The sequence below is a fragment of the Anser anser genome (genome assembly GCF_964211835.1).
Source record: "Anser anser genome assembly, chromosome: 2".
NCBI classification, from domain to species: Eukaryota; Metazoa; Chordata; class Aves; order Anseriformes; family Anatidae; genus Anser; species Anser anser.
This window is the reverse complement of record NC_139721.1, coordinates 154,390,604-154,461,630: the sequence shown is the minus strand read 5'-3', so window position 1 is coordinate 154,461,630 and position 71,027 is coordinate 154,390,604. Positions and strand designations below refer to the sequence as shown.

Genomic DNA, 71,027 nt, shown 5'->3' with positions numbered 1-71,027 from the left:
ATTAATTCTCTTCAGTTGTTGGGAACCCACCTTTTCCAGGATCCAGTCCCTTGCCTTGTCACAAGGGTGTACACTCTTTAATACTAAAATTATGAATGTACTTTTGCTGCCTTTTAATTATGTTCAAGCTACTGGGTAATTAAGGTCATGCTATATAAATGATATGTCTGGGCTATCACCATGCCAACAATCGCTGTGTCATCTGGATATTTTTCACCCATCATTTATATTTTCTCCTCAATTTATGATTGCTGTATGATTCTATGATAAATATATTGGTAAGTCTTGGGAAAAGGTATAAAGCCTGAAAGGAAAAATTATCTGATAATTCCTAATTAAAAAGATTAACTTAGTTTTTGAGATTAGCCAGATAGTTTTTAATCTATTTAATGTGATGTATCATTGGTAATGTGATGTACCATTTTTCATGCTCTGTACCATTTTTTTAATGCAAAGTTTTTGTAAAATTTGAGCATACCATGTGATGATGACAAACACCTAAAAAAGCATAAGTACAGTGCGTGCAGTTGACCTCCATCAGCTAAACCTGTTAGCTCACCAAAGAACGCTATCAACATAATTTAAGAAAGAACTACTCTCTATAAAAGCATCTTGATTGTTGCCAGTGTATTTCAGCTTGTACATTCAGATGAGCATCTCATTTTCACGAGAAACATGACGGGTGGCTGCTGCAGGAGAAATCAGAGAGGAACGCAACAGCAGCAGCACTTGCTATAGCATACAGAGGCGTCAGGATTTCTTGGCAAGCTGTATCTACTCATATAAAACTTAGTTATATAAATAAAATATATATAAAAGTAAATATATGTGTTGGAACACAGCTATCAGGGCAGATCTAAAGAATAAGTAGCTGTGTCATGTAAATCTGCAACTCAGAAAAGAATTTATAACTTATATTGAATAAATAGCTCGACGTTATATTTCTTTAAACAGAAAATGTGGGGAAAAAAGGCTCATGAGAAGAATGATAGAAAAAGAATCATTCAAGTAAAAATATGATAGCAGAGAGGTACTTTTAACCTTATATGTATACCATTGATGAGACTGGGTAGGAAAACTGAACTACTGAATGCCTTTTTCACTGGCAACAATTTTGAAATGATGTTTAACGACAGGAGAGGATTTAGTGGGGAAAAAAATTCACACGCACACAGAAAGATCTGAAAAGTGAATAAGATACCTAAGTAGCACAAGAACTGAGAGGCTCCATCTGCTTGGCTTCATCAAAAATAAGATCAAAAATTGGTCTGATCCCCGAGCATAAATATCTTTAAAGGAAGGACACCCTGAGAACAAAGGGGATGTGAAATCAGAACCAACCTCTGGAGGTTAAAGCCAGACCATTACCAGTGAGGTACACGACACAACTTTTTCATGGGGAAGGTGATTAGCTACCAGTGCAAACTAAGGATGGGATCATCTTTAGGTGGTTTTCTGAGGAGTGAGAAGCAATACCACCCCCTGCTGCAGCTGGTGTGATAACCAGCAAGTGGATTCCAGCCCAGAGACTGCTTTCTTCTGCCCTTTATCTGCTATGAAGCTCGAACCCATCTGTGCTTCTTCTCTAGAAAGTGATGGAGGAATGACGTATTGCCCTTCTGGCTAGAAGCTGACCCTGCTAAAACAAACCTGTCTCTTCTGGTGCCCTCATATGAAGGTGCTGGATTTTGCAGCAATTGCATGTATAGCGATACCAATGCTGGGTTGCTACAGACAGAGCTGCAGAAGCCCTGCAAGTGGGCTCAGCACCGCATGAAGTTCTGGGAGATGTTTCCCAAGAATCCAGGCAGGATCCTGTCTGCAGCCTGCACTGGGACTATGCAAACACTCCTCCACAAAGAAAAGCAAAACACTTGAGATTCAGTAAAACAGCACTGCATTTCACACGATTTCGGACATTGCCAAGCAGCCCTAGTGAGCAGCACAGGTGACGACGGGTCACTGAACCCATGCAGAACATGAGTGAAATGCAGAAAATGAGTGATGTACCTTGAAGGGAAAGGCATGGATGATAGTTTTTGTTAGTTCCACTGAGCTGTAATCCCCCACCACGGTCTTCTGCTTGTACCTAGGAATTCCCATCTCATCATGCCTTTTTTCCATAACAAATCCTATTATTATTTGGTGTACACAGCAAAAACTGTATCATGCTTTTGGAGATGCCTACACTATATCCTCGCAGCTGTCAAATCCACTGTCTGCAAAGCAGGTTTTATTTTTACCACATGCACTCAAGGAAACAGCTTACCCTAGTTATGGTTTTCAAGAACACAGCCATAATATTTCAGATATGTGTACCATCATCGTGACAAGTCTGTCAGTCAGTCTGTCTTGGGAGCAGCTTTATTTTTCCTGCATTAGCTGTGCTGTGATCAGACCTAAGAGCCCCAACGTGGCAGACACCACATGAGAAAGCAGTGAAAACCCAGTCCCTGCCAAGGCTCGCTCCTTTCACTGCAGCACAAGAGCCTTCGAAAAGGCTGCTGGAGAAGAGGAGCTTCATCTGGTGAAGCCATCTATGCCGTGCAAAGAAAATACAAGAGGGTCCTGAGTGAACGTGCTAGGGCTTTACACCTGTTTATTCATGGGGCAATTCAAAGCCTGACACGGGGGAGATCAGGACCCATTTCCCAGAGGACTGGGAGCTGGGAGCCTGCAGCAGGCAGGGCACTTGGCCCCCTCGGAGGTGATGGCTGGGGGAGCCCCTCCAGGGTGAAAACCGATGGAAAAGGAGTGAGGAAGCCTTTGGCTCCCTTCTAGCCTGCCCTCAGCAATCAGGGTCCCAAAATGTACAGCAGGAAGGAAAAACTAGCAGGGATTAATGGATTTCTTTTCTACACGGGTACTTTTAATGAGAGAGGATTCTCTCATCAACCCTAAAATAGGTCAACCTAACCTAAACCTAACCTAAAAAATAGGTTATCATTTGCTTCAGATTCTGGGAGGTCGGTACAGCCGTGAGTGATGGCGTTAGAGCAGTGATGGTGTCAGTCGGTGAGGACCCACACGGTAGATCAAAGCAGCATCCCGAAGCCCGATGCAGCACAAAGACAGCCCCCCAACTCTCCTTTTTGTCCCTGGGACACACAACCAAGCCAGAGGCATGGGGGCCAAACGCCACCCAGTTTGGGTGCCACCCGGCCTAACTCCTCCGTTTCATTTCTCTCGACTCCAAGGAGAAGGGAACAAAATCCGGGTGCGAATGCCGCCATCACCCCCCACTAACTTTTTTATCTACGCAGGGACAAAACGGGGTTGGTGCAGGGCTGGCACCCGACCCCCCTGTTTCCTCAAGGACACACGTGCCCTCATGCCACACACACATGAACCAGGGCCCAGCGAGGCCCTGTCCCCAGGCAGCAGCTCTGTCCCCGTCCCCTTGAGCACCCTGAGCTCTGTGCTTTGTGCTTGGGCCTTCACTCGCCCGCGCTGCCTGGTGACATTGCCAGGTGTCCCCCTCGGGGCTGGGGTGCCTCTGTCCGTGCCTCAGCCCTGGCTGGGGGTGAGGGGTGAGGGCCATTCTTGTCACGCTGTAGACGCAGCCTCAAGAGAAGACGGCAAACTGTTTCTAGGGGACACATGTGGCACAGCATACACGAGCAAAGATTCAGAGATCTAAGTATAAAACATGAATTTATGATCTTTTTCTTTCCTTAGCCCTAATGCTCTCTTGTCTTTATTCAGTATCGTCTAATTCACAACAGCCTTTTTAGAAGGAGATGCTTAAATTCCTAGAATCATACAATCACAGAACAGTTTGGGTTGGCAGGGACCTTAAAGCCCATATAATCCCACCCCCTGCCATGGGCAGGGACCCCTCCCAGCAGCCCAGGCTGCCCCCAGCCCCATCCAGCCTGGCCTTGGGCACTGCCAGGGATGGGGCAGCCACAGCTCCTCTGGGCAGCCTGGGACAGGGCCTCGCCGCCCTCATCACAAAAATTGTCTTTAAATGTTCCTTGATCCAATTTCTTTTTTCCTTCTTTCATACTATTTCTTTCATCGGTGCAAGGTTTTAAGCAAGATCTGGCCTAATCTGTGGGAGGAATGATGCCACAAGAAGTCCCTTTCAGTGAGTCCCATGTTCACATGGAAGCCATGTGGAAGGGAAGGGCTCTGCTCGCCGGCCTGCAAGCAGTCAGCAGGCTGGGCTGGGATCTCTCACTTCCCCGGCACTTCTTGTCTGTCACCTCCAGTTCCTCTCCTCCCTGGTTTTTCATGTTGTTGCACCTCCTTCCAGGTTAAAAAACCTCAGTCCTGAGGTAGGTGGCTGCCACAATCTCATTAGTCCTCTGAAGTCACCCCTCTCCTTCCCCACTTGTTGCCCCGGTCTCGCTGGCTGGTGGCTGCATTACACAACTGGGTGTTTTGACACTAAGCACACGTGGAGAACAGAGCTGGAATCCAAAATGCGACCCTAGACTGAAAACATGCATACAATTCGGGACAAAGACTATCGAGCAGAATATGACAGTGCAACCTCTGAAAAAACGAAGTGCTGTGGCACCCGTGCAAATGAGACATTGCAAGGAAGGAGGGAGCAGGTTGCTAAAAGTAATAATATGTTCTTTTTCTTTCCACAGAGACCCCGTTTGTCATGCAATGACACAGTCAATAGCTTTATCTACCTTTTGCAGCTGGCAGGCAGAGTATGTGTAGCAACATTACCCCCTACAGTTCAGCAGTATGTTCCCACTTTCTTTAAGCTTTGGGTACGGCTCTGGGTTTTGCTTATCTTAAGCCAACAAATGAACTTCTTATTTTATCTTGAATCTATTAAACCCGTGCATGCATGGAAAACACTTAAAGGAGGCATGAGGAATGGGTAAGTCAGCAGCCTGTAAAGACTAATTACTGCAAATAAAATCTTGCAAAAATGCAATACGTTAAATTAGCCTAAGCAACTTTATGTTTGCACTGTCTCCTAATTTACAGCTTTTCGTTAACAAGTTTTTTTTGACCAAGAAAAATGAAGATTTTTTTCCCCTTCCACAAAGTTTTAATCTACTACTTGAGAAGGATGTAAAAATGTCATACAAGACGGAAAGTTTACTTGAAATTGCAGATTTGGCAATTTTATTGGAAACAGCACACTTTCAGAAAAAAAGTTGTCCTATGCATTTTTTTTATTTTCTTTTTATTTTTGGAGGCAAACATGTAAAATATACATCACGTTTACCACAGTGTGGCTGCCTGCCCAGGGGTGCCCCGTGGGCTACCTGGCAGGAGGGCTCCTGGGGGGGTGTGTTTGGAGAATTCAAGTCTGACCCCGCAGCTGCTCCCCTTGTCATGTTTTCTTTCCTCTTCATTTTCTTAAACACAAAATGAAAAAAAAAAAAATATATATATATATACAAAAAAGCTTACTTTAAAATGCCATAAAAAAATACCATGAAAACCAAGGGGCCAATGCAAGATAAGCTTAATGCAAGAAGCAGTACCAACTGGACTTGAATTCAAGAGGGGAAGCCACCACTGTATGGATTCCCATAGACTGGGTGGGCTGTGTGATCATCGAGCAGGAGCCAGGGTTGCATTTTTCGGCATACCATGCAAACTACAGCTCACACAATTAGTAGGCAAGAGACTTCCTCAGCCAGGTGTGACAACTTCATACAAGCCTGGTGTAAAACAGCAGCATGGAAAATCCTTAAAACAGAAGCAATCCCAAATCTGAATGGACTCAGGGGGAAGGGCAATCATTTTACCCCGATCAGCCTGGGGCTGTGCCTTTACCACCACTAAAAGTGCTTTTAAGAATCCCGGAGAATTAAGTTTCCAGCACTGTTGCGTGTCCTGCCCCATTTACACACCCTGATGTTATCAGTGCAGACTGGGTGACACACGCAAGCGTTTCCTTGCTGGCAGAGGAGAGCTACAGGTGAAGCTTTGCAGACGCAGCTTTAATGGATCTCGTTAGATCACTGGGGCTGCCTGGCTTTGGGGTTGAATGCACCTTACCTTGACTTTGCAGAGAGGAATCGATCCTGACCGCGGCGTGCTTTTGCAGGTAGCAGCAGCCCCCCCACAAATTCAGGGAATAGATCATAAGAATTTGTTCCAGCTCGCATTGTTTTCTCTTCCTTTCAAGAGTCTGTGATAGCAGTGCACAGTGGCAATCAATTAATAAGAACAAACATATGGTTGCAAGGAATCCCTCAGTTCTCCATCATGCTTTAACTTCCTTGGAGAGCAGAGCCTGAAGGAGAAGTGCAGAGCGAAGACCTCCACAGGCACATCTGTGCACTCAGAGATTAATCCTTTAAGAAAAGCTCAGGGCCAAGGGAGCCAGGCGCTGTGTCAGAAACCAGGATTTCCAGCCCAGCACCTGCTCTGCAGCTCTCCCCGTGTGACTTGTGACAAGTGTCAAGAAACTCATATCCTAGGAATATCAAAAAGGAACCTATGAACACTTTCCGGTTGTGTTTTCCCTGAATCTGTTGTTATTACGGTCATTATTTGCTTTTTTTTTTTTTTCCTATTATTGTTACTGGGATTTTTGCCATGATGAAATGAAGGCTGAAATGCCAGCACCCCCAGGGCAGACACAGCTTCCCAAACAGCCCTTGCAAGGCCGGATACCTGCACCGGGTGCTCCTGGCACAGCACTGGGGCACACTTGGGTTTCACCCATGGCTCCCTGCAGGTTCATTCCCACCCAGCAGCTCAGTGGGGAGCAAGGTCCCAGGGCAGCAAGGACGATGAGAAGTTCATCTTGCTACAAACCCTCACCAAAGGAATTTGAAGCTCCATGCTCTAAAGAAAGCGAAACCTCAAATCTCTTAACTCCCGTGCAGCTTCCCAACCAGACCTGCGCAAAAAGAACAATCAGAGCTCTCATCAAAACCAATTTGATATGCTAAGGCGATGCCAAGTAATTATTGTAGGACACCACGGTACAGCTGTCTCGAGCTCCTGTGCGCTCAGCACATTTTGAGATCACTTTGGCAGCGCCTTTGCTGGGTTTTGCAGTTGCACGGGAGCCCTGCAGGCTGCTGATGTGCTCCTGGGGCGCCATGGCACAGCCACCTCCTTCTCGAGGTGGGACCTTCGGGTCCAACCCTTCTCCTGGATGCACTGGGGTGGGCACTGGAGCCAAGGGGCTGCCCACCTGCAGGGCTGCAGTCATGTGGATCGGCCCCATCCCATCACCAGCGCCGGTGGAGCTGCTCAGATGTGCAGAGCGTGAGGCTGTCCCCTTTGTCAGGCCCCAGGATATCCAGGATATTTTCCTAGGGATTTTTCATGAGACCCTGTAGGAGACCTTCAGCTTCGTGAAAGCCAGGCAAGATACCCTAGGGCCTCTCCAATGGCACTGAATATCCACGTTTGGGCTATCCCATCTGGACTCCAGCTGCAACTCCAGAAGGTCATGCCTGTCACATAGGTTATCCGTGGATATATCAGATATCGTAAGATTTATCGTATGGCAACAGATGTCTACATGTGGACAACCGAATTGGGCCCTGGATCCCCATTATCTGTAATTACAACTCAACATTTTCCTCATAGCCATAACCAAAAGACCTCCAGAGGTCCCTTCCCACCTAAACCACTCTGTGACACCCACCCACACGTAGACACCAAAGCATGTGTGTCGTAACCTGTGGGCCTATCTGTGTCCCACCTGTAGCTTCCTTCTTGTCCTGTACATCACAAGAAATATAATTTCTCTGCCCATCTGTTAGTGCTGGTGACATTATTTCCCTGCACGGCACTTACAGGCTGGATCCCAGCCTGGTGGAGCTTTCACATGGATGTTAAGAGGATCAGGAGCATGGCCCACGCAAAGATCAAATGTAAGCCTCTTACATCAGCACCCAGAGGCACAATGGCATTAGGCTCTTCATACGTTCAGATCAATTCTGTAAAAAACAATAGAAAGAGAGAGAGCTTTGTTGCCTGTTGTTCTGAATTAAAGGAGGCATCGCACAGATCACCAGAAAATATTAACAATTAATCGTGTCTACAACATGTGCTTTGAGTTTTTTCAGAATCTACCTAAACACAAAAACAAAAGGCTTTTCTCCCTCGAAACAAACATGAAATGCTATCTAGTGTTGGCTCTTTGCTACTGCAGTCTCACACAGGTGTTTCTGAATGAAGCAAAATGGGCAGCGAAGCATTAATGCGCCCCGGACAGTCTGCAGCAGCTCTGTGCACTCGGGATAGGGGAGCTTTGCCCAGTTCTGAAGTTTGGTCTGAATCCCAAAGGCCGCACTTGCTGGATTCACATCCCACAGAGGAGAAACAGAGCAGGGAAAAAAAGACCAAGAAGAGAGGATGGGGAATGAGAAGTTGCAACCAGCTGCAGAGCCACGCACCAGCAGCGGGATGGCTGTGCCTTCCCATCTAGTTTAACACAGCACACGAGTCTCTCTAGCTAGAAAATATATATTATTTTTATTTTATTTTAACTATGTCCACTGTAACATTGAATTATTTAAAATGCTAGTATTAACTATATATATATATTTTTAATAAGTATCTGGATTTAAAGCTCACAGGACAGAATGACCATGGGCAAATGACAATGACAAAGGCCCTCTGGGTTTCAAATCAATCCTTACTATTTGTCCTACGTGTAAAAATACTGAACTTTTACAAGTAAGCATTCGTGGTTTCCATTCTGACGGCTGAGTTAATTAAAGATCAGATTCTGCCTCCGAAGCCACGCTTGCAGGAGAATTCCCGCACGAGGCTGTGTTTTCACTGGCAGTTTTCCTGTCCATCCGCCAGCTGCTGTGACATCTCAGCACATCCAAAAACATCTCCTTTAAATTGCCATCAGCCTTGCCTACGACGGATCAAAACATCTCGGCTTCCCCTGCACGATGTGCCTCAGAAATGTCACTTTTACCCGCGGCGGGCGATGCACCAGCTAACAGTTTTCTTCTCCTTGCGGGAGGAGGGAGCAGAGGGAGGGGATGGGCAGGAGGCAGCGGCAGCTGATTTGGATTCCCAAGGCTGAATTTTCTCCTGTTGCCTCTGTGAGCTTCATCGCTCACCCCTGCTTGGGGCACATGCAGCCGGCACCACTGCATGCAGGGCTTCTGAGGAGCTCACAGAGAGCTCCCAGGGCCCGCGGAACAGAGACCACCAGCTCAAATGTGGCCGTAAACATTTCCTATATGCTTTTAATGTGCCCCGTGGAAGCATATTTACCTTATTCAGACCACGGCAAGTAAAGGTTCAGAAACACTGTCCTCCTGAAACCCACACACAGCGTTCTTCCTAAAATAAAGGCTGGACGCTTCACGCACACCAGGCATCAGTCATGTTGCTGCTGTCAGACTGGGAAACGATGAGGTCCAGTTGTGTTTCCTGTGTCTGATCCCAAACCCAAAAATCAATTCACAAACTAGCAGGAAATGATGGGAAAGGATCCGCAAGGAGTAGGAAAGAATCAGACCTCCAGGACCAGGACCCCTCTCCTGTCCCCCAGTGGGTGAGAGACAACCGGCTGATGGCAGCAAGGGAAATGTCCCTTTATGCAGCTGCGGGGCAGAAATCCTTGATGTTTCCTGAGAATTTCCTCTGGAGGATTTCCTCTCGTTCACCTCAGCCGGCAAAGGTGAGTCCCGTGATGTTTTAACCACAGGGGCCGGCGCCACGAGGCAAAAACCCCAGGAGAGCTGGAGCACGGGCCCAGAAGGACGTGACAAGCCCTCGTGCTGGGAGCCTGCTATGCTGCTCCAGCACCAGATAAGACGACAAGTGGCACCGATTTGCTGTTATCTAATAAAAATACACAAGAGCCGTGCCCCTAGTGGAAGAAACAGCCAGGTGTATCAGCACTTCAAAGGGCCCCTCACTGCCACGGCACACTCGGGGCTCTTGGCAGTCAAAGCAGAGAAGCTTATTTATTTATTTATTTATTTATTTATTTATTTATTTATTTATTTATTTATTTATTTTATGGCAGGAAACGACATGGCTGGAAAAGTCTTTCTGAGGTGCAGGTTTACACATCTAAGGGCCACAAGGCAGCGAAAATGACCATCGGTGCTGATCAGCAGGGTCTTTTAGATTCTTCCACAAAAAGCACCGGGAGCCACCTACAGCTCCTTCTCCCAGTCTCCCCCCACCAGCACGGTCCCAATTTCTGGTGGCTCGGTTCTGCTCCCTCAGGACAGAGGGAAAACCCACTAGGGTCATGCTCAGCATGGGCACAAATAGGGTATTTTTCTTCCACCAAGGCCTGATCTTAAGAGCAATAGCTCAATTTTGAGAAAGGTTTTGCAACAACCTTAAATCTTCCCTCGATAACAAGGTGAAAACCCCAACCCCCCAAACACCTGAGGCTGGTTCATGTTACTTGGGACTGTCCCAACCCCTTTGCTTTCTTGGATTAAGGTCATGGGCACCTCACCCACAAGGGAAAAAGAGGAGAGAGAAGGTACCAGGTCTGAAAAAGTAATTTCTCGACCCTGCCTGCTGCCACAGTGTCCTGACACCTCAGTTTCACAAGTCACTTGTTTTCTGCTCATTTCAGAACATTTTAGCACCCTTAACCAGTAGGAAATCATTTCTTCTGGCTGTTTTTTGGCTACACAATTCTTTTTTTAAGCTTGTTACTGATACCCGGAGTGTGTTGGGAAGGATGTGCTACACAGGTGCGGCCACGGGTATTTTAACTCCTTACAGATACCTCGCCTGGAACGGTCCGGAGGCAGGGGCTGGCCCGGCTGCTCGCAGCCCTCACCCCGCTGTTCTTTGGGTGCCGTTTTTTCAGACAAAAATATCACAAATAACAAAGCCTTGGGAAGGCAGCTATTTACCAGAACAGAGTGAGTCACCGTGTTTACTCCGCACGCCGGGATCTGAAAGACAAGAAGCCACAAAAGGTCACGGAGGAGCTGTCTCCTTGCCACTTATTTTGTCTGCTCCTCCGACAAAGGCGAAGCCATCTGCAGTACAAGCGACGAAGCAGTGATGACCAAAAGATTTCAAAGGGGCATGCGAGGAGTGCCAAATGCTCTCGGTAAAGCCAGAGCGAACAAGAGGAGCCGTACAGCTCTTTGTGTAACCTTTACTCTCCCGTTACGTGCACCAGTTTGGAGTAATTATGGCAAAGCCGCTGATTGTATTATAAACGTAATGACATTAGCAGGACTGTCGCCGCGTTTGTAGCAACAGTTGTGAAATTAATTTTTTTCTTCATTAAGGAGATCCTTATTTGCATGATTAAAATGTCAGCCCAGATAAACGCGCGTGCCAGAGAATGAATCACTGAGCAAAAATGCCACCTGCCAAGCCCGGAGAATAGGACAAACAGGCAGGCGGCGCGGGGCAGCTCGGAGCTGGCTCCAGCTCCCGGCGGGAGCTGCTCCTCGGGAGCTGCGATGGCCACGACGTGCTGGGGCAGGATGCGGAGTGCCAAAAGGATGCTGAGTACAAAAAGGTAGCCCTGTAAAAGAGGGGAAAATATGTGCAGTCCAAACTTCCCCCTTTGTTTCTATTTGGTGATGAAAAAGCCCATCCATGAGCACGCATCTCCCATGTCTCGTTCTTGCCTTCCACGCACGCTGCTAATGCTCAGTGCTATTCTTCCACAACGGCACCACCTCCCTTCCAACTGGACTGAAACTCCTCAGCTTCGCCTGCTACCGAGAATCAACCACATTTCCTATTTGCTTTCAAGCCCCGGGGCCCTGAGGCAGACTTACAGCTGTCCCCAAAAGGGCTGCGTCCCAAACAGCAGCGCTGAGGAATGAAGGAGTGGGGAGCACTAAGTCGTCTTCCTGTCTGGGGTCAAGAAGGGAAGCTGAAAAGATAACGTGGTGTCAAGGATTGTGGACGTTGTCTGATTCAGTTAGGTCCTGATCCTTCAAGAGCATTTTCATTGATAATGAATAGAAGAAAAAAAAAAAAAAAAAAAAAGAAGGATAGAAAAACTATAGTATTTTAAACCGAGATACTCCTTTTCGAATACAGGGGGATTCTCTTCATCTGTATTTTCATGGCAAATTTTATGATTTGGATTTCTTTCCATTTTAGGAAATGTAATGGAGCAATTTTGATGTTTTTGAGGAAAATGTTTGTTGTTCAAAATGTTGGATTTTGACGGTGTGAAACATCCCGATTTGATCTGACGGCTTGCTTTATGTCACTGTAAAGTGCTAAGAGCAGGAACAGGAAGTCAGCCGGGAAGACCAAACACTTCACTCTGCAAAAGTTAGAAAAAAACCACTTGAGCCTCGCTGCAAGGCTGTGACCTGGAGGAGTCCAATATAAAACTTCCCCAAATCATTGCATTTTAGTGAAATTGTGCTGGATAACCAGCACTTTCTAGAGCTCTGCACCATGACACCTCATGCGCCCAGGCTGCAGGAGAGCTCGTGCAGGGCTGCTCGTGCCGCAGAACGACTCGGTGCCCGGACAGGCAGGGCAGGCAGCTCCAAGCCCAAGCCGAGCTGCCAGTTTATCACAGCTGAAGCAAAGAAGCAAAAATATGCTGGAAAACTGCAGCGTTCCCCCCCAGCCTTATCATCTTCCCAAGCAGATCACCACTGCTGGCATAAAATCTTTCTCTTGACCTTCGTCTGAGCAGAGCAGCCTCATCAATACCAGTCTGTGTTGTGTTTGCTTCGAAAGAGAATATGCTGCTGAGGTATTTCGGTGCAGACTTTTTTTTTTTTTTCCATGCCCCCTGTTAATCAAGTCCCTGTAGGCAAGAAAATTGCTGCAGATATTTCTAATAGAGCTGCACTCAGCCCGGTACGAACAGAGCCAGACAAGTCAGCTGAGACAGATGTTTCTTAAGATTTCAAAATTGCATTGGCTATTTTTGTAAAAGTTAGGAAAGAATCGGTAATAGTTCCTGAGTGCTAATTTGCATGGATGAATTTGTTTATGAAATGGTGTGCTCCAGACCACAAGCATGAAGCACCACTGGTGGGAAGGGGCAAAACTAAGGCAGAAGGCTCCAACCAGGGGACGCAGACCACAGGAGATGACTCAGGTCTTCATGCAAGAGTTAGGGTTAGGACTGGGGTTAGGGTTGTTAGGGTTAGGGTTAGGGTTAGGGTTAGGGTTAGCCCACAGAGAGGAAGAGGAGGTGAGTTGGAATCCTCTTCCACGAAGCCTCCAGGGACCGGGGGAGCTGTTGCCTCCCCAGGAACATGAACAAAAACTCACTGAGTTCTTTCTGGGGTTTCAGTGCGGACCTGCAGAGGTGTAGTGGGAAATACAGACTCCAGCCCACCTTGCCATGTGTCCTGTGGCACTGAACAAGAGGGGTTCACCCTGCTTTTAGCATCCACAACCCCACAGCTTTGTGTTCTGAGCTCCTGCTGCTGCTGGCCGAGCTGCCATTGCACCTGGTGCCGTGGTGTGATAAGGAGAGGCTTCTTCTTCTGCAGGGACTAAAGCCAGACCCAGGTCTGGGCTTGGGCAGTATTGGGCTTGGGGTGATTTGACATCCCGGGGCCTCTGGAAGAGCTGCCCCATGACCTCCCAAGGTCTCTGCTCGGAGCGGAGAGGTTCAGTGCGGGGTTCTCGATGCTATCTTCTGCCGCTGTCATACAGAAAGCCAGGCAAGCCCACAAATCCTTATTACTTATCGGTTTTCGGCTCGGTTCGGATCAATTTGTATTACAGTGTGGTGGACGTCTGTTTAATTCTTGCATCCTTCCTGACAGCAGGGAAATGTTTTTATTTTTATTATTATTATTATTGTGGCTTTTTGCATTTATGCTGGGAAGTCCCGCAGCAATTTTGTGAAAGAAAGAAGAATGGTAGGGTGAGATGCGTGAAGTTAGATGACATAACAGAAAGCAGCAATGAAAAATAAAAACTCCTAACCACTGGATGAACTGAAGAAAGGCATTAACTAAAACACTCCTAATCTGTAAGCTTTTGTCACTGCCAGCCCTCGGTCTTTGGGAGAATGGGAAGCCCTGCTTTTATCAACGTCCCGATTTCTCTGGGCTCCCAGTGAATGTTTTTCCTGTATTTTAGGCTGTGAACTTTGCACTCACAGACTTCTTCCTCCACTGTTGCCACAGTAAAAGGCACGTGAGCATGTTCTCTAAAATTAGCTATGTTAGGGAAAAAAAAAAAAAAAAACAATATCATAAAAGCCCTCCTTGACCTTGTTGCAGAATTGGATCAACACCTAATTGTTAAATGTCGCATGTTTCCCTAAAGACAAAACAAACACAAAGAAAAGCTCCTGGATTCTGGAGACTGGCAAAGCTATCTACCATCTGCAGAAATTCAGCTGGGCCTTCAGCTGATAATAATGGCAGACAATACCTTTATTTTCCTCATTTTCTCTCCTTTTACACAATTGAATATCTTCCCCTTTTGGAACGGGTGTCCCCATTAGCCTGGCAGAGGAAATGTTTTCCTGGGACCCTGCTATTGTGAAACACTCCAACTAATCTCTTCAGTGTGTCGGTGGTAAAAGTCAACAGCATCTTGAAATTGCAGCCCGGAATAATCGCCGGCAGTCCCACAATTGATCCTCCTGCTACTTCCACTAGAAAAAGCACTCACAACGCTTGAGCTGCAAGCACACTCCATTGTAGTGGTCAGGCATAGGCTGGCTGTCTTATTTTATTTTATTTTATTTTATTTTATTTTATTTTATTTTATTTTATTTTATTTTATTTTATTTTATTTTTATTGTTTTGCAAAATTCCCTGATTCTGGACTCTTTAAATGCATTGACCTCAGACTGCAGTGCGAGGCCAACTGTCTCCTGGCCAGTGTGCAATGGTTTCACATTAGGAAGGGCATTTTTAAAGGCAAGACTCTTTGGGTTTGCATTTTAAGAGCAAGTTGGGAGCGCTTTCTGTGCCCTGTGCTGGGACTGATTCAGGCAGTTCTGCTCTGGGAGAAAATGTAACGGCCAGCAGCATGGTCTTGGCCCCGTCTCCGGTGGGGATTCAGCAGCACATCACCCTGCTGTCCCCCTCCGTTCCCCTCTCTCCCATTTTTTTTGTTTTTATTTTTGACTGTGAATTTCAGAGATTTTAGGCTTCTTGGATCATTATGCTTAGGTACAAAGGAAAAACCCCACCAAAATCTTACGCTGGCCGCAGTGCTATATTCTGATGCAGCACGCAGCATCCCCAGCCATGGAGCAGAGCTCACTGATTTTCGCTGGATTACACCAGGGGTAACTACTTTCTAAGTGACTTGCTTTTCTTTTTTAATTTATGCCTCTAATTTGCTATCTAAATGAAAGTTTCTCCCCAGAGTGTTTCTTTTCTGCAGTCAAAGGCCAATATTTGGGGGCAATTGTTTCCAAGCCAAGTGGCTAAAGTCAGGTTGATAGCGTTATAATTACATGAGTTTGCATTATGCATACTTGATTCCCTCTGTGTCTTTCTCTAGTCTGTGGCAGCTGATGGTAATGGAGAATGTGCTGCTGTATTATATCCTAAAATTTCAGTTTCCTGTTTTGGAAACTTGCAAGTCTCGTGTAATCCCTTCTGGTGCAGGCACGTGCTCTGGGGAACTGCTCCCTTGCCCATGTGCTAATGAGTACTTCCTATCATTAGACCCAGGAATCATTACTGTGTAATCATAACTGGTTATAAAGCAATTAACAGGGAAAAAAAAAGCTCTTAAGAAGAATGCTGATGGTGTTTGGGAGGGGGTCCTGCCTTCCAGCTGCCTCCTGGCAGGGGACGTGTAGGACAAGGCGCCAGGAGCCTGGCCTGGGCCTGCTCCTGCTGTGCCCCCAGCCTGGGCAGGGCACGGACACGGGGCTGTCTTTGGGCTGTCTTCTTCTGTAGGGATGACTGCTGGAGAGCTGTGACAAGGCAGCTGCACATCCTTTGTGGTGTATGAAAATCTGTGTGGGACTTGCCTGGCAAAGGGCAGCCAAAGGCAGGCACCTGGAGCCCCTAAAACACTGGCCCATTTATCACCACTGGCTGAACAGGGAGCCCAAGGTGGATCCTCAGCTCTAGATCCCAACTGACAGCTATCGCTAGCTGGGATTTTATCCTGACATTTGGGTGACTCGCTCTAGGTCAGAACAAAGAAATTGCAACAAATCTGGGGCTGAAACCTGCGCAGCTCTGTTCTGCAGGAACACCTGCACCCTGCAACCTTCTGTCTTCTCCCTTGAGAAGAGAGAATGCATAAAACCAAGTATTGGACCCAAGCTCCCCTGAACTTCAAGCAAGAAATTCTTCACTCAGAGGGTGGTGAGGCCCCGGCCCAGGCTGCCCAGAGGAGCTGTGGCTGCCCCATCCCTGGCAGTGCCCAAGGCCAGGCTGGATGGGGCTGGGGGCAGCCTGGGCTGCTGGGAGGGGTCCCTGCCCATGGCAGGGGGTGGGATTATATGATCTTTAAGGTCCCTTCCAACCCAAACCACTCTGTGATTCTCTTCACTCTGTAAGTGCCATGCACTTAGCTGGAAACCATCTCCATGAGCCCCAGCTCCCGGCACTCTCCCTAGGAAACTGCAAGAGCCTCCATACAAAGAGAGATGCTTTGCATACGTACAGGCCACGTGGCATGATTCACCCTTGCTCACTGACCTACATAGTTATTTATACCACAGCAGGATGGAAACAAAGCACTGCGGGTCCTACTTAGGCAGCGCCACGCCAAAGGTAAGGCGAGATGCAGGCGGGCATCCCCATGTCTGTTGTTCCAGCCCATGGTAGAATTTACCACGTAATTAATAATTACGTTAATAATAATTACGACGTAGAATAAAATTCCCAAGCTGGAAGACAAAATGTTAGTATCTTATAAAGAAAAGCAAAGGAGCAGCGTAAGTCATAAATATGTCTACGCAGAGGATTTGCTGAAATCTCACCACCCTCACTGAAAGCTCCACCAGCACCGGCAGGGCTGGTCCCTTGCTACTAAGCCTGCTTGTGTATGGTTATACAGAACCATGGCAAAAACCCCACTCATAGCAACATTCGTGCTGCCATGAAGCTATGGTGAACAGAGGATCCAAGGTTGGTAGAAAGACACGGTGTCTTTTGAGGAGATCCTTTATTTTTAATAGATATTCCTGGAAAAAACAGGGAGGGGTAAAAGCCATAGGACACAAAAATGCTGGCAAACTCTTAGACTGATGAGTCCAAGCTGAGCCTCTGCATGAACAGGCTGAAGTGATGAGCACCGCCCTGTCTACTCTAGGAAGCCGAAAAGTAGAAAAATCCTTTGGGAAGAGGTAAGAGAAAGTGAGAACTTCGTTGAAGCAAGCAGCCACCATGCCAAACAGAGGCAGCGTAGGGTGATGTTATGAATGGAGAAGCTGCTCCCACAAGGTACCGAACATCCCTCACGTCCTACCCTAATTAGCTGAGCCTGGCATCTCGCAGTCAGGCCATGAGAAAGCAGCGGAAAGCTTCCTGATTTATCGGTACCCCAGGAGAAAGGGCACGGAGCTGACTGATTGAAAGCAGCCGGCCCTGCAGCCAGTGCCAGGCTGCTAAATCACAGCGGGAATCCAAAGCGGGGGGATCCGCGGGGAGGAGATTTATCACCGCCAACAGCTGGCAGCATCGTTTATTGATCCAGGAGCGTGAGATGCTGCCGTGTTGTATAGGTGAAACACTGATGGAGCAACACGAAGCTCGGCGGCCCCGTGGGGCTGCCTCGGGGCTCAGGGAGCCCTGCTAAGCCCGCTCTCGCTCCTCGTGCAGCATCACGGTGGTTCCCAGCAGCAGCAGGGCAGCGTGACCGCCTCAGGGCTGGCACGTCGCTCTCAACGAAAGCTGAAAGGGTGGGAGATCTGCAGCAAAGAGCCACCGGGCCACCGGGTTGTTTGTAAGGTGGTAGCTTAACTTATTCCGTGCCTTTTTAGCTGTTTTCCTGCTGGCTGTTCTTAAGTTTACGTGCTAAGAAAACGCACCCCATTCTGCCTTCAGCTGTTCCCTGAATTACACAAGTGCTCCCTAAAATCCTTGCTCTGAGAATGCTTTCAGAGTGACAAGGACATGAGAAATGGTGAATTGGCAGCCCCGTGCTCCTACGGGGCGGCAGAGGGCTCGGCTTGGGTGGCGTGCGAACGGCGGCGCTGGGGTACAGCCACCAGGGCACCCCAAGGAGAATCAAAGAGGGGTGCTCCAGCAAACGTTAGGCCAAGGAACCTGCCGTTGGAGCACCGACTCCTCCTGATGTCCCAGTCCCTCCTCTCTACATCTGAGACCCTCTGCCCGACATATTTTGCATCCAGGTTGAAGAGAGCTGGCACCTCCCGCTGGGCGAGCAGCGCCCTGCCTCTCGGCGCAAACCGCTTTCACCCGCACCTGATGCCAGCAGGAGGAGGCTTAGTGCCACTTGGCTGAAATCGTCACATTTCCCTTCAAAAGCTCCACTTCCTCAGTAATTCTCACCTCTCATCAACTTCTGCATAACTCCCTTTTTCTAAAGCCGGCCCAGGAGTTTTCCCTGCGTTTTAACTCTTTTCACCTCCTAACCAGATGTATTGGCCAAAGGTTTGTAATCTAACATCACTCCAGATGCAAGTGCACTCATCTTGTTTTGACAGCTGAGCTATAATGAATTCTAATGGACTGCCTGGGATCCTTCTTCTAATGGCTTTCTATATTCTTAAAAAGAGACTGAAAAAAATATAATAATAATAATAACAATAATAATAATGAAAATCTTAAAAGAATCAAATCAGCAGCTAGTAATTGGAACTATATCAGTTCTTACTCCGCATACGCAAAACAGAGCATGCAGGCAGCAGCACCTTTTGCCCGAAAGAAGCTGGGTCACTGACTTCAGGGTTTTGCACTTTTAAATGTCCATGATATATGGAGTCAGCGTGCCAAGGCAAACAAGAACACCAGCACAAGGAACTGTGATGAGCTTTGTGATGAATCTGGAACAGAGGCATGTCTCCGGTCTTCTGACTGCTTTGCAAAAGCTTTAGCAATGCAGACAGCAGAAATCTCCGATACCCATAACATTTCTGAAAGCTTGTCAAAGCATTTTCTTAGTTTTTAATTAGCTTCTGCAAGAGGTCACAGCTTACAGCTTGGAAGAGAGAGCCGGGAGTAAAGACACCCAGGGCCTATTCCTAGCTCGGGAAGTGACAGGACAGGTGGCTCCCGGCCACCCGCCGCAGCCCCTCTGCCCAACTTCCAGACCTGTAAAATGGGCAAAATAACACTTGCTGCTCAGGGATGATGCGAGACCTAATTAGATGTTTGCAAGGAGCACGCTGACCCTCGGATGAATTGAGCAAGGGAAATGAATAGTATTATCATATGGGTAATGAGCTCTCACAAGACAGGAACTCCTTTGTTCGAAGAGACAGGCTTTTCCAGCAGCAGCCAGGTTACAGCCGAAGTTTATTAGAGAAAAGTGAGTGTTGCTCCTCTCTGTGTAACTGAGAATATATTGCTTTATATTAGGAGGATTTATCTGCAATGTGTTGCATTCCTCAGAGCCTTTACCTTTAGGGAAAGACTTAGGAATAACTCCTTAATGCCTAGTTTTGTTATGAAAATGAACTTTAGCTATCTTATGAATTGTTTATCTTAAGGCTGCACAATCACTTTGATTATAAGAGTCTAGTGTTATTCAAAAGACTGAAGAATCTCAAGTGAGTAGATGAATATTGAAAAGATATGAGGGACATTCTGCTTTTCAGACTCTCTTCCACTCATATGCCCATTCCTTATATGAAGAAGAACAAGAGTGTAATTGTATTGCAAGCTATTATTGTGATCCTGAAGAAGCAATTATTATATGTGTACAAAAGGATCATTAAATATTTCCATCGGTAACCACGAATCGCACCAGGATTGTATTACAGTCATACCATATTTTCATTACATTCCCCACAAGAAACTTAGTGAACAATTAACTCCAGCACGAGCAGGAGGAAATTGAAGCAGAAGATCATTTTTCATCCCCCCTTGAAAGCAGACTGAAATGGAAAACAGAGCGACAAAAAGTGACTGAAACTTTGCCAGTGGGTGGTTGGTGGGATAACACAGGAAGACACGAGCGACCCTAGGGCTTGCTTTGTTTCTCAGTGCCGAGGAGGAATAAACACAGTCGCCCCTTCTCCCACCTGCACCTTGCCACGGCCGAACTCCAGCAGCACGGCTTCACGTGCTGCAGCCTGCAAAAGGCAGCGAAGTCTCCCGGGCACAGGTCCCAGCCCTTTGGCGAGCTCTGCTGAGGCCCAGGGGAGAGGCAGGGAAGGAGAGGCACTGAGGAAGTGTAAAGGAGAAGGTGCTATTCTTATCTGCGGGCATTTATATTTCTGGCGCCCTGTGACAGCGCCTGATTAACAGGCGAGGTGTGAGGCGTACGTCTGTGCCACTGTCATAGCACAGAACGGCAAAAGGCTGAATTCTTCCTCCTCTGAAATGTTAAGTAAGAGGAGCGGAAGAGCTTTGTAACTGCTAACAGCCAGGTTACTGAACGAGGAACTGAAGGCAGTTATGAAATTGGTATAAACAGTGTTCCAGGGCTCCGGAGGTTCCACATCTTTAATCAAAGCCAGAACTATGATAACACCAGAGCTATCGAGTTAGCTTCACGTTAATTGAAGTGTTCAGACATCACAGCTAAATGCTTTTCTTTCCATTGTTTATTGCTGGCTGTTTTGCAATTACAGCCCTAAGTACAAAGCATACGGCCTTTCTCAATTCTTCCAAGCTATGTAATTACTCCAGCAAAAAGATTAACAGGAGCCCGGTTCCAAATCAGCCTTTTCACAGAGTTCAGCAGTCATCCTCCTTACTTTTTTTGTAGGTATGTGACCAAATTCAGCACCCGCAGAGTGACTGCAGTCCTTCAGCCACAAAGCACGCACACCAGAGGGAAAGCTTCATGGATTGCTTCCTTAGTCATTTTCTGGAAGGAATCACCACCTGGAAGGAGAGGTAAGTCAGCTTGATGCCGCTGTGACAGTAAAAGCAGACACTTCGATGTGGATAACACTTACAGTTGACACATCAATGGGACGTCATTCTTGGAGAATTTTATAATTTGGAGGTGAAAAGTTGTGAATCCCACTCTGACTTTCACATCTTCATCTGCTGGAAAGTGCTCTAATTCCTATATAATCTATTTTTAACACCCCTGTAATTAATTGCTGTACTTTTCTCCACCTCGTCTGAACTCTTTTATTAGTAGTTCTGGCCCACTTTATCTGCCGAACTGACATTCCAACAGAATTAACCGAGCAAATCCGTTCAGAATAGCAGAGAACAGAGATCTGCAGTACCTCTAACACTTACATTGCAGGTAAACTTCTTTGAAATAAGAGTCATGTAATGGGATCTACTTCAGATTAGCAGAGGTATAAGAGTGGATCTGGATCTTAAGCTTAAGGCCTCAAGGTCCTTGTTTCTGGATCCCTATAACTATTCCAGCTGTTCTCAAACTGGTAGATACGATGAGAGCAGCCTATGCAGCCAAAAGAGGTGTTCCCCTTTGCCAGCATTTGCTGCCAACACTTAAGCAGGCAAACATTGGGTAATCCCTATGACTGTTGTCCTGGCATATCTCTGCTTGGAAACAAACATGTCAGTGGCTAGGCAGAATGATTTCTGCTGTAACAAAAAACCCAGCTTGTTTGCAAAGCACTTCTGATAACAGATGTTGTAAGGAAAAGGTTAGTAGGTCAGCAGATGAAAATGTGGGAGCAGTTCTTTTCCAGCCTCCTACTCAGTCTACTTTTAAAGCTAAATGGCATTCAACCCCAGGGAATATTCTCACTACATTTTAGATCTTACGAAATATGGATTCTATTACTAATCATTTTTGCCTTTGAATTTCCACCTTCTTTTCTACTTTCTGTAGTTCCTATCCTCAAATAATTTTTACCTGACAATTGTTTTTCACTAAATATCATTGTTCTTTGACTACGGGACAGCCTGGGACACCCATTGTCTATTCTAATGGGATGCAGCTACTTGTGGTGTTCAGGGAAGATGGACAACATGCGGAATGCAGAAGATAGCCATACAGATGAAATCAAAGGTCCAGTTAGCCCAGTATCTGAGAGTGGCCAGCGTGTTAAGAACAGGACAAGCTTGCATGGTTGGCCAGCCTGGACATTTTCCCAGCTTCCAGCAACTTAGAGTTTAGCAACTTCATGAGCAGAAATGTTGTCTTCATATTCAATAGATTTCCTCCCATTATTTTGTTCTATTTTTCTCTGTCCTTGTAAACAACATACTTTTGTAGGTTGCACATTTCAGATTCTGTGGGAGAAAACTAAAATCATTTTTTTGCTGTTATGAAAGTGGAGACTCATCGTCTGTGGCTATTTCATCCCTAACGAGAACAAGACCATGCTTAATAATATTCAGATTTAAAACAAAACAACAACAACAACAACACTTAGGATCTGCAGGTTTGGATATTGGTGATTCAGTACACAGCTTCTTTCCCTGTGAGTTATTAAAATCACTGCCTCAGTGTGTGGATATTGCTGGATGTGTGAGCCTTAATATTGAAGATATGCACAAAGTTCTCAGCACTTTGAGACTTTAAAAAATGACTAAAATAACTAATCCGGCTTGAGTATGGCTAGTTCTGCTTTCCTCAGCCTGCATGGCTGAAACAATTTTATTGATAGTCACTTAAATGCCCACTTATGGGCATGATGATCTTATTGATGGTCACTTAAATGTCCACTTTTTGTCCTCAGCTGCCACAAATGCTCACTGTGCTATCTGGTGACTGTTCCATCCAAGAGGAAGCCGTACAAAGATGCACTAGGAGGCAAACTATGATGTTCATTAAGACCTCACCCCATAGTCAATTTTATGACTTTGGCGCTGGCTTTAATTACTGAGTGGATTGAACAAGCTAAGCAGTCTAGCAACCTGTTATTAACATTACCTGAAAACACAACTGAGTCTAGCTATTAGAGGTGCTTCCAACTTTGTTTTGGAAAAAAAAAAAAAAAATCTAAATGAGAGCAACTCCTCCCCTTCCATCCAGTTTCACCTGACCTCTGCTGATGTGTCACACCCTTACAACTTTTAGCTGAGTAAGATGAAACTACAAGGAAAACTCTCTTATTGTGATTCAGTACATCGTAAACACAAAAGGAGTGCATCCTTGTTCCTGCACCCGTACGCTCTGCACAGTAACTCCTCTCTTCCATTCCTGCACCAGCCATGCTTGCTATTTAACCCTGGGGTCAGTTCTGCTGATAGAAACACAGCTATATGACACCAGCCTCTTGAGTACACACTGCTAGTAAGTTCCTACAGGAGCGTCTGCACAGATGGCAGGAAAGGAGTTTGCTCAGCCAGGGCTTGCACTGTCACTGGCTGCGAGCACTCTCGCTACAGTGGTGTCAGCACACCAAACCAGCAAGAACCAATACAAACCTCCTCCTGTCGTAAGCAAATGATTCCTGAAGAAATAGGTCATCTAGGAATACAGGTTGCCAAAAGAACACATGGACAAATAAACAGCTTTTGGACGTGCAACGGCAGAATGGGGAAATGTCCTAAAAACCAGGAGCAGTAATTCAGTGGGAGAAATAATTTTGTTACCTCAGGATTCAGATTGCCACATCGAAGTCCTTGTGAATATAGCCAGTGAATTAATGTGTACACAGACTCCTGGGACTTAGTTCTGTGAGGCATCAAGCACTCCCATATGGTGCAGAGAGCTTCCTAGAGAAGCTCAGGAGTTTTGAAGACTCTGAAATTTAAAAAACAAACAAACAACAAAAAACCTGCCAGTGCAGATACTTCCTGAAAATGGAATGGATGCCAAAACACGAATGCAACACATGAGTTAATTACTGCTCAGCTGCTTTCAACAGAAAAATAAATTATTGCTTTGATTGATTACAAGACTGCAAAATTACAGTTAAAGGTTAGATAGCAAGTTTATTCACGGTCTCTTTGGAATAATAAAAGATAAAATTATTGAAATAGGGTGAGTATAAATCTATGATTTTTTCAATTAAACAAAACAAACTAGATCCTTCTTTTTTTCACATCATTTTCATATAGAGGTGATTATTTAAATACCTGAACATTTAAAAGTCATTTGGTCCAACCATCCCCCTACCACCAGTGTCACCACTAAACCCTGTCCCTAAGCACCACGTCCAACCTTTCCTTGAACACCCCCAGGGACGGTGACGCCACCACCTCCCTGGGCAACCCGTCCCAACGCCTGACTGCTCTTTCTGAGAAGAAATGTCTCCTCATTTCCAACCTGAACCTCCCCTGGCACAACTGGAGGCCATTCTCTCTAGTCCTATCACTAGTTACCTGCGAGAAGAGGCCGACCCCCAGCTCCCCACACCTTCCTTTCAGGTAGTTGTAGAGAGCAATGAGGTCTCCCCTGAGCCTCCTCTTCCCCAGACGAAACACCCCCAGTTCCCCCAGCCGCTCCTCACAGGACTTGTGCTCCAGGCCCTTCACCAGCTTCGTAGCCCTTCTCTGGACACGCTCCAGGGCCTCGATGTCCTTCTTGTAGTGAGGGGCCCAAAGCTGAGCACAGCACTTGAGGTGTGGCCTCACCAGAGCAGAGTACAGGGGGACGATCACCTCCCTGGTCCTGCTGGCTGCACTATTCCTGATACCGGCCAGGTTGCTGTTGGCCTTCTTGGCCACCTGGGCACACTGCTGGCTCATGTTCAGGCGAGCATTGACCAACACCCCCAGATCCTTTTCCTCTGCACAGCTCTCCAGCCACTCTGCCCCAAGCCTGTGGCGCTGCATGGGGTTGTTGTGTCCAAAGTGTAGGACCCAACACTTGGCCATGTTGAACCTCATCCCATTGGCCTCTGCCCATTGACCCATCCTGTCCAGGTCCCTCTGCAGGGCCTTCCTACCCTCTGACAGATTGACACTTCCCCCCAACTTGTTGTCATCTGCAAGCTTACTGAGGGTGCACTCAACTCAAGTCATCAGTAAAGATATTAAAGAGGATGGGCCCCAACACTGACCCCTGGGGAACACCATTGGTGGCCGGTCAGCATCTGGATTTCACTCTGTTCACCACCACTCTCTGGGCACGGCCATCCAGGCAGTTTTTAACCCAGCACAGAGTGTACCTGTCCATACCATGGGCTGCCAGCTTCTCCGTGAGAATACTGTGGGAGACCATGTCAATGACCTTGACAAAATCAAGGTAGACTATGTCAACAGGCTTTCCCTCAACCACCTGGTCACCAGGCAGGTCACCCAGTCGTAGAAGGAGACGAGGTTGGTGAGGCAGGACCTGCCTTTCGTGAACCCATGCTGGCTGGGCCTGATCCCCTGGTTGTCTTGCATATGTTGTGTGACTGCATTAAAGATGATCTATTGCACAACCTTCCCTGGCACGGAGGTCATGCTGACAGGCCTGTAGTTCCCCAGATCCACCTTTCGGCCCTTCTTATAGATGGACGTCACATTAGCAAGTCTCCAGATATCTGGGACCTCTACAGATGACCGTGACTGTTGATAGATGTTGGAAAGCAGCTCGGCCCCGCTGACTTGTGTCAGTCCAGGTGGAGCAGCAGGCCCCTAACTGTTTCCACATGAACTGTGGGGTTTTATTCTGCTCCCTGTCCCAGACTTCTGGGTCAGGAGACCGAGTACCCCAAGGATACCTGGTCTGATCCTGTTGTGGGATCTATCACCACAGATCCCACAGCATAAATAAGCCCAACTTGACTCATGGCAGCAGTGCAAAGAAGCGTTCGTGTCTCTCCCCTGCTCTCTCCAGAGCCCCTTTGGGAGCACGATCCTGAGGCTGACACTGCACACCGCTGCTGGAGCCTGCAGGGGCTGCTGGCAAGGCCTTCGCACAGCTGTGACGCAGGTAATCTGCTGCTGGGCTGGAGGGAGCCATGGATCTGACAGATGTTCACGTAACTCTCCGTTTCGATCGATACGGCCTGCTGGTCCGAAGTCAACTTTCCACGTAGTAAATAAACTGAGGTCACTGCATCCCCAGCCTGGTTAATCCACAACCCGGACAAGCCGTGCGTAGATAACAGAGAATTGATTTCCACAGCGCTGTTGTAGACAAATGACTACAAACTGCCCATTCAATTTATGAGCTACAAGGAAAAATGAATGTTCTTATGATTATCTGTGATCACCAAAGTTTCTTAAGAAACAGAACAAAAAGATCCAAAACAAAAGATAATGAAGTGGCTTATTTATGGCATGACTTCTTGTTTGCTGATTTAAAAAGCAAAGCAATGCTACCACAGCAGATAGAGAAGTCTGAGCTGTCTCTCGGAACAGCATATCCAGTATCACTTGACACGGATTAAGGGCGAGCAGAGGGAAGTGAATTTCAACCAGCTTTGGATCCTCCCCCTTTCAGTCTTCTCAGGAGACAAAATAATAACTGGTGGTGTTAGCAGATGGACTAAATGGGGAAAGAAAACGGGAAGTCAGTTTGAAAGAGCTATGGCTCAGGCAGTTTGGGGAAAAATATAAAAATTTGCTTAACAGCAGAAGAGGACACTAGCAACAATGCTACAGTAGCTAACCCAAGCATAAGTATTAAGGTTTCCCGCATTTTTCCTTGTTCTGTAGTTATGAGTTGATACCTACTACACAGGACTGTGGGCCTAAAAAGAAGCGTTATGTGTGCTAGATTCGAATAGAAAACTGAATTTTGCTCTTTGTTCTTTTAACTGGTTGAATCAAAGGATCTGTTCCAAATAGCAAATCCTACTCTAGACAGAGTAGGATAAAGCGTTGTTTGCCTTCCTGATGCTGCCTATGCAATAAACTGCAAAGAAAACTGCAGGAGGCAAGTCAGACTGGATTGGGGCTAATGGGAACAAAACTTTGTAAAAGGCTTGAAATAAAAATTTCATACCTCAGTAGAAATTCAAACTCTCCCAAAAGGTAGGATTGATCAACTTCACAGCTGTGGGTTAGTTGATAACAGGCTCCTAGGCTCCTGGCAGTTCGATATCACTTGAGCAGTAAAGAAGCCTTTGCAGCAGTTTTGATAAACATCATTACCTCAAGTCTAGGTCCAAATTATTTTTCTAATGCTTGGTTTAAGCAGTACATCTCACCAATCCATTTCTCCAGGGCAAAACTCCAATTGTACTTCCACCAGTCAGAAATATTCTCTGTTCTCCTTGCATTTCTGTCAGTCTTTTTTTTGTTGTTTTTTTTTTTGTTTGTTTGTTTTTTGTTTTTTGTTTTGTTTTATTTTGTTTTCAAGCTGAACAGCAGCCTTTTGAAAAGACTTAGTTTTTTGATGGGCAGTATTACATAAAATTATGTTTTTAATAGTGTTTTCAGCTGTTTTGTATCAGTACCTGAAGAAAGGTTTATTGCAAAAGCAATGACACGCTCCACTGCTTGGGAAGAGCTAAAGACAAGCTACTCTGCAAGTTGGCTCCTCGCGAGGACTGTATTTGCAGAACAACCTTCTCCCAGCCCTCGTTTTCTCTGTTCCCCCAGGAAATATATTGATGGACATATTTCATCTTGAACATGAAACAGCAGCAGGCATTATTTCTATGGAGAATCCCAAAATGTTACGCAGACAGGAACATTAAAGATGTGCCAGTAATTCCTACAGTGTTTATGACACTGTTATCTCAAAGATCAGAGAAATTAATTGCTATTTGTAAAATATATGGTCAGTCTAATCTGAAACATTCATAGCAGACATATTGTCTTTTAAAATATGGTAAAATTCCTTTTCATTCATCTCAGCTTTTCATGAATGAATCTTTTTTCCCCATTGAAATGGATCGGTAAAGGGTATTTCCCAATACAAAGTTAAACCTTAATGACCTCCCTCAGCAAATCAGGCTGTGTACTTTAAACATGTGCTTAAAATTTTCCAGTGCAAATTTAACTTTTGCTCATGAAGAAAGTCATCGGGCAGTTAGACATTTCTGACGGACTGCCAACTCAAATATCAGACATTCATGACAAAATTTCTCTCGAGAATGGGCAAGACGCAGCTTTAGCAGATCCACGTAGGTGAGTAGGAGCAGAAAGGGACACATTCCTTTCTCAGCCTCATGAAAGCTTCTCTGATACATAAACGAGCCTCGGTAATATCCCAAGACCAAACAAGAGGACAAATTCTGCTTGCACAACTCAGATGAGAAATCAGAGTAGTGTCAACGAAACACACACATAATTCAGGTCGGAAAGATTTGGCCAAATCTTTCAGCAGAACCAGACAGCAGCATTCAAAAAACACAGTCACGATGGATAAAGGTTTGATGGAGGGTGAGAAACGTCATAGGCTATCACGCACACATCACCACCATGATTAAATGCAGCACCCAGAGAAAAGGCGAGACATGAAGGAGGAGTGTATTTCCATGGGTGGCTGCCACGAGATGGGGATTAGATGCCATTGCACTATTACTACAGTCTGTTTACATATAGGAAGCAGGAAAATCACTGCAGAGAAATAGGATTAGTACTAATCTCAAAATCACAAGGACGACTGTTTATATAGATTTAGTAAGTTAACAAGTATCGAGTGGGGGAAGGGAAGTGGTACCATTTTTAGCCTCTTTTTAATGGGAAAAAAAAAAAAAAAGATTTATTTGACCTTGCTGCCTCCTCTGCTATTTGCTTTCCTACTTATCCTGTAACTTTAAAACCACTGACCAATCTTAACCTGGTTTTACAATTGCATAAAGGTCACTGAGTGAGTAAATTATAGGTGTTTTCAGAATGAAGGCAGCAGTGAAAAAGGCAGCATCATATCTGCTTTTTTTATAAATTCCAGTAACGCTTGACTCAGGGAAATAACACCATGTACTTGCACGAACCTACAAAGGAGCTTACAGCCCCAAAAGCCAGAAAAGTTAGTCGGTTTGCCATCAGTTGAAAGGCACAAGCTCACAGGAAACTATCTGGTACAACATTTGTGGAATGGCTTGGTGGTTAACTGCAGAGACATTCTTTACAAACGGAGAAGACAAAACATCTCGTGAGGCTGTGAGGAGAGCTCCTCTGCAGCTGCTTATTCCCAAGCACCACGCAATCAGTATGTATGGATAAGACGTAAATTAGATCAGAGAGGACTGAAAAGAGCAAACCAGTCAGTTTTATCTGGCTGCCGTCCCCATTCTGCTTCACAGAATGATTGCACAGAGAGATCTGTGAGCACAGGGTAGGGGCTGGCAACAGGAACGAGTATGCAGGAGTAGAGATAGGGCTGACTAGCCAGTCAATAAATGCTTGCATAATCTGGGGTTCAATCCATGTGTTGTAAAGTCAGACAAAAATCTAGAACCTGCAGGAAAGGATAAGGGTGAACGGAGGAGTGGATGAATGTAATGTGATAACAAAAAACCTAAAACAGACTGGGAAGTTTTACTTTGCACCAGAATAATTATCACTGAAGCCAGTATGGTACCAGCCAGTGTGAGAGCATCACTGTTTGACTCTGTGGAGTTGAAACTCTAAATTATTCCTATTTATTTCTTCAGGACAAGAATTAATAGCTGAACCTTGAAGAAAACACTGAGTGAGAATTTCAAACAAGAAGAATATTTAATAAAATGAAACCCTCATATATTAAAGTTTTTTCTTAGACCTAAAGAAAGGCACTAAGCACATTCTGTGTTGTCCCCATAAGGCATGTATGAAGCAATGGCTCTTGGAGCCCATGCAATTCTTTCAAGACTAGGCAAGATAAATCAGTTCACAGTAAGCTCCGGGCTTTCACAGCTGCAGCTATGTAGAAGCTGAGCTAGGATCAGGTTTATACGACACCTGAGTTGTGGAGCTCATTTTCACTTTTCCTTATTTCACAACCATTTTCATTATCCTTTGTACGAAGAAAGGCTCAATTATCTGTTAACAGTCCCTTCAGTCATGAGTGTTCATTATGATGTGTTCATGTATGTGTAGGTCTTTACAGTGTACTTTGTAGCTTTGCTAATGATAACACATGCAACAGTCACCTGGCAAGGTTTAAACCTATTTATCATACATAGAAATACACTTTCCGTGAGCATGAGGAACTTGCAGTTTTCAAAACAGCTTCGGGCATTTGGACCCATTTATCTGGCCTTCGTGTTCACGTAGGCAGTTTCTACATCTGTGGAAAACTCCCCCTTGGTGTCTGAAGACAGACTGGTAAATAAGTGACTTGTTTCTCAACACTCGGTGGAAGTTGAGCGCTTCTGAACATTGAAGTCAGCAAATGAAGCAGCTTCCCCCTTCGTGGCTGTAACCACAAGGCCTCCCGGCTGGAAAATAGTAGTCCGTCTGTAATTTGAAAGAAATATGGGCAGGACAGTTATTTATGCTGAATCCACTTTATATGGTGTGACCATATGTTGTGGCCTCGTAGTTATCATTTTTATGTAAGCCTTTGCATTGCCAGGAGGGCGTAAAAGGCCACTGGTGTCAATAGGAATCAGGCCCTCTTTGTCTTCTGTGCATGCAAGCATAACATTGCAAATATTTACCCAATTAGACAGGTAGCTCCACCCAACTATGAGCAAACAAAAACAACTGCTCATAGCATTCCAGAGAAACAACACAGCGCGGGAACAAAGATTTCCACACACAAACACAGGCAGCCATCTAACCACAAAGCAGCAAAACCAGCAGATTTTTTTTGTGTTAAAAAAACAGGGGGAAGTTCTCTTCAATATCCATAAATCTTTGTGCTGATGATTCAGAAGTAGGAGCTGCTGCTCGATTTTTCCAGCTGAGATTCCCCCAGTGAATATGGGGAAAATAAATGCATATCCAGTCCAGCAGATGCCAAAGTTAGCTGATAAGAAGACCGATAGCTTCTAAACATGGGGCACAAAGCCCTTTTAGCTCCAAAAATGTGATACAGAGCTATTATAGCTTCTAAAATTGGATACAGAACCATCTTATCTTGGGCCATTTTGTACTTATGTCTGCTCTTTTCTCTGATGGGGGTATAGTTCGTTATTCCTTGTGCTTGTTTCTCACTTGCCAGATGTGGAACACAAGAAACTAGTAACACCCAAGAGGTTCGTGCCTCTTTGCCATGAGGTCTTTTTGCAACCACAATTTCTGAGCTTCTGCAATAGATGTGAAGGCACCGATCTCATCTTCATTAATGGCACCAACCCCCGACCTTGTGAGGCAATGCACAAACAAACCTTACCACCGAGTTAAAGCTGGATGAGGTCTGGGCATACCAAGTACCCTGCATGATAGCGGGGTATGAACGTATGGCCGCCCTCTGACCTCAGAGCTCGAATCCATCCTTCATTTACTGCTGAATACAGAAAGCAAAAGCTTTCGCTGCAGTTGGAGGAGCCAGGCACCTCCCAAGGCCAGTTCAAAGTCAGATCTCAGCAGCCCTGTGGAGGTACGAATTCACTCACTTGGCTGCCTGCAAAGGAACTGCAAGGAGCTGGGCTCGAACAGAGGCACTGCCATCAGGTGCGTTAATCCCAGCAGGCTGAGTGGGCGCGGTGCATGTTCCTACACCATGCACGCTGCTCTCCTGTGTTTTGAAATCCAGTAAGCCTGAAAAATACAGTGAAGCTGGTGGCGTGCCGCTCAGATCATTAACAAGATGAAATCTGCAGGATCCTAAGCTAGTTTTGGATTTACGATGACTCTGTTAGCAGTGTCTGGGAAAAAAAAAAAAAAAGTAAAATTTACTATGGCATACAGCTGAAGCAGTCCTATAAGGACCAACCATACATTACAACAATAGCAGGAGTTACCTTAGCATATAATTATGTCCTTGAGTTTACATGCAGGTGGCCTGATCTCACTATTACAAGTAAAGCGTGTCCTCTTATGAGTAAAAGCTGAAGGGTTTGGCTCTAAGTAAATGCATTTTTCAGCACATCCTGGCCTCAGCAGTTTCTAAACTATCGCCCCAGGCAAAATGGTAGGCTCCCCGTGTGCTGCACTTTTTAAACTTAAAGTTCAGTTCGGCGGCCTGAAAATATACCTGACAGCAATTCTCACCACCCAGGTAGAGTGCACTGCATTTCAGATTACTCTTGATGTCATCACCGAAACAGGAATCTCGACATTTTGTCTGAAAAGCGGCAAAACAGTAGCACTATTTTGTCTGAAAAGTGTCTGAACGGTAGCTCTAACCATGATGCAACAGGGAAGCCACGTGTTCGTATCACACCATGCAGTAATGTGTGCCCAAGTTCTCTCTCTAATGCATTGGTCTTCCTGGCTGTATCCTGAGATTTACATGGCTAAGGTTTTCCCAGTGCCCTGTTCAAAGGTAAGACTGCTCTCTGAATATATGAGTCTACACTATGATGGGAGAAAAAATCAAACTTAATCGCTCGTACTTCAAGGTGAGCTTAACTCTACATATTCACACAGCCTGGAAGAGGCACTGGAAGCGTTCAGGCATCTCCTCGGGCTGCTTTCAGGTAGTTATAGTGAGTCCTTGATGAGCTATATATGTCTTTAATATATGTATTTTAAAATAAAATAAAGAAATAAAATAAAATAAAATAAAATAAAATAAAATAAAATAAAATAAAATAAAATAAAATAAAATAAAATAAAATAAAATAAAATAAAATAAAATAAAATAAAATAAAATAAAATAAAATAAAATAAAATAATAAAATAAATAACACAATGTGAATGGACAGCACAATCCTATATGTAGAGCTCTAGAAGAAAGTGTTTCCCATACTCTAGCAGTAGCTCTAAAACTCTCGACCATTGTGGCCCAGAGTTTAAGGTCCATGAGGATGTAGATACATAACCACGGTGTGTGACACTGAGTCTGTGCTCGGTAGCTACAGCTCTGCTATTTACAGTTATTACTACAGTAAGGCCAGACAAGGAAGTGGCAGAGCAGAGGAGAGCTCATCTGATTCAGATCTTTCCTGTCTCATCAGGCACCAAGGCTGCAGCCAGCCCTCCTAGATGGGAACAGTCCCTCTACCCATTTTAGTGACAAAAATGCGAAGGTTTCCACCACGAGATGGCAAAAAGTGCTGGAATTGTGTACCACAAGAAGAGGGCACTGTAAGGGGAACTTACTGCACATTGCAGTAATGTGCAATAATTTCCTCGAGGAAATTCTGTTTGCATTGTAGAAGGGAATGACCAAGCCCCAGGTCATTAAAGAAGTGAAAAACATTTGAGCTCACAACTAGCCGTGGACAGGCCTGCACATACACCTTGGAGAAGCCCTTTTACAACACTTGATGTTTTATAAGGACCAGTGATAGAAATGTACTCCTCTGCGTTCTTCTCTGGGCAAATAATGCTCCCATCAAGAAATAATCTATATAAAAGGCAATGTTCCTTCTGTTAGTTTTGGTTTGTTGCTCTTTTTTTCTTTCTTTTTTTTTTTTAACATGGTACATCTGTTGTTTATTTCACCCGTGCTTTAGACTATCGTGACTTGGACTACTCATAAAAAACTGGATGTTCCCTCACGTGATGATTGACTAGCTGTTCATTTACAAGGGCATTACAGCCAATAATTTTGCTTTTAAGGAAACACACTCCTTATAGTGTCCTGCTTTTTATGCCGCAGCTAATGTAAAAAACAAACAAACAAACCCACAGAATTCCAGCAATTTTTAACCACGCCTGGACAGAAGTGTTTGCAATGGTGAGTAACACTGCTCACACCAGCCTCAAAAACCTGCTAATGCCATCAAAAAAAAAAAAAAGAAACTTTTTGTACAGTATAACCAACAAATAGTATTTTTTTTCCTAATGAAGCTTAGATCAAACCACCATGTTGACTATCAAGCCTGAACTCACTGAACTAGCTGCTCCATAAATACGCAGGAGGACAGTGATGAATGAAGTTGAAACAAAGACGCTGTCTTTGTGTCAGGACAGAGGTTCATTGACAGTGAGTCAGTGCCCACAGCTGCATGTGGGATGTTGATTAGCTAATTATATGATAGTTGTTAGATGAATTTATAGACACTTGAAGACTGCAGCCTACATATAATTGTTCTTTCTGTTTTGTTCTGGAAGAAACACAGCTAGAGAAATGTCTGCAACTAAACAAAAAAACTTCAATTAACATTTGTCATATGCCCGATACGATATTATTAACTGCACAAAGGAATGGCTTTGTTAGGATATCTTAGGGTTTAATTTCCATGTTAAGACTCCAACTTGAGTTTGTCACCCTCAGATTATACACAAGCAGCCGAGTTTTTAAGTTCTGCTCACTGCGGATGACTCACGTTATTATATACTAACCACCAACACACTTTGCTTTACCCCTTTGTTTTACACGCCTGAAGTGTTCTGGCTGGGGTTCGTCTTGTCACCAGTCCATACTTTTTGCATACTGCTTATTGTACCATGTAATCACTCCCTGTACTTCTCCTTTTAGCTTTTAATGAGATCCTGCGCTGGGACTTGGGCAATTTCACAAACCTGTGCTACACAATTCTGCAGGCACCACGTTACTGCGGTCCTGGGATCTCCGAGGAAGCATCGCGCAACCCGCAGGCTTCGGTGAAGATTCCTGACAATTCACCCAACTACGGCTGAAGACAGCCGACAAAGCAAAGAACTCAGTTTAATCAACTGCAGCCCGTGTCAAAAGATTTTTGGAACTATTGAGCATAAAGTTGGCATCAGGGATCAAACAATGCATGTCACTAAATCCCTTTATGGAGACACGAGAGATTAAGGTTTAGGTTATGACCGGGCAAGCTCTTTTTCTCTGTATCAGTCGGAGAAAGCCTGAAAGGTGAATAAAAATCCAAAAAGTCCCCAGTGAAGCAGAGGGCGAGCAGCGTTGGGGATAACACATCTCGTTCAGCAGCAGAGGAAACTGGTTATTTCTGTGATTCTCTACCGCTGCCTTCTGAGATTGTATCAGCAGCCAGCTCAGGTTTTGGTCTATTGTGAACAGGGAGGAAAACAAAATGCCCTAGTATTCGGTAGTGACCTATCTGAAGTTTCCTGCTTAAGAGGCCCACGACACAGTCTTTGTGAGACACGCGGGTTGTCAGATTTCAGAAATGTCACAGTTTAATGCAGAAAGCAGGAAAGAGCAGGTGAAATCATTTCTGTAATTTACGTAATGATGCTGAGTACTTCCAGCGTCTGCTGCCTTTGCTAAGGAAAGAGATAAAAATAGCTGTCATTAATCTCACAGAGACACCTGAGCACTTCTTTCCAGAAATAACCGTTAAGCATAACATTTCGGGCATTAATCAAAGCTTGCAGAGGCCTAACACTTTTTAGGAAAAGGAAATCCAAGACATTATGACTATAAAGCAACGCAATCATAATGGGGCACTTAACCTTCATTCTAAGCAGGTAACTTCATGAAAAATATGCTTGGGGATAGTTCTCAACTAGTGTGCATTCGTATTGCTTCCACCGGTTTTAGCAAAGCTGCAGCAAGTTTTACCATCTCAGAAGTTGGTCTCTGCTGTCTGAAAGAAGCCTGGTAGAAAAAAAAAAGTTAGAAAAAGATACCGCAGAAGGTAGCAAAGGAGACATACCCATGAGGAAAGGAAAACACGGGATAAAAAATGCTTAAAAGGTTCTTTCAGGAAAAATAACTAGCAAATGTCTGCAGCACAAGGGAACATGAACTCTGCCCAGATGGATAGGACTTAGGGAAAAAAAATAATACAGAAAGATATCTTTTTGATTAAAGTAGAGATGTAGCACAAGCAAGGATGAATTAGTATTTGTTTCCCTTAGGTCAACTCCAAAAGAAATTTCTTACAAAGACGGGTCATTTTATCTCAGATCTGCAGTCCTGTTGATAAATCTTGAAGTGATTCAAGAAGAAAATTTCCCAGGGAATGAACTCTAGCCCTCATTTAGAGTTGCTGAAGGTATTGCTTAGTGCTCCAGGAATATAAATAAATTGCCTGTGTCAATTCAAAATGAGTACACGGTTGCCATGAAGGGAAGTGATAAGTCTGCATGTGATTTCCTGGAACAAATCAAATGTTTCTGCAGAGGAACTCATAAGTGCTGACAATACAGTAAGGCTGTCTTCTCTGAAAATAGTTAACTTAAACTTACAGTGCAGGTCCACTGGGTCAGAAAAAAAAAATGAAGGAAAGGAAATGAATGGTGTAATGCAAAACACAGTTCTGCATTGCCATGTGAGCTACTCATGAGGCTAAGAAGCAAGCGAAACTCCAGCTGCACTAACACAAGAACACTTGGTGAAGCAGGAAGAAGGAAAAGGGATATTCTTCCAGGATGAAAACCAGCAACTCTGAATTAACTGGCACAACCACATTTTGCTGGTGAGTGTGGCAGGATGCTGGTATGCGCCATTTCACGACGACAAAACCAAACTGGCAGCGTATGTGCAGAAGGCAGCTCCTCAGTCAGCTCCTCAGGCACCTCTTAATCAACATTATAGCCACTTCAGAAACGATGAATGGAAAAGGTGTGAGATTTCTTGAATGAAAGAAATTTTCTATTTATTGACATTTCAACTTACTTGAAGTTAGAGGAAGAAAGACTAAAGTAAACCTATACTGTAAAACAAACTGAATATAGTTATGCATGCTCAAAATTCAAATTAATGGGGACTTCTGAACTAGCTAAAAACATTACTGATCTTGTTCAACATCTTAAAAAATCTGACAGAAGAATCAAGATAACTTTAGCATATGAGAGTAAAACCAAAACTGCTTCGGTACACTATGGGGATAAAACAGAAATAGAAAGTGAACATCTACAGAGCCACATACAGAGTCGGCATATGTGGCAGTCCAGCAGTAAGGACTAAGAGGTGGAACTGGTCTGATCCCAAGCTGGTCACTATTCAGAGAACAACATTAGTCTCTTCTATGACTTCTAGCAGTGGCACTAACAACTTATACAGCTCAAAGACAGTACAGAACCTAGTCCAAAAGGCATGTTGCTCAGTAGGCTCAGCAATCCTATGGCTCTGTATACCAGCTGGGATAGGTGAAAGATCAGAAGGGATAGCCATACACTAGACGAATTTTTCACTTTATCATACACAAGGGATGTCCTTCTTTTCGTATGATTTATTGACATTTGTTATATTGCACACATCAACGAAACACAACTGGGTTGAACTAGGGCCAAGGGCTACGAAGCTGGTGAAGGGCCTGGAGCACAAGTCCTGTGAGGAGCAGCTGGGGGAGCTGGGGGTGTTTGGTCTGGAGGAGGCTCAGGGGAGACCTCATTGCTCTCTACAGCTACCTGAAAGGAAGGTGTGGGGAGCTGGGGGTCGGCCTCTTCTCGCAGGTAACTAGTGATAGGACTAGAGGGAAGGGCCTCAAGTTGCGCCAGGGGAGGTTCAGGTTGGAAATGAGGAGACATTTCTTCTCAGAAAGAGCAGTGAGGCATTGGGACGGGTTGCCCAGGGAGGTGGTGGAGTCACCGTCCCTGGGGGTGTTCAAGGAAAGGTCGGACGTGGTGCTTGGGGACAGGGTTTAGTGGTGACACTGGTGGTAGGGGGATGGTTGGACCAGGTGATCTTGGAGGGCTTTTCCCACCCTAATGAATCTATGATTCTGTGATTGTGTATTTCATGTATTTTATCATTCTGTTACGATTCTACGATTCTGTGATTATACGATTATTTTGCCCTTCGGCACCCCTCAGGCGCCTCACCGCCCGCCACCCTCCCGTCGCCGCCTCAGCGCTGAGGTAACGCTCCCCCCCCCCCCCCCCCCCCATGAGGTAACGCCTGACGCGCGCTCCCGCGGCGGGGCGGGGCGGGGCGGCGGGGCCGCGCGCGGGGCGGGTGGTGTGTCCCGCACGTCATATCAGCCGCCCGCCCGCCATTGGCTGCGCCCGCCTCACCCGACGCCGCCGGGCTGAGCGCGCGACTCCCGCGCTCGGCGAGCTCGCGCCGCGGCCCCGCCCACCGCCGCCACCCCCCCTCCCCCTTTAGCCACGCCCCCTCCGCCTTTAGCCACGCCCCCTCCGCCGCGGGGCGGGGCGGCGGCTGCGGCGGGGCCCGGCGCTGCCCCCGGCCGCCGGTAGGTCGGCGGCGCCTGACGTGACCGCGGCGGCCGGCGGTTATAAACCCGAGCGCCGGGAGCGGGACGGCGGTGGGGGGCGGTCTGTGTCCTCGTCCCGTCCCTCGCGGGCTGAGGCTGGGCGGCGGGGGCCTGAGGTGAGAGAGAGCGGCGGTGGGAAGAGGAGGGACGGGGGGGGGGCCGGTCGTGACAGGAATTGGGGGCTCCAGGGGCCGGTCGTGACAGGAATGGGGGGTCGGAGCCTCAGAGCTGTGGGTCCTGACAGGAATGGGAGTCCCCCGGCCCTGATAGGAGCCCCTCGGGCCAGATCCTGACAGGAATGGGAGGCCCCCGGCCCCAAGGGGAGCCCACCGGGCCAGATCCTGACAGGAACGGGAGCCCACCGTCCCTAACGGTAGCCCGCCGGGCCCAGCCCTGGCAGGAATGGGAGCCCTTGTGCCCTGGCAGGACCCCCCCGGGCCTGATCCTGACAGGAACGGGAGCCCCTTGGGCCCTGACAGGAGCCCCCGGCCACAGCGGGAGCCCACTGGGCCTGACCCTGACAGGAATGGGAGCCCCCTTGGTCCTGACAGGAGCCCACCGGGCCCAATCCTGACAGGAATTGGAGCCCCCGGCCCTAACAGTAGCCCACCAGGCTCAACCCTGACAGGAATGGGAGTCCCGCAGCCCTGATAGGAGCCCCCTGGGCTGTCCCCTGACAGGAATGGGAGCCCACCGGCCCCAATGGGAGCCCCCCCCCGGGGCCCCATCCTGACAAGAACGGGAGCCCCCATCCCAGTGGAGTGGGGATCTTCGTCCTCCTGCTGCCTCCAGGCCTGGCTCCTTCCCCTCCTGCCGCATCTCCTCACAGCTCGCCCCGTAGCGTGGCGCTCGTCTTCAGGCTTGTTATAACCGGTTGTTTTTCCCGCTCGCGTTGCAGGGCTGCCGGCGAGGCCGATGCCCAGGCTGGAGAGCTGCGCCTGGAGCTGTTCGTGCGCTGCCAGGGGGAGGCACAAAACGCAGCCGGGCGACGCGGCCACCAAGGCGGATGAGATGCTGAGCTCCGGAGGCCCCTCGCAGGCGTCGGTGGGACGCGGGGCGCGGAGCCCCGGCGGCGGTGCGGGCAGCACCCTGAACTGGAGCCGGCACCTGGTGCAGCGGAGCGTGGTCCTCTTCGTGGTGGGCGCTTTCATGGCGCTGGTGCTGAACTTGCTGCAGGTGCAGAGGAACGTGACGCTGTTCCCCGAGGAGGTCATCGCCACGCTCTTCTCCTCCGCCTGGTGGGTGCCCCCGTGCTGCGGGACGGCGGCAGGTGAGCGGCACGCGTCGGGGCTGACTCATTTTTCTGTATATGTCTGGATTTTAATTGTTTGCGGGTTATTTTAGGAGGTGTGTGCGCCTCCCGCCCCCACCGTGGGGAGGGCAGCCAGCGCAGCTCGCTGTGCCCCAACCTCGTGGCCGCTCCCCACGCCACGAAACCGCCTCGATTTGGGTATTTTGGGGTTTATTTCGCCCCCCCCACACACACACCCCGAAGCGCGCCGCAAGCAGCAGCAGGCGCGGTGCAACCCGCGGCGCGTTCCCGCGACGACAACAGCGGCGCCCGCGCGCTCCCGCTTGGCCCCGCCCCCCTCGGGCCACCATTGGCTGCCGCCGAACTGGTGAGTGGCGGGCGGCGCTCGCCATTGGCTGCGGGCGCGAACAGGCCAGGGGCGGGGCCGAAAACAAGGAAGTCACGTGCGGAGGGGGAGCCGCGGCCGCGGGACGGGCACCGTGGAGCCGCCCCGGGGCGCCGGGCTTGCAGCGGGCCGGCGGCGGCGTTGTGCCTGGCCGCCTGCTGGCACTGGTAAACCCCGACGCGATGCCCTCCCGGGGGTTGGAGCGCCGACAGTTCAGGTCAAGAGAAACAACGCCGTTGTGACAACGGCTTGTGTTAAAAGTGCTTTCACAGCGCTTTCTTGCCTATTTTTAAATGCAGCGGTGCTGAGCAAGATTGATTAAACTCGCATGAGTGATAAGCTCCATGCTAAGTGCCACGAGATAGGCTGTAATGAGGCTTCTGATAGTCCTGTCATGCTTGGATTATCTCTGGCATGTAGTTGTTATCTTAAGGTAAAAGTCCTGGCAACTGGCACCAAGAAGTGAGGCTTTCAGCATCAGTTCCATTAACTTACAGTAGTATCTCCTGTAACTCTTTTTACGTGGAATTGACTTTTGTTAGGAGTCTAAGGAGAAAAACAGAGTAGGGAAGGAAACAAACATCCTAAACAATTAAAGCGCCCTGTCTAATCAGGGTTTGTGACAATACATGGAGTTGCAATCCTTAAAAGAATGAAACAAGTGTCCAGCAACTGAGTACACGCTAACCTTTTCCCTTCTGCAACCATTTCTCATAAGGCTGAGAAAAGGCTATACGCAGGTAAAACTCTGGCTAACAGTGTGAGTAGATATTTTTCACTGATGCAGGACTGATGGCAGTTTTTTCCTTAAGTTCTGCCCTGCTTCTATTTGATATCCAAATTCATTTAATTTGGATGGGAGCATAGGCTGCCTTACAGTCCAGAAGAAGGAGGGAAAGCAGCTCTGCCAAGAAACTTTTTAGTCCAAGCAAATAGTAATTCAGGGTCTGATTCACAGGCAGTAAATCAAGTTTGTAAAAGGAGCTGTCCTGCACATGAGCAATAAAGGTATACTCCATTCCTCACTATAATTAAGCTTTTTGTTATTTACTGGTACGAAGCAAACTTCTACTCAGGTTGGGAAATGATACTTCATGGGGGGGGAAAAAAAGAGCTAGAAGTCAGATACTTCACACTATGTATCTCTGCTATAAAGGTTCAAACAGAATATTGCTTGAAAAAGTCTGTTCTTTTTCACTTCTAAAGCTTGGGGAGGTGGGGTGGGAATGCTAACAACTGTTTTCTTCATCCTGCCTCCAGTAGTATGGTAGGCACCTCACTACTAGGAGGCTTTATCAAACACTTAATTGCCAAACTAATATTTAATGATAATGAAATAATCACAGTATAATGGTTAGTATAAGTTGGTCTTGCTTCTCTTGCAGCTGTTGTTGGCCTGCTGTACCCCTGCATTGACAGCCACCTGGGGGAACCACACAAGTTCAAAAGAGAGTGGGCCAGCGTAATGCGATGCATAGCAGTTTTCGTTGGCATTAATCATGCAAGTGCTGTATCCTTCAACTAGTTGACGTTGTTGCTTGATGTACTTAGTGTATTGCCATGAAACTGGCTCTTCCACTCATGCCTGGGAGAATTACAAAGGTAATGATAATGCTATTGGCGGAAGCAGACTTCTGAGACCTGCAATACAGTGCAATATCTACTTTAAGACAGATGACATAGTTAACTTAAAAGTAGTTACGGGGTTCTGGGATGGAGAAGGGCCAGACATCATTGTATGGCTGGTGTAGCTGAGTGTAACAGAGTAACATGTTATTTTAATCTGTATGTGTTCTCTATGTAATAGTTAACACAATTAACTGGTGAGATCCACTAAAATCTTCAGTAAGAGCGTTGTTTGTGCTGAATGGTGATGGCTTGGGCAGAAAACTTAAAGTTAGCAAGAGCTGTAATTGCTCAGCAGGTCTGAAAGGCAGATGCCTACCATTTTGTGTCTAGAAATACAAAATCATGCTCACTTTCAGTTTGAGTAGGATGTGTGCAGACTTAAAAGGATTGTCCTTAACATCTGTTTTCCAGAAATTAGACTTTGCAAACAATGTCCAGCTGTCCCTGACTCTAGCAGCCTTATCGCTGGGTCTCTGGTGGACATTTGATCGTTCAAGAAGTGGTCTCGGACTTGGAATTACGATAGCCTTTGTAGCAACTCTGATAACTCAGTTCCTTGTATATAATGGTGTTTATCAGTAAGTTACGCTTTAAAATAGTATTTCAACTCTCTTGTCTTAATTAAAGCAGGGGGTGCACAGGTATTGCAAACTACTTGTTAACATATTGGTGTGCTCTTATAAGGCATCTTATATGTCTAAAGCACCTTATTGTCATGCTGTTCTAAATGATGACATGGAGGGGAGGGGGGTAGACTGAGCTGTTGTCACTTCACCATACACCCCAACAAACCAAACATCTCCTGACTTGGTATATCACCAACTGGCGCTCAGGAGAGAAGAATTTCTAAACCTTGCTGGCAAGGACATTGGCTAGTTAAAGCTTGTAAGTTAAGAGACTTAATTTGGGCTCCCTATTTCTGCTCCTATGTTTCTGTGTTGGTTGGGTCTGGTGAGAAGCTTAGAGCATCTTGTTAACAGTATGTAAAGTGATGATAACATGATAATACACTGTTTCTGATTTATTTCCTTTTGTTTATTAGGTATACATCCCCAGATTTTCTTTACATTCGTTCTTGGCTTCCGTGTATATTTTTCTCAGGAGGTGTGACTGTAGGAAACATAGGACGCCAGCTGGCTATGGTAACTACTGTATAATTAGCATTTCCTTTTAGCAGTCCAAATAACTTCTGTCATTGTTACTCCAAGAACAAACTATGCCTTTAAGGGTATGACTCACAGATCGGGAGATTAATACCTATCTTCCCAAGAGCTGAAATGTAAACATGCAACCTGTGTTACCAGTGGAGTGGGAGTTGTCTTAGCAAGTGTTTGGGTATGTTCTGTGTGAAACCTTTTTTTCCAGCAAGAGCCTAAATGAGACCTGAATCGGTATACCAGATCCAGTCAGAATCTTAGCTTAGGTATAGTTATATCAGTAGCTTGACTTAACATCTAAGGTAGCTAGCAAGTTGAAAGACAGGTAGGCTTGCTCTAATTGCTCATGCAGTAAAGCACTTATGTTCTTTCTGGTCATTTAACATGTAGTTCCAGTATCACTCCATAAATGCGTTGCTGTAGTGTAGGTTATCTCATTTGCTAGGTCCTTAAGTAGTAATTTCCTTGTAGGGTACTTAACAGTAAACCTGGCACTGTGCATGAGCTTTAGGTCTGGTTGTCAAATGCAGTCAGACACTGAAGGATAGTAATAATTAATACTGTATCAATTTAACTTCTTTTCCTACATAACTCCTTTATTCTGGAAAGCATTCAACCATTCTACTTCTTTAAGTAGTTTAGGTGCCTTTCCTTTTCACTGAAGGAAGGGCCTTGATGTCTATCCATTAGGAGCTCCTGAAATACAAGTCTCCAAAGCTGTTTAGGAAAGGGGAAACTGTTTTTAGGGGCTGAACTACAAACGAGCAAAAAGGTCAGTCCGCAGCTAGCTGTCTTGCCTAGAACAGGCTTTCTGTCCCTTCTGCCTAACCTTTCTAACCCAGGGCATAGACACTCATGTACTTCAGATGTGGATGGTCAGAACTCGATACAGCAGATGGAACGGCTTGCAGCCAAGCTGGGGGAAAAAGCCATGTTGCTCGACCACCACTGATTAATTTACATAGTTGATTCTCAGTTTCACTAAATTAATAGTAACGTCTTGTAGAAAAGGCTTTTTTTAAAAAAGTGTTGGCAAGTCTACCTGGTTTTAATAGCTTTCTTCTAAAAATTTTCTGATGTAACTTGGTATCAAGTCAGATTTCCCAGGACCTTAGTCACAATCTTAAAATTTCAGTCAATTTTGGTTTGCTCTGTCATTCTTTAAAATACAAGTTCACTACTTCCACTTCAAATCCCAGCAGTACATGCAATCTGCATGTGCTTTTTTTTTTCCTTTAGGACTAAGTGTATGGGGGGGGAGAGGTAGAATTTTTTTAAATAAAATATATTAGTAACTTATTACTAACTTATTAGTAACTTTCTCCCTCTCAGCTTGATGAAACCCAACATTTAATAGTTTGATTTCTGAAGAGAAGGTGAAGGTGCTGCTGCAGCTCTTGCTGCATGTTGCCACCTAATGTTGCTCCTTCATTACTCATCAGTTGGATTAGATGGAGGGCAGTACATCTTGAGTTGTAGCTATCATTCTCAGCGTCTGGCAAACTAGGGTTGTCTTTAGAACATGGACCTCACAAATATTTGTTTGCTACTGCTTGGGGGTTGCAGAACTGTGAACACATTGAATACCTGGGGCCATTTGTATTTTCTCAAGAGAATGAAGGAAAACTTACTGCAAGCTCTATTTTAAATAAAAGTTGTTTAAATGTTTTCTTACATTGATGTACTGGGGTTTCACACTAGAAAAGGAGCTTAGGAGGAAATGAGCAAGTCTATCTGATACTAGGCTTTGCAGGGAAAATCCAGCAATTCTTGCTTGAAGTCAGCTTGAAAGAGGGCCATTAAAAATGAAACAAATATCTGTTAAGTGAGTGCTGTGCATCTCCTGCAAATAAATAGACTGAGATGGGGGGGAAGGCTGAAGAAGTCTTATTAATCTATCTACCAAGCCCAATGCTCTTTATCAAATGAACAAATTGAGGCAGCACAGAACCACGGTGACACTTCTGTCCATAGTTATGGAGTACATCCTTGTTGGGCTTTTACAAAAAGTCATGTCTGCTAGGTCACTGTCTATTTGACTAAATAGTCAACTAACTTTAGTTATTGAAAATATTGCATAACATAGTAACTTCTTACATGGTATTAAAATATAACATACTTTTTGTTATTTTTTTAATCCATAGGGTATTCCAGAGAAACCACACAATGACTAAATCCTTGGAGGAGAGAGCACGGTGCCAGCATGAAAGCAACATTGAGAAGACATGTTCCTGTTTTAAATTGAAGATTATTTAGAAAAAATAATCTCTCTATGGGCTCACTGCACAAATGACTTGTGGAAAAAAAAAATTAATCCACTCTTAGAATAGCCAAGTGAAATTAACTGCTTATCTTGAAATCTTACCCTGATTTACTGCATAAGCATTTGCATATGGCTGTTCTCTGGAAGAGTTTAACACCAAGTTGAATACAAGCATTCAGGCTAAGTGGCAGTTTTCCAAGTATTAGATTCCAGTGTAAGTTATTGAAGCGGCTGCCACTTTTTAAAGCCTTGAAACAGAAATTTAATTACAAGCGCCTGTATCAGTGCCCAAAGGAAGTAGATCGATGGTGCTTAACAATGATGAAGTATGGTTTAATAGGAATAGTATTTATCCAAATCTTTTAAATATAGGGTTATTTAAAAATAAGAGTGATCAAAACAGATTAAAGGCATTGCACTAATGCTTTTAGGAGTCTTATGAAGGAATCATGACCTTACCTGTAATGCTGCATTAAGTTTGACTTTGGCAATGGAGGGGGTTCAAGGGACGAAAGGCTTGAAGTCACCTGGCTTGGAAACTTCTAAATTACTTCAGTACAATAGGTGAACGCTGGAGACAATCTTGTTCCAACATGAACTTTATCAAGAAATTTTAGCTTGAGCAAATCTTGTTCTGGCCCAATTCAGGAGAAAATGTAAGTGTTTGTAAGTGTTCCTGCTTAAAAGTATGCACGTGCTTCAGTGTCTCACCAAAGAAAGCCTTCAGGAGTCTTAAATGTGTGGTGTCACTGAAGATACCTGCATTGCAGGTGCTTGTGGTTAGTGAGGATGCGGCCCCAACTCCTCGGAAGATCTGCAGTTTCCTCCTACAGCTGTTTTTGATCTTGCATCTGTTTGAGTGAGGGTTTTGACTAAAAACATTGGAAACAGAAGCAAGCCTAAAATGTGACTTAAACTGCACGTGAAGAATTTTGAACAGCTTGTTTTCTTAGTTCAGTTTATAAAAGAGATCACTACTTGTTTTTTTCACAACCCTATAGAACTTGCAATCTGTGATTGCCATGTGTAAAAAAAGAAAGAGAAAAGTGCTTATGTCACTACATTAAACGTTTGGTGTTTCTTAATACATAGTTCTGTGAGCACAATGTATTCGTTTGATAGCTTAGACCATAGTAGACCTAAATAGCAAGTATTAGGTCTTAAAATTGAAGTGCAATGTACAGTAAAAATCTGAGCCTTGTATTCTCTTACATAGCGATCATTTTTTATGACAGATTAAAGAGAAGAAGGTTCTGAGTTCATTTCAATGCTGCATGGAGTCAAATGGAGCAATAATTTATTTAACTAGTAATAGTAGAGCTAGTTTTGTTGTACCTTTCATCAAACCCAAATTTTTAGAAATACTCCAATTTTGTGGTTATGGTGTACTTGTAAACTTTTCTGCATTTGCCTTTTTGTATTCTACATTTTTCGTGTGTTTGTTTCCACTCTTACATGGGTTCTGATATAATTAGAGGCATCTGTTAAAGACTGACCCGGCAAAAAAGATGTTGAGGCAAGGTAGCAGCATCCTGGCTGTTTTCACTCTTCTACGGGAATGCTATAACTGCTGCTTGTGCTTCTGTATAGGAGGAACAGATTAGCACAAAGACGGTATTACAAAACAGCCCCCAATTCTAATCTTGCTTTGGTGTGAATTAAGAGTAATTTCACTGGCATAAGATCCTTTTCTCAAATTCTTAAAACCTAAAAATATAATCACATAAGTCTTCAGATCAGGATTGGATCAGCTCAGATACTTTAATAAGTGTGCTACCTGCTGGAGAGACAATTTTGCAACCATCTTAAAACCATTTCCAAAACTTCATAAAACCATATATAAGATGACTGATCTCTACATGTATTTGATTGATAAAGAAGTATTTAAGATTTATTTGTAAAGCCTGAAGCTAGATCTGTATGTGTTAAAAATAATGCAGCCAAAAAATGTAAGTCAAAAGTTCATTTTTTGCCAATATTTAGAGGTACCTGAACCAAAGTGATTTAAGTTTGGAAGAGGTGGGAGGGGAGTGAAGAAAATTTGCACTATTCTGAATTTGAACACTTAAATTCTCATTCTTACTGATAAGTTTTTCATCGGTTTTCATCGGTGTGTTTGGTTTTACACTTTTTTTTACTATTAAAGTTTTACGATCAAGTCACGTTTGCCATGGATTCTCTGTATTCACATTATGCAGGAATCTTTCTTGAAAAGGACAGTCGTTATGGTTGCATAACTAACAGTCAGTCATGCATACTCAGTGGTATTAAAAAAGAAAATAATAATCCTAAACTGAATCTGTAAGATTAACTTTTAGAAGGGTTTCCAGCGTGGGTTATAGGGTTTAAGAAAAACAATCTAGCTGTTTTGCCAACTGACGTAAGTATGCGTTACTGCTACAGAACGCTATTACTATTGTCCTCCAAGATGCTGAAGTTCATAATCTGAAATAAAATAGGGAGGGTGCAGGGTAACCATGCTACTTCTTTCAGCTTGGTTGTCTGCAGTGACGAATTATTGAATGCCAAAGCATCTTAGAGGGCACGCAGCAAGGAGGAATAAGCACTTGTAAGGCTTGGCACTGCTAGGACTTGCATCATTTGATTTAGGAAATATAACATCTTGCTAATTTAAACAAAAATATCTTGATTTTACTTTTAAGTATATTTATTTGGGGCTTCTAGAAGCTGCTGTGTTTGTAGGGGGAGCAGTAGAATGGTTTTGTGATCAATCTTTGTCCACTTCACTGCAGTCTGTTGGCTTAGCTTGAGCAGCCTTCATGATGAGGTTTTTAACTGCTTTGGCTTAGCCAGCCTGCAGACTTCTGTTTGATGTAACTGTGCTGCACGCCAGCTGGAGCAGTAGCCAACATCTCCGGTCTGAGGATGGCCCAGATCCTCCAGGTGCGTTGCTTTCCCTCAAACTCTGCTTGAGCTTTGCCAGAAGGAATTAAAAAAAAACATGCACAAAAAGATTTGGGATGTAGCCTGGTCTTGGAGAGCTAGGACATCTGACTGATGGTCTCCATTTGAGACTGGGAAGTGTGCCCAAAGTTTCTACATGGAAAAAATATATATATGTATGTATCAGTCTTGCCAGAAAGTGTGATGATTTGACCTGTGTTTAGTTCCTGCACACTCGTTCTGTGGGTTATTCAGCCTTTGGTTTTAAGCGTGGGGATTTGCAGGTGCTAAATTAGCCACAGGAGGGCCCATAGACTGTTCGCTGAATACAGCAGGAACATATTGAGGTGAATAATGAAATTAAGTCTCAGTAGCCTTCCTGCACATCAGAGTAGCTCCAAAATTCATGAGAACAAAGCATTGCATGCAGGACTAATTGAACAAAGCATACTTCTATAGAGAAGATCATTAAGGGTTCTGCCTCGGAAGCTTTTGAGAGGTGTCTGTCTCAAGGGGACACAGCTGGAGAGGTCCCTCCAGCGAAGGGGCCAGGACAGTGCCCTAAAAATAATGGTGATTTCCTTGGGTAACGAAGTACCACGTGAGTTGCCCCGCCTTGTGTTGTAGTCCTTTCCCTGCCTTTAAATCCTGTTGTGCAATGATACTTTTCTGTCTTTGCAGGCTACGAATGCTGGTTATGATGACAGATTAATAACACAGGGGTGAGGAGAGCAGTTTTACTGCACAGCTGCATGATAAGAAAGTAGGTAGCTTATAATGGTGCTGCTGGCCTGATCTGGTTAACTCTCAGAGACGGAACTCAAAGGATGTATGATAATTTCTGTAAATAAAGCATCACTGCTCAAGAAGTCCTGAAAGGTCAGAGCTTATGAGTTCTGCTCGGTGAAGTTTCCCCCAGCTGTAAATAATGTTTTCTGTCTTACGGTAAGTCACGTCTAGGTGGTTTCAGAGTCCTGTTATATTAAATAGCAGACAAGTGCTGCAGAAATTCCACCAACTTGTAACATTTCCTGTAGTAATGAAAACAGATCAGCCTTTTTACACGGAAATCAAACACACCTTCCCTGCTTCTCCTGGGCTTGGTGCTGGGAAGGGGAGGCCAGCTCCTGTAGCTGCTCCAGGGATGCTCCAAGCTCCCTGTCTCCTACAGCACGTGGTCCAGAGGGTTCTCTGGGCTGGCGTTTTCTGATTCACCAAAAGCAGCTGAGTAGCTCATAGCTTCAGAGGAGCTCATAACTGACTTCACAGGGGTCAGATTTAGTAGTCCTGAGAGGTTTTAGCCCTGCTCAGGACGCCTTGAGGGCTGTATTCTAACAGTATCTAACCAAACCACCTTCTGTTTAAATATAATTTGTATATTAGGCCTGCTGAAGGCCGTATATGTCTGTTAGCTGTGCGTGAATGCACAAAAAAATCACCTTTTTCGTGGCATCTGGAAGTAGATGCCCCTAAAATAGAATATGGTAAACTGGATTCAGAGGGGAGCCAAGGTCGCATCCAATAAACCTGGCCTGTGGTGGCTCGCTGAGGTGTTTCTGCAGGAAGGGCAGTAGCTTGGATGTGACCACAGGGTTCTTCAGGACAGGGTCTGGCATTTTAATTGTAGTGTGCCCAAGAGACACGAGAAAGCCTCAGATCAGATGTCTTGGGACCACCACAGCTTGGAGGAGACTGACTTCTGCCGTACAGAAAGGCTGGGAAGGTGCCCAGCGGTACCTACAGCCGCTCCTGCGGTCACCAAGGGGTTCTGGCACGTGCGTGGTTGAACAAAGGGCTCGTGATCCCCCTGGGGACAGGTGGAGTTCTTAAACCTTGGACTTGGACACAAAGGAGATGTTCCATTAACATCAGGAGTCGTTTGGGAGCAGGAGACAGTGAGATCACTAAGAAGTCCCTCCTTTTGGGAGGGGAGGACAATTATTGCGGCTTTTGGGGTTAAAGTACACGGTTTCCTCAAAAAGTGGTCCAAGTTGTTTAGTAGTGCGGTGTTTTACCAAAAATCTGAAGTAGGCTTTTTTATAAAAGCGGGATGAGCGATTTCAATTTCTAAACATTTTCCCCAGTTATTTTCCATGTTACAGAAATTCGTAAGAATGTCTTGTAGAAATTTTCTGTTTTGATAAATAAGCATTTTTGGCAACAAAAAAAAATAAGGGGGGGGGAGTGTCAATAAAATTTTATGAATTTCACTAGGTACCTCCTCGCTCCTAGAGAGCGACCCCCTCGGGCTGCGGGGCAGCTCTGAAACCTAAAAGCCCCGATTCAGGTTTCAATACCGGGAGGTATTTGCTGCCTTATAAACACACGCTGCTAACGGATTTAAGGCTGGCTGTATGAATCTGGTGTCATCCAAAAGCAAGGAAACTTGGCTGTGCCTCGGAATAACCCTGGCTGGTTCCTGTTGTGCCAGACCGTCAGAGCCAGGTGTGCGGGCACATTGCAAGCAAAGGGGGCTTCATGGGCAAACCCCGCATTCATAGGCCAAAAAAAAAAAAAAAATTTGTTCAATTTTGGGTCAAAGAGGCTCTGGGTGTTCTCCAACACACACTGTGTGGTGCTCAGGGGGTTCCCTGATCTCCCACCTGGTGCCGCACAAGCTGTCCAGAAATCCCCGTGAAGCTAACAGAGACGTGGGGGAGAATTCCTCTTGAGCTGGGGAAGCATCACCGGGAACACTCCCTGCTGCCTTGCCCGGCGTTAGCAAAACAGCACACGAATAAAACTTCAAGGGCTGGCTTGTGCAATGGAGATCCTGTTCGGGCAAGCAGAGCGCATCCATTTCCACGCCGAGCTCTGCAGCAGTGAGCTTCTTTGCAAGCTCTGTTTTTAAATATTTTTCCATTCTGGAAAAAATATATTTTCCAGGACAAAATATTTTCTTTCTTCCCTTTACGGAGCTGTGCTCGCGGAGGCAGCAGCAGCCTTAGGGGGACAACAGGGAGGTCAGGGCTAAGGGCTGGGGGTCCCCTCCTAGTGGTCTTGGTCATTTCTAAGGCTACTGAGCAATCGTCCTACCAAAGCTCCTGTAGGTCACCTTCAAGCACCTTGCTGAAGGCTATGTCAGAACGGGTTGAGAAAGAGAGAATAAAAACATCAGGAAAAGAGCTCAGATATTTACCAGATTTCTTCTTCTTATATGAAGAAAGCCCTTGCTATCAACAGGACAGATCCTAGGGTCTTTGCTTAGTTTTTACTTTGTCTTTACTCAACCGTCCTGCAGAGCTGCTGGGATGAAAGCCTTACCACAGTACAAACTAGTTCATACTCAATACGTACTGAAAGAAACAACCTGGAGACTAATAATTCTCTCATCGGGCCCCAGTTGTGAAACACAGACATCTGCCGTGAGTTTTGACACCCTAGGTGTCAGAAGGCAATCTTGTGGGGCTGAGAGGTTTGGCACACGAGACCCACAGCCTCTGAGAGTGGCATCTGAAGGCCAAAAAGAGGATGTGGGACATCTTGGGTGGCACAAGTCTTCAGTTTTGAATCCCACCATCGCTATCCACTAATACGCAAGCCGAAGATGTCGATGAGCACTTAAGATGAGAAATACCGGCGCTTCAGGATTTTGCCCAACAATCAAACGTCGGAAATGGACCCCGAAGCCAACAACAGGCAGATATCCCAGCGTCATCACCACCACCACCAGCAGTTGTGGGAAGGAGTCAGGAGAGGGAAGTCTGAACGCAAAGTTATGAGGTTGCTAGAACAACCAGCCCCACCCAGGGGCCGGTGAGTGAATCCCATCGTATCGGCAGTGGGATTTGGGGAAAGAACAGCTGCATTTGCCTGCCTGCTCCTTGGGCATGTTCCACCTGCTTAATTGAGGGCAGGTCCAAATGAGCCATCTGTTGACCTGGTTGAGAAATCAGAGTTTGCCGTTAAAGATATTTTTACAAGTTATTAAAGACCTGGAAGGAATGGAGAGACGAGTAAAAAATGAACGTAAGAAGCTTTGCCTTGGAGGCACAGGTAATATCTGTAACAGATGCTACACCCTACGCCTAAGCTAATTGTTAAATGAGTCACCCTGGCAAAAGAAGCATTAATAAAGGGAAGCGAAGACTGAACATCTGGAAAATAATATGAAAGGAGAGAATTTTCATATTTTGGAACTCCTTGCTGGGTGGGAACTGCTTGGGGAGATGGCTCTAATTGCTTGTCTGAGAGAATGAAAAGTGAGGCTATTCCCAGCCCGCAGTCAGCACAGTCACTGCCTATTCCTCTCTGCTCCCTCGCCCCAGTGCCGCAGCAACTATGTGGGGCCCCGACCTGCAAGGGCTGAGACGTGCTCTTCATCTTCTGCACCCCTCCTGGACAGCGATGTGGGCCTGCAAAATGTGCACCAGCCTCCTCAGGACTTGGGTCCAGGCTCAGGAGAAGCTGGTCTGAGCAGCTGAGTGCTAGAAGCGCAATCAAAACAAGGTGGTTTGTTGGGACCTGTGTCTTGGTGCTGATGACTGTTGGCCAGGATTCGTTTTGCTGACTACTCTTTCTGCTTGGGGCCATCTTGGCCATGGCCATGTGGTGGGCTTGGAGAACATCAGCCCTTCTGCTGCCTGCTTTGTGCCTCTTTGCTGGGTATGGGGAGCTTTGGTGGGAACCATGGGCAGGTTTCTCCCTCTTTTCTCCCAGGAAAATGTCTTGGCCAACACACAGCACGTTTCCCTGCACGCACCTCTGAGGAAGCATCCACACCACAGCCTGAGGCTTTTTAGCACAGACCTGGAAATGGGTCACGCTCCGTGCTCTGATGGTGTCTGTCTGGGCTTAGCTTTTGTGTGTGCCATCTCTTTGGAGAAGCAGCGAACGATTCTCTCACCTTTCCTCCGTTTGGTCTTCTTGCTCTTTGGTTATCTTGCCCTGTCTTTCAGTCTCCTCTTTCCTTCTTCCTCGCGGGAGAAGTCCCTTCACCAAATACCCTCAGGTAGCCCTGGGCAGGAGCCCACTCCAGGAGGACACCGTGGGTTGGCAGCTGGCAAACGGGGGGAGAAGAAACACTGAGTGTGGGATCTGCACCAAGACAGGAGCCTCGTCTCTCTTGTTTCAAAACAACCATTTGGTTCACTGCACAAGCCCGGCTGTCTGATGCAGGAAACTAAAATACAAGCAGTTTGATCTACTTTTATAAATAGAGCATACAAACCGCTCAACCACCCTCCAAACACAATGCTGCTCCCAGCCGTAGTATGGAGGCACCACCAGTGGCACGTCAAGCCCTCTGGAGCTTTTCTTTCCAACCCCAAAAGGGGATGGAAGAGTTTTTCAGTATTTCGTGTTTGTGTTTTTCTAGATAAAGGTGCAGAGCCGAGCAGGGGTTGGATACCCCTCTGCTGGGTGCCCGGTGTGCCCCAGCTCTCACCATGCTCTGGTGTCCCCAGAGGGAGGACAACGTTGGGCGAGTATTTCTCCTTAGATGAATGGAAAACCATCACTAACCAGTGACTCTGATCTGCTTTTTCCCAATTTTCTTCCAAAATACGCATGTGTGGGAATCAATTTTGCAGGAAGGGTGATGGGAGGGGTTGTATAGGAGGAGCTGGCACGGGGATGTGGCACCAGCCCAGGGGCAGGCCGTTTGCCACGATGCCGTGGCAAATGTGGAGGGACATCGGGCTTGGGATTTGAGCAAGCAAGGATGCAAAGAAGGGTCCCCAGGGCCACAGCATGGGCATGAGGAACGGAGCTGGTGATGAAGGGCACCTGGACAGCCACGCACACGGAGGGGACTCCAACCCCGACCCCTTCCCAAGCAGCACAGGCGGGCAGAGGCTGCGGCACATGAGGGTGCGCGGGGGGCTGCGGCCAGGCACGCACGCTCCCGAACTCGCGCGCAAGGATCCTAAAACGTAATTATGAAATTTTAAAAAACAACTTGACGTTATAATTATAACGGTTCCTGGAGGAGCCGCGTAATTGAATTCTAGGGTGTCTCGCTCTCATTGCAGGCGCTAACAAGAGAGCAGCTCAGCTTCCCTCGCAGCCTTCCCGGAGCCCGGCAAAGCTCGGGAGACACCCAACAATTCAATTATTGTTTCCCCCTGGAAAGCAGATCATTTTAGACACACGGCCAGCTCTAATTACAAAGGAGAAAGGGGAAATTTCTCGTGTCCAAAATTATTTGACTCATTGCAAGGATTTATTTTCCACGAGGCCTAAAGCTTGGGTGGAAGGCAGGGATGGAGGGATGGGGCGAAGGCAGGGCAGAGCCTCAGCATCATCCCTGGAGCCTGTGCTCGGGGCTGAGTCCCCCACAGCCCTCTTGTTCCCTCAGATGAGGCCACTTTCCAGGCAGAAGGAAAAGCAGGGCCACATGCGGAGGTGACCACAGAGTCCGCTTTCATGGCAAAGCAGGAGGCTTGGCTCGGGCGGCAGGTGAGCAGAGCTGCTGCCCTTGGTGGGGACGTGGCACAAGGACATCCCTTGCCCTCGTACTGCCGCCCTCAGCAGTAAAAGCACAAGGTCATTTTTCTTTTTTTTTTTTCCTAGATTATTTTTTAAATGTTCTTTTGTGAGGAAAGACTATCTCATGTAGGGGAGGTCCCTTTTCCAATTACCATTAATTAACTCATCTCTAATAGATTTTTTAGAGCCCTCCATTTCCCGTGGCCATGCCAGGGCGGCGGGCAGGAAGCTGAGCTGCTGCTCTGCCTCAGGACGGACCAGGCTGCCCCGAACCCCCACAACACAACACTTTAAAACATTCCCATATATATTTTCTTTGACTTTTATATATATTTTATAATTTGTAATTATTTCTTCATAAGCCCTGCTGGGTGATGCTTCTGCCTGGCATGTCCACCTCGGGCAAGGGGGGAAGCGATGCTGGTGGCTCCCACCCACCCTCCCGGGACCACTCTGTCCCCCCACCCCAAATCCTTCCCTTCCTTCATTTCCAGAGTGGAGAAATTAATACTGATGTGATGTTTATGGTTGATTTGAAGTCTAGCACTTGTTAGATAATCCTGTTAGTAGCTTGCGAAAACAAGGGACCCCTTGTATAATCAGTAATTATAACAGGCGTTTTATGTTAAATTATATCTAATAGGCAGGACAAAAAGGAAAATGTGTTTTCGGCTTGAGCCTTGTCGGTCCAGAAGGAAGACAAGCCTGCTCTGTGCAGAGAACTTGGTGAAAGATGTACATCTTAGGGCGAGGAATAGAGGAAAAGGTTTGGGGATTTCAGCACCAGGATATCTGGGGGTTGGATCAGTGTGACTGCCCTTTCACCATCGAGGGGAAGTAGAGGTAGAGGTTAGAGGCAGAGGTAGACGTTAGGTTAGAGGTAGAGGTTAGAGGTAGAGGTTAGAGGTAGAGGTTAGAGGTAGGGATTAGAGGTAGGGATTAGAGGTAGAGGTAGTGGCAGGGGTAGAGAAAGAAACGGGGAAAGGGAAAGGAAATAAAGAAAAAGGGGAAGAAAAAAGGAAGTAAAGGGAAAGGGAAAGGGGTAAAGGAATAGTGCCTGGGCAGCCCGGCTCCATGCCGATGGGGCGAGCGGCGAGCCCTGCAGCCCCTTCGCACCTCCCCACCAGGTAAGCAAAAGAAAACATGGAGGGGGGAGGCTAAGGCAAGGCCTCCATAAAGCCTTGAAATAGAATAGAATGCAATAAAATAGAATAAAATTGAATAGAATGAAATAAAGTAAAGTAATATGAAATAATGTAAAATAATGTGAAATATAAAAAATAAAATAAAATAAAATAAAATAAAATAAAATAAAATAAAATAAAATAAAATAAAATAAAATAAAATAAAATAAAATAAAATAAAATAAAATAAAATAAAATAAATAAAATCCCCCTAGCCTCGCTCAGCCTGCTGCGGAGCACAGGGCTCCGTGCCTCCCGGGGCAGGCAGCCTCCCTCCCTCCGTCCCGCGGAGGATCCGCTCCCGGGCGGCGCTGGGGGCCGCGGGCGCGCATCCCCCGCGCATCCCCCGCGCATCCCCCGCGCATTCCCCGCCCGTGCCCGCGCTGTGCCCGGGGGGTGCTGAGCTCCTGCCCGGGGGTGCTGTGGCCACACAGCCCCTTTCGTCCGGCCGCAGCGTTTTGCAGGTCGGAAAGGCTGGCTGAAAATAAACCAAAACGCTGAAAATAACAGCGTGGCGCTCGGAAAAGGAGCTGCAATTAAAGGCAACGAAAGCCCGAAGCCGGGCAGGCTGGAGCCCGAGGTTCTCGGTAACTTTTTTTCAGCTTTAAATTTCGGCTTTGCTTAAAGCCCCCCCCCCCACCCCCCAGCCGTGGCGCTGTTTACCCACCCGAATTATTGTAAATACGTTTAGCCAAGTAGGCTCTCGAGGAAATCTCGCTCCATAACCGCGCAACCCGGTCCCTCGGACGTGTGCGGGGGCAGAAAATCTAATTAAAAGCTAATAGGAGCGGCGCGGGGGGTTAATTCGGCGGGGGGCGAGGAGCAAATGTTTGAGCAGGGGAGCGCTAACAGCCGGCCCCCGCGCGCAAGCGGAGCGGGGCGGCAGGAGCCATCCCCCTCGGTTCCAATTTTTGAGCCAGAAAATTAAAAACAAATATTTAAAGTCGGCAGTTGGGAAGTTTTAGCGTGCTCGGTGAAGTGAAGGCGCTTGGCCGGGCGGCCCGGGGGGGGGGGGGTGGGCTCGGCTCCAGGGGGGCTGCGGAGAACTGGGGGGAGCTCGAAGGAGCCCCGCCGCCGGGGGGGAGACGAGGGGGAGATGAGAGGGAGGTGAGGGGGAGATGAGGGGGAGGTGAGGGGGAGGTGAGGGGGAGACGAGGGGGAGATGAGAGGGAGGTGAGGGGGAGGTGAGGGGGAGACGTTTCCTTGGCCCTGCGCCGGGGGCTGCGCAGCCCCGCGAAGACCTGGGGAGGTCCGGGGATAAGAGAAGGGATGGGGAGGTGGGGGGGGGGGGGGAGGGAAAAGGAGAAATGGGAGGAAGGGGAAGAAATAGGGGAAAGGGAAGAAGGGGAAGGGGAAGGAAAAGGGGAAAGGGAAACGGAAATGGAAAGGAAAAAGAAAGAGGAAAAGAAATAAGGAAAGGGAAAGAAAAAAATAGGAAAAAGGAAAAGTAAAAAGGAAAGGAAAAGAAAAAAGGAAAGGGAAAGAAAAAATGAAATGAAAAGAAAAAGGGAAAGGGAAAGTGGAAAGGAAAAGGAAAGAAAAGAAAAGGAAAAGGAAAAAGAAAAAGAAGAAAAGGAAAAGGAAAAAGAAAAAGAAGAAAAGGAAAAGGAAAAAGAAGAAAAGGAAAAGGAAAAAGAAGAAAAGGAAAAGTAAAAAGAAGAAAAGGAAAAGGAAAAGGAAAAGGAAAAAGAAAAGGAAAAGGAAAAGGAAGAAAAGGAAAAGGAAAAGGAAAAGGAAGAAAAGGAAAAGGAAAAGGAAGAAAAGGAAAAGGATGAAAAGGAAAAGGAAAAGGAAGAAAAGGAAAAGGAAGAAAAGGAAAAGGAAAAAGAAGAAAGGGAAAAAGAAAGGGAAAAAGAAAGGGAAAAAGAAAGGGAAAAATAAAAGAAGAAGAAAGAAAAGGAAAAAGAAAAAGAAATAAAAAGAAAAGGAAAAGGAAAAAGAAAAAAAGAAAGAAAAAGATAAAAGTGGGAAAGGAAAAAGAAAAATGAAAAAGGGGAAAGAAAAGGAAAAGGAAAAGGGAATTGAACAGGAAAAAAGGGGAAAGGAAAAGAAGAAAGAAGAAAGAAGAAAAGGGGAAAAAAGAAAAAAAAGAGAGAAAATAGAAACAGAGGGGAAAATAAAAACAAGAAAAAAGAGAAGGGAGCAAAAGCAAACGGCGGAGCAGAGCGGCAGGCCGGGCGGCGGGGCCGGCAGGCAGCGGGGCGGTGCAGGCGGCGGCCGCGGGGCAGCGCCGGGGGGCTCGGGGCGGGCCCGCACCGGGCGGGGTGCCCGTCACCGCCCCGGCGTGCCTCTCTTCTCCTCCTTTTCTTTTTCTTTTTTTTTATTTTTTTCTTCCCTTTTTCCTTTTTTTTTTTTAATTTCACCCCTTTTTTTTTATTTTCCCCCTTTTTTTTAAATTTTTCCCTCGTTTTCTCCTTTTTTCCCCATTTTTCCCTTTTTTTTCCCCTCTTTTTCATTTTTCCCCCCATTTTTTTTTCTATTTTTCTTTCTTTTCCCACCGCGAATTCATCACCCGAGTCCATTTTCTCCGCAAAAAGAAGTATTATAACGAGCTCGGCACGCACCGAGCTCCCCAGCCTTGCCGCGGCTTGTTGCGGGGCCATCTCCCACCTCCCTATTTCGGGATTTTTTTTAGGGGGATGCTCAGCACCGTGTCCCACCGACTGCCCTCCTCTCGGCTCGCTGGGGAAGTTTGTGCAAGTTATTTTTGTTGCTGTCCTCCAGACAAAATAATGTCTGCGTTATTTCGGCGGGTGCAGTTTCCGTGTGGCACAGCCTGCCTCTCCTCCGAAAACCGAGGAGAAAAAAAAATTAAAAGGAAAAATAAAAAACAAAGCTAGAACCAAACTAAAAAAGCCTTGACATTTATCCCCAGCTCCTGGCGCTGCTCAGTAAGGTTTAATTGCAAAACTGAGCCGAGATGCCAGCCGGTATCGGTCATTAGGAACCTTTCTTAAAATCTTGTCAGCCTGCAATGAGAACCAGATTTAATGGAGGCAACCACATAGCTCCTGGGCTGCCAGCTGAAACTGAGACCATGCAAAGGAGGATAGAAATGCCAAATAAGCCACCACCTTCCCTTCCTAGCAACCAACTCTTTAAATTTATTGCTTTTTTCTTTTCCTTTCTTTTCTCCTTTTTTTTTTTTTTCCCTCCCCTCCCATCCTCCCTTTGAGGAGCTGGGCAGGATCTTTATTTTTCAAAGGTGCTTTGAGGAGTTTGGCCCCGGGGGTTTCGCTTGGGTCGGTTTTTGGCTTTGTGGGTCGGGTCCGGGGGGGAAGAGGCGGTGAGAGATGGAGGCGGCCGAAAGCCCCCGGGCTCCCCGGCCCCCTCCCCGGCCCCCCCGGCCCGGCTGTCCTTGCAGCGAGGGGACGCCAGGGGGCAAGAGGCGTTCACGAAGCCTGCCTCCCTCCGTCCTTCCCTTCCCTCCAGCCAGGCAGCCCTCCAGCCCTCCCGACGGGGTTTCAGCACCGCGCCGCGGCAAAAGTCGCGTTTCTTAAAAGAAAAAGGGGGAAAAGGTGTGTGAGAGAGACAGAAAGAAAAGAGGGCGAGAGAAAGAGGGAAAGAAAGAGAGAAAGGAGAAAGAGAAGTAGAGGGGAAAGAAAAGAGAAAGAGAAGGAAAGAAAGAAAGAGAGAAAGAGAGAGAGAAAGAAAGAGAGAAAGACAGAGAAAGGAAGAAAGAAAGAAAGAAAGAAAGAAAGAAAGAAAGAAAGAAAGAAAGAAAGAAAGAAAGAAAGAAAGAAAGAAAGAAAGAAAGAAAGAAAGAAAGAAAGAAAAAGAGAAAGGAAAGAAAAGAAAGAAAAGAAAGAAAAGAAAGAAAAGAAAGAAAAGAAAGAAGAGAAAGAAGAGAAAGAAAGAGAAAGAAAGAAAGAAAGAGAGACAGAAAGAGAGAAAGAGAGACAAAGAGAGAAAGAGAGAGAAAGAAAGAAAGAAAGAAAGAAAGAAAGAAAGAAAGAAAGAAAGAAAAAAGAAAAGAAAAGAAAAGAAAAGAAAAGAAAAGAAAAGAAAAGAAAAGAAAAGAAAAGAAAAGAAAAGAAAAGAAAAGAAAAGAAAAGAAAAGAAAAGAAAAGAAAAGAAAAGAAAAGAAAAGAAAAGAAAAGAAAAGAAAAGAAAAGAAAAGAAAAGAAAAGAAAAGAAAAAAGAAAAGAAAAGAGAAAAAAAGAAAAGAGAAAAAAGAAAAAAGAAAAAAGAAAAGAAAAGAAAAGAAAAGAAAAGAGAAAAGAAAAGAAAAGAAAAGAAAAGAAAAGAAAAGAAAAGAAAAGAAAAGAAAAGAAAAGAAAAGAAAAGAAAAGAAAAGAAAAGAAAAGAAAAGAAAAGAAAAGAAAAGAAAAGAAAAGAAAAGAAAAGAAAAGAAAAGAAAAGAAAAGAAAAGAAAAGAAAAGAAAAGAAAAGAAAAGAAAAGAAAAGAAAAGCAACCCACAAGGCAGTACACATTTCCAGTCCCCCACCTCATCCACCCCGTGGGCACAGCCTTGCTGGCACGCAGCACACCAAGCCGCAGACGGTACCGAGCAGTGCTGCGAACACCGCCCGTGTTTAGGGGAGGCAGCCAGGGCCCCACTCACCTCGCCGCTGCCTGGCCCTGGTCCCGTCCCCCCGTGCACCCTAAGGACGGTGCCGTGGCCCCCTCGGCTGGGGCAGCTCCCTCCCGTCCCGCGGGGCTCGCAGCCTCCAAAGGAAATCACTCAAGGGAAACTTCACCGGAGACAAAACCACAGGCAATTTCCTGACTACTGCTTTCCTCCCCGGGTTATTTATTTTGGCAATCGCGCGCTCAATAAATGAAATATTCAATCAACTGACCTCCTCGCCAGCTCCTACGATTCTTTCAGGATCCCCTTTATTTTATTATTAGGATCTTGTTGTTTAAATAAACTACGGGGAGGGTTCCTGGTTCCCAGCTTTGCTTGGCAACTGGTGCATTACGCTGCTTATGAATTTTGCAGACAATGAACCCCAGTGTGGATGAAGCGGACCGTACACATGTACATGCCATTTCCCGGGCACGTCAGATATTAAAGCAAAGTATTGCTTATTCGCTCATCTTTTCACACCTTCTCCTTTCCCAGATTTTGCCCCAAATGCCCAAGAGTTGGGGTGTGCAGCTAATGCCAGAGACTTCACTGAGGAGAGAGAAACCTCTTAAAATAATCAGATGGCAAAATACCAGGCTCACCCCCGAGAGCAGCGTTTGTAATGCTCCTGCCTGGCATTTTATTCCCTGCTTTATCTCCCCGTATCACACAAATCCATACGCTGTGTATCGTACCTCTTTGAAATGCCATGAACTTGGTGTTTTAAATCAAACCAGCCTTTCTTTTTTTATTTCTTCCTTTTTTTTTTTTTTATTTTATTATTTTTTTTAGCTGCAAAACAATGGAGATTGTCAAAGGGCCTCGGGTTGAGCTTTTCTGCGTGTTCACAAAGCGTTAAAGCTTTATCGAACAAACCGGCTCTGTCTGACCCCTGCCAGACAAAAGGCAACTTCCATTTCCCTCGGTGGCGGAGGAGAGGGCAGCAGGGATGGAGGGGACGTGCCGCGGGGTTGGAGGGGACGTGCAGTGGGGACAGAAGGGACATGTAGCACACCCAGGGACCCTGCGGTGCCCAGCGGTGCTGCTAGGGTGCCCCATGCCTGGCAGAGCCCCCGGTGTCACTGGCATCAACCACTTTGGAGGTGCTGCTGATGTATGTGCTGGGGGACACGGTGGGGGACACCTGTTGGTGGCTTGGCTGCAGCTTTTGGGTAGTGCTGGGCTGCACCAAGCTGGGTTGCACCCCCCCCTTAGCAGTGCTGCGAATTATCAAAATAATAGAAACCTTTGCCGTGGTTCACCCTGACGATCTATTGATAGATACCAACTGGTATCCAGTGGCGGGGAAGCACAGAGCGGTTTGGGTTGGCAGGGGCCTTAAAGCCCATCCAGTGCCACCCCCTGCCATGGGCAGGGACCCCTCCCAGCAGCCCAGGCTGCCCCCAGCCCCATCCAGCCTGGCCTTGGGCACTGCCAGGGATGGGGCAGCCACTGCTCCTCTGGGCAGCCTGGGCCAGGGCCTCACCGCCCTCCGAGTGAAGGATTTCTTCCTAATCTCTAATCTAAACCTACCCTCTTTTAGTTTAAAGCCATTACTCCTTGTCTTATCACCACACCCCCTGACCAAGAGTCCCTCCCCAGCTCTCCTGCAGCCCCCTCTAGGCCCTGGCAGGCTGCTGTGAGGTCTCCCCGGAGCCTTCTCCTCTCCAGGCTGAACAACCCCAACTCCCTCAGCCTGGCTCCACAGCAGAGGTGCTCCAGCCTCTGAGCATCCTCGTGGCCTCCTCTGGACCCACTCCAACAGGTCCCTGTCCTTCTGGTGCTGGGCCCAGAGCTGGGCGCAGGCTCCAGGTGGGGTCTCACGAGAGCAGAGCAGAGGGGGACAATCCCCTCCCTGCCCTGCTGCCCACGCTGCTGGTGGTGTGGTCCAGGACAGGACTGGCTCTCTGGGCTGTCAGTCGAAATGTTCTTTAGGGAGTCCCATTTGACCTCCAGCTGCTGGCCCAGGAGAGCGACGGCCATTTTATCTCCTCGGTGACATCTTGCGTCACCACATGGGTGTCCCCCATACACCAGGACACCTCCAGGCATTTGGGAGGCACCTGTGACAAGCCCTAGGGCTCTCTCTTGTGCTTTTTGCTCACGTGTAGACACCAAGATACCAGCATTCATGGGCCAAATCCTGCCCAGAACATCCATGGCCTTAATAAGGTCTGAGAAAGGTTTCCACCATCTCCAGTGGCAGCCTGGAGCCTGCCGGGTACCAGCCGAATCCACCTCCTCTCTGTAGGTGTATTTATTGTGCTGTCACCTATTGATTTTCAGTCCTGTTCCTGAAATGTTCATCTCCAGGATGAAGGTGGCAGGAGGCTTTGGGCTGGTGGAGCCTTGGGTGGGGGCACAGCTGGCTCACCCCGCTCCATCTTGTGTCTCTTGCTGAGGGAAGCTGGCACGGGGCTTTGCTGTCGGTGGAGGTTTGCCAACCTGATTATATCCCTAGGCATACTTTCGGAAATCAGAAAGTGCTCCCTGAGGTTGGTGGAGTTGCTCTGATTTAAAATCTCATGCCAGGAGGAGGGAAGACTGGTGGTGGTGGGGAAAGCCACCTTGTCCCCCCTGCTACCACAGGCAGCTCACTGTGTACCTGGGTACCACCGCCCAGGGGGAGAATCTGAATAACCTCCCCCAAAGTACATTTATTATGAAATCCTGCAATATCCCCTAAGTGTTCATGTTGGCATTTTAGGTACATATTCAATGAACCAAGCCACAGGTGTGTGTCCGAGTGGGCAGGCGGTGTCCTGGTACCTTTTGCAGGCCATTTGAAATGTTTTGGAGCATTCTGGACTCGTAATGATCCAGATATTCTCACTGACAGATACTTGGGTTTGGGTGCTGGAACAACAGAGTCCAAGACTGAGCAGCAGCATCGAAGGGTCTGCAGTACCCTGCAGGAGAGGTTCAGTCCCCATCTCGTCCATCCCAATCACTGTGAAAGCAAAGCTCTCTGGACGGGAGTTGCAGTTTCATTCCCAGAACCAAATGGTTCCCAAGAGCACGCCACTTATTTTAGGACTTCCCTGGAGCCAGCTGAATTCTCACAGTGTAAAAGTTCCGTAGGGAAGAGACAGCACAGACCAGTGAGACTTAAAGCAGCAGTTGCATGTGGGAGGTGGCAAAGCCCAGGGACACCAGCGGGTCTCTTGGCTGCCCTGTGTTGGCAGCAGTGGGAGACGAACACCATAAATATTTCCCATGCAGCGTCCTGACTAAGGGACCCTCTGCATTCACTGCCTCCAAACACACCAGCAGTCAAAGCCGGACCACAAAAATGCTCGGAAGAGAATGAATTTGGTTTGCCCCTTTCCAGGTATTCACAGCAGGGGGAAGCTGGACCCTGCGGTGGGTGGGAAATCCTGGCCACGTTGCTGGAGCTGCTCCTGGCTGCCACCAGCAGAAGGGATGGGGGAATCAGGCTGGGTTTGTGTAACTGGGACAAAAGAAAATTATATTTAAATTCTGCACCCCGCCACTGAATCGTGTAGCAGCCTACTTTTTCTACGGATAACGCCTTGGGCAAGGCTTGCGTGGCCCAGAAAAGCAAAAAGTTTGAATTTCCTCTATGCTGCTTCTTTGAAACCTCCTCCTGTGCTGCTGGTTAATGGTGGGAGACGAGGCTAGTGCTGGCTGCGGTGCAGGAACGTGTGCCCAGCCTGGGAGCAGGGCTGGGGAAAGGGGAAGCGAGTGCGCGGGTGAGCCAGGGAGCAGGGAAAAGAAAAAAAAAAAAAAAAAGGAAAAAAAAAGAAAGAAATTAATTGAGTAACCTCAAATTACAAATCAATTTGAGGAAATCCCAATCTAGCTGCAGACACTCTGTGAGCAGTTAAAGCTAAACTCGTTGAGCAGAGGGTTCTAATTAGCTCATGATGCCAGCTCGCTCCGACGAGCTCTGTGCGGCTTTTTGCATGCTGGGTGTGCTCGGTCCTGGTCCTTGATGCTCACCAGCTTGACCCAAAATACATCAAAGCTGGAGTGTCAGCCATGCTGTGATTAGGAGCTGGAGGAAGTCAAATTCCAAATTTCTCTCTGAGGTACCTCTGCGCCGCTTGCCACAGGCTGGTTTCTGACCTCATTCATGCCAGTGCAAGTCTGCAATAGCTTCACGTTAGCCACAGGGTTTATTACAAATTGTCGTTGTGCAAAGAGACCAAAATCTGGTTTATAAAGCCGGCTTCGTCTCCCTCACTGCCACACAAGAAGCCCTGCTGTAGCCAGAGTCAGTGGGACAGGTGTCACCTGCTAACGTAAGGAGGGCTGGTCCCAACCCACACCGATGAGAGCAGGAGGCGAAGCAATTTCCTCCGTAACAGCGGCGTTGCTTTGGTGGCGCAGGATGCAGCCCTTCACTGAGTCAGGGTTGAACTGCTTTTGCACAAGACCAGCCACAGAGAAAGGCTGAGGTCCCAGCCAAGGTGCCTGTACTTGCTGGAAGAGGTGGATGAAATGCTGCACCAAAAAACAAAACAAAACAAAACAAAAAAAATCTCATTAAGCTTTTTTGGAAGGTATGACCTCATTCTTTTCTGGGCTGCTGAATTGTGGAGATGTGTGGTGTTTTCCTTGCAGAGAAGTATGGGTTTCCTTTGGGAAACGCTGGAAGATGGTCTAGGTACCGCACTGGTTTCGACGCTCTTTGCTCTCCATTGCCCCTTGGGGAAGGAGGCTGAGATGTTCCTGCACCCCTGCGACCCGAGCAATGTTCGATCAAACACGTGGCACCAGATGCTCGGCCAGTGAAAATATGGGACTACATAAAGCTTTGCTATTTTAGACCTAAAGAAAACCTGATCCTTTCCTCTGTCCTGCATTTCTGATTTTTTTGTCTTACGCCGTCCTGCCTCAAATCACCTATCCTTTTTTAATCTGATGCCTTCCACCAGGAGATGTTTGCTGCTCACTGCATTGCCTTCTCTTGCCGATAACTGGTGCACAAATCACATTTAGCTCTGTTTGTGCAGCGTGCGGCAATGTCCCGGGAAAACAGGCGATGTTGTCACAGTCTCGTACTTCTTGGCTGTGCTGCTGTAAGACGAGCTCAAAATCTTCCCAACCTCTTGGAAGCCTCTTTGCAATGACAGTGGTTATTGCTATTTTTTATTGAAGCATGTAAATGAGGCAGTGTTAGTGGGAAGAAAAAGCAGCTCCATTAGATTAGCTGGAGTAATTGCAGACAGCAGACAGCCTTTAGGGTCTGCAGCTTTCAAACCTGAAGTAAGTGTGGGAGCCCCCCAAGTGTAATGTAACCTCACCTACCTTTCCAGGGGTCAGAAGTGGCAGTGCCCTGGTCCCAAATGCTGCCTCTGGGAGCCCCCCTACTCCCCACCTGTGCCTGGGCATCTTCTGTGGCTCGGCTGTGGGCACAAGGTTGGGGTGCATTGCCCAAGCACGGCCATGTGGGTGGCCAGTGCCGCACCCTGGCCAGTCCCTTAGATGTCCCGTATAATCGTGGGGAGCGAGGGGTTAATTAATTCCAACTAATTCCAGATCAAGCGTTTACCTTCCTATGCTAGGTGTGTCGCTCGCCTAAAATTTTGGGGACAAGAATTACAAAGCCAAAATAAGAAAGTAAACTTAAACCATTTAAAGCATGGAAATAAGTGGACAGGAGACCCTCAATGCAGGCTGTTCCAGAGGCTGTCTGTGCCCTCCCCATCCCTGGATGTACCCCACCAGCCCCTCTAATCTGAATTTCGGAGGAATGTTCCCAGCTTTCATTTCCTGAAGGCCATGTATTGGGGAGCAAATGCGAAAATAAATTATGGCTTTTAAATGTAAACAGGCAGGAATCAGCCTGGGACATGGGAGTTTGGCGCGGTATGCACTTTGCTACATTAACCTCGTGTTTGAAATGTGCTCAGCAATGGGGCATGTTTTGAAAACAGGACAGAATGAAGGCGGATGTTATTCCTCTTGCAAAAGAGGGCGATGGGGAGAGGATTTTACCTGTTTAGAAAGAAGAAGACCCTGACATTTCTGTATATACTGCAATGTCTTTTCAAAGAAGTTGTGTTACTGGGTGGTCTGACTTGCATTCCCCTTATTGGCGTAAACCACATTTGGCTCTGACAGCAGCGGTGGAATTGCTGGGGGATGGGTCTCTTTTTAAGATAATTTTCCCTTTTTCAAATATTTTTGAAGTGCAGCTTGTATTAAACCAGGTAATAATTAGATAGTGAAAGTTCTCCTATCTAATGCTTAGATTATTACAAGTGCCTGAGGCAATTCTTGGAGGTTTATAACAGACACAGAAATCAATGTTTAATGTCAAAAGTGATCCTGGAAGGTGTTTATTGAGAGTTACTTTTTAATATAAAGTGTAAAGATCAGAAAAAAATATTTTTATTCTTAGTTTTACTTCTAGTGGTGACTTGGGGAAAGATACCATCAGGGAGAAGTATTATCATAACAGCCAGTGTCAGAATTTCTTTTAAGATTCTTGATCCAAACCACTAGCTAGAACCAAAAGAAGCCAGGATACTTAAAGTCAATATTCCCCCGGTTACTGATATGTTGTGCTGATTTCTTACAGCTACTGTAAACCAGCACCAATACTTACATCAGTGAGGCTTTGTTACTGAGCATTGGGAGAATCTGGCCTTTCAAATGAAATTTTCTCCACATTTGAGCCTACAGCATTATTTCACATCCATTATAAAATGTTGTTGTACAGCAGTGTGGCATGAAGACTGCTTCCCTGTTCCTAGAAAGATGCCCTGGGAGCAGCCAGGACAGCAAAGCTCGTGTGGGTTCCTCTTCCACCCCTCACCCCCTTCTTCCACCCCTCTACTTCACTTTCTTCTTCTACCCATTGGCCTTCTCTTCCATCCTTTGCCTTCCTCTTCCATCCAACCAACTACAGGGTCTGATGGACTTTAGTAGGAGTCGTCTAAAATATGAAACCTATATTTACAAAATATATTGGGCCAACTCTTGAAACCCACTGTGTTTCAACAGGATCAGTTCTAATTACATCATGGTGGTGAGAACAGAACATGGCTTGGACTGCACATCTACCTCTCATCATGTTCAACAGCAAAATCCCAAATGATAATCTCTTTTTGCAGTTGTTTTTTAAGCTCACTGGGAAAATATATATGTATTTTCTTCTGATCTTCAAGGATTTTTGATTTTCAATTATACACACATTTTTGGGGTATAAAATACTGCAAAATTAATGAAGAAAAAATCTGGACACTAGACCTAATGTGGTGATAACTTATTGCAGAAAGAAAAATATTTTTTTCCCTAAATTATGCCAAAGTACTGAAACTAGTTTGTCTCTTGTGGTACTTTTGTCATAAATCCAACAAGCAATTAGAGCATTTTAAATCTTGCCTGGAGTAACTTCTTGATTTACAGATTTTCCTGCACAGCTCTAGATGGCTGAATGGGGTTTAAAGTTATCCAGGGAGACTGTGAGAAAGCTCACTTTTGTCACATATGCCAATGTCCTTTTATGATCCCATCCATCCAGAGTTTGGATGCTCAATATCTTTGAAACTCAGGCCACTCGTCATAGCCTCGAGTCTGGAGCTGGATGTCTCCCTGCAGGCACTGAGGTGTCGAGGATCTGCTGCACTCCTTTACTGCTCGGCCAGACTCATCTGCCGTGGGTGTTTGTGGAGGCAAAGACTGAGAAACGGCTTCAGAGTTTGGCCACTTTTTACCCAATTCATGCTCCGTTCCTCTGTGTATCACTTTTCCCTGTACATTACCGAGTTTGCAGCACTTCCCTCGGGCAGCTTGTCCTCGCTGCTGAAGGGTGAGATCCAGCAGCTGGTGAGGAGCCATATGCTGGAGTCAGCAGAGGTTAAAGTCTGGTCCGGAGTAGAACCTTTATTTTTTATTCCCCTGATGTAACCCCTTAGTATTAGCTGGGTGATGAACACATTTTTCATTACTCTTCTGTATGCACCATACCTGTGGTTTCACGTATGGATTAGCTAGGCAGCTCTTCCTATTCAATTAGGGAACAAAGCTTCATGCTATGATAATCCACGTGCATCTTAAAAAAGCAAGATGGGAGGTTTGGGCTATCCAGCATAGATTTTTGTGCCTTCTTAGCGTACAGTTTCCCAGCTCCAGCTTCTTCCCCCTGTTCTTGAATCCAGGATGGGTCCGTGTCTGCCGGCTGCCCCTGCCCACGTGAGGCTGCACACCTCGGCACAGCGGCGCTTTTTGAAGGTGGCAGCAAACTGGCGGATCAAAAGTTTAGCCTGGGGGCTGCTGTCAGGTTGCTGAAGCAAATAACTTCATACAGTTTTCAGAGACGGATGGGATCACCACAGCAGGAGGGAAACATAAATAAACGGGGAGCTTTTTCTGCAAAGAAGGGCTGGCACCTGTCCCTGACCTCCCAGCCGCCTCTCTGGGTGTGGATGGGGAAAGGGAAGGGCTGTGTCTGCGCCATCAGATTCACAGACATGGTGGTAGCCTGGAAATTAGCAGACTGTGGAGGTTTTCCTACACTCCAGCAGCTGGCACCAACACGAGTCTCTGGGCTGTGACACTCGCAGCCACACTAGCGTCAGGCCTTCTGCAGGGCCTTCCACCAACACCACCTCTGGCAAGAAGCAGGTTTCAGCCCTGTGCTGGTTAGGACACTATTGCCTGAGGAGTGTGGGCCAGCTTCCTGGCTGTGTGCACGTCTCCGTCTGGACCAAGGCAGCGGCCGTCCCTCACCAGCTCTGTCCCACACATGGGCCGCAGGAAGGCTTGAGGCCCGCATGGGCCCTCTGGGGCTGGGGCCAGGGAATGGGACCGAGAGCCGAGCCAGCCCCATGTAATTAAACCTCACATTTTAATATATGTTTGCACAGTGCACCCGTCCATCTATCAGACATGGATGGTGGCATACAGACACAAGCACACCTTATTTTCTGTTCTGGTTTACCGCCCCATGAAGCAGACAAGGCAGTCACTGCATTAAGAAAGCCAGCCCAGAGCCCCGGGTGCCCGCTGAGGTGACCAGCACATCGACAGGGCACCTCGGCATGGTAAACTTTGGGTGCTTCATTCCTCCATCCAACAATGCACTAAACCATGGCGAAGAGTTTTAAACCAAGTGTTTCAAAGTGAACTGTGTTGTAATTCAGACAGGCACCTTCCCTCCGCCAGGCCATGGGTTTAATAAACACACCAGGCTTATGCCTGAGCTCCGCGAGGATATCCTCTAAGCACTTTATGACAGATTTGCCACTTTTTTTTTTTTCTTTTTTGAGACAGAGCAGAAATCCTGATTGCTGGAGCCAACATCAAAGCTTCTCTCCTTTAGGGCTTTATTTGTAACCTCGTAGCTCCTGGCCGTGGGAGCCAGGGCAGGGTAGGACAGATGGGGAGAGGACAGCTGAAAAGTGGCTCTCCCAGGAACGTGTTTTATTGATGCTCTGTTTATGTGATGATTCAGAGTAAAGAGAAACCGCAACATTTCTCCCCCCCCCCTTTTTTTTTTTTTTTTAAATTCAGTTTTATATTGTGTGGGTTTGGTTTAGTTTTGTTTCTCCCCATCTAACAAGAGACAAGTGCTGCTCAGGACCAAGGGGCTCTCTTCTGACACAAAACAAGTAGCACCCATAAGCAAGTGCTTTAAACCCTCTCACCAACATGTTGAGCTGACAGTGATGGGAGTTTGTTTTCCCCGGGGGACATGTCCTGGGTGCATTTCTGCCATTTTCTGGCTTCTGGGGGTGACAGTGTTATACCCATGCCAGGTAGCAGACACCACAGCAGGCATAAAGCACGGGTGTGCAGCACTAATAACTGCATGAGGGAACATCCCACTGATGGATGATCGGAGGGACACCGGGCTTCATCCACCATGAAAGCCAAAGCACAAGGCAAAGCCTCTCACCCCAGTCACTTCCATGGAGGGACATGGTCCGTGGAGGGTCAGCAGTGTCCTTTGGCTGGGCAGAGTGCAGGGGAAATCTGGGCTTGTGCGTCTGAGACACGGGTGGGCCTTCAAAGAAGCTCTGGAAACTCAGACATGGCTTTTTCAGTTCTGACGGGCAGTGGCTTATCCTGCATTTTGGGAGGGAAAAGGAAGCAGAAGGCACTGAGCCCCAGCCCAGCCTCCCTCCCTCATCCTCCTGAGAAAACAGTCCCTGGGACCCAGGGGGCCAGCAAGGGGCTTGCAGGAGGAAGCACTGGAAAAGCAAAGCTCCTATTTCCACTTCTTCTGGACTAGATCTGGAGTCACGGCTTCACAATTTCCACCCAAAACCCACTCTGGTTTTGCTTCTGTCTTCCTTCAGTGCGCTCTGGTAAAGGGGAGAGGGCGTTCCTCAGCTTGGGTGATGCCCTCGAGCTCAGTGCTGGGCTCCGGTGCCCATCGTGGGGCAGGGGTTGGGAGGACATGGGACAAGGAGCTCTGGCTCCCAGCGTGATCTGGGGACCTGGCGTCCTCAGCTCAGCTGCAGGTTTGACCTGCGAGGACAAAGGCACCACACGCCTGGCAGCGACCACGCTCTGCCTCCGTGCCAGGCTGCCGGCGGGGGCTCGTTCCTTCGTGCTCTGGGTTTTATTTTTAGGTAGAGAGCAGAGATGCTCGCAAGCCGCTGCGGCACGCCGTACAAGGAGGTGAAGGCAGGGCACTCGCCCTGTGGAGCAGGAATGGCATTTCAGTTCGTGGTTTCGCAAGAACTTGTCCTTTGTGATTTTCTGTTGTTCTAATCAATTGGACACTTGAAAACTTGAATCTCCCTTTCCTTGAACCTGCTGTCTTGCACTTCTCATGACCAGAGTAGGGATGTCCATGGGGGAGGGACATCTCGAGGATTACCTCATTGAGCAGGACCTCACAGGTCCCTGCCTTGGACATGCATCACTTGCTTCTGGGACCAGATGTTGAGGAGGTAATGAGCAAGTTTCCCTCTCAGCGAACCTGACGGGTGGCCAACACCACACAGGTCACCCCACCAGGGCTCAGGAAGGCCCCACAGATGTCACCTGAATACCTCAGGCCTCCTCCGGCATAACAAATACCTTCTGTGAGAGTGCATCCCTCTTTTTTGGGACAAGGAAATCAGCTGAGCTGAGAACTTAGTTCTTGCAGATCGCTGTTCATGACCCTCACAGGGAGCTGGATGAGCATAGGGCCACAAAAGTGTGACAGAAGAAAGTCCCCACACCCTCAGAGGCCTGTGCCCGTGGTTTCTGAAGTGTGCCTGATACAGTAGTAGCTGCTCTCTTAAGCCTGCTCTCCAGTGGTGAACACAGTAAAGTCCTGTTGAACTGGTGCTAACATAACTTCACCATTATGCTTAGGTTGTTGAAGCCCTTCAGAATTATTGCACAGGTTTTGTGTAATTATTTTAACAAAATCACCACAGATGTTTGTCGTTCAGGCCCAAATCAACTT

General features: G+C 46.6%; 1 protein-coding gene and 1 long non-coding RNA gene across 3 annotated transcripts; one reads left to right on the top strand and one right to left on the bottom strand.

The window, feature by feature from the left end:
* Nucleotides 1-4,847: 4,847 nt before the first annotated feature.
* On the bottom strand, nucleotides 4,848-12,841 carry LOC310893285. Of its 2 annotated transcripts, XR_014578875.1 has the most exons (6): nucleotides 12,558-12,841; nucleotides 11,688-11,785; nucleotides 10,800-10,841; nucleotides 7,741-7,883; nucleotides 5,980-6,400; nucleotides 4,848-5,330 (listed from the first exon to the last, which is right to left on the bottom strand). It is a non-coding gene; the product is annotated as an uncharacterized lncRNA (long non-coding RNA). The 2 variants fall into 2 exon arrangements; XR_014578876.1 differs by lacking the exon at nucleotides 12,558-12,841 and having other exon boundaries at nucleotides 11,688-11,878.
* Nucleotides 12,842-37,800: 24,959 nt separating this feature from the next.
* On the top strand, nucleotides 37,801-46,715 carry INSIG1 (insulin induced gene 1). Its single transcript, XM_083824071.1, has 6 exons — nucleotides 37,801-37,986; nucleotides 38,769-39,140; nucleotides 40,893-41,017; nucleotides 41,548-41,714; nucleotides 42,179-42,278; nucleotides 44,438-46,715. The coding sequence occupies exons 2-6, from the start codon at nucleotides 38,786-38,788 to the stop codon at nucleotides 44,465-44,467; spliced, it is 777 nt and encodes a 258-aa protein (XP_083680197.1). The 5' UTR covers nucleotides 37,801-37,986; nucleotides 38,769-38,785; the 3' UTR covers nucleotides 44,468-46,715.
* The last annotated feature ends 24,312 nt before the right edge of the window (nucleotides 46,716-71,027 follow it).

Coding starts and splice junctions, on each gene's coding strand:
- INSIG1 (XM_083824071.1), top strand. CDS start 38,786: ATGCCCAGGCTGGAGAGCTGCGCCTGGAGCTGTTCGTGCGCTGCCAGG. Junction 41,715..42,178: donor GTATATAATGGTGTTTATCA/GTAAGTTACGCT, acceptor TTTGTTTATTAG/GTATACATCCCCAGATTTTC. Junction 42,279..44,437: donor TAGGACGCCAGCTGGCTATG/GTAACTACTGTA, acceptor TTTAATCCATAG/GGTATTCCAGAGAAACCACA.